Source organism: Vicia villosa, linkage group LG4, assembly GCF_029867415.1.
Source record: "Vicia villosa cultivar HV-30 ecotype Madison, WI linkage group LG4, Vvil1.0, whole genome shotgun sequence".
Classification (NCBI taxonomy): Eukaryota; Viridiplantae; Streptophyta; class Magnoliopsida; order Fabales; family Fabaceae; genus Vicia; species Vicia villosa.
Window position 1 is genome coordinate 175,102,985 of NC_081183.1, and position 72,089 is coordinate 175,175,073.

General features: G+C 34.5%; 4 protein-coding genes across 6 annotated transcripts; all 4 read left to right on the plus strand.

The window, feature by feature from the left end:
* Positions 1-4,614: 4,614 nt before the first annotated feature.
* On the plus strand, positions 4,615-8,261 carry LOC131596049 (probable inactive receptor kinase At4g23740). 3 transcript variants are annotated; one of them, XM_058868605.1, is made up of 4 exons: positions 4,615-4,765; positions 4,856-4,917; positions 5,586-6,773; positions 7,031-8,261. In XM_058868605.1, exons 3-4 carry the CDS (start codon positions 5,606-5,608, stop codon positions 7,678-7,680), a joined length of 1,818 nt encoding a protein of 605 aa, XP_058724588.1. In that variant the 5' UTR covers positions 4,615-4,765; positions 4,856-4,917; positions 5,586-5,605; the 3' UTR covers positions 7,681-8,261. The 3 variants fall into 3 exon arrangements, with proteins under 3 accessions (XP_058724588.1, XP_058724586.1, XP_058724587.1); XM_058868603.1 differs by having other exon boundaries at positions 4,616-4,765; positions 5,486-6,773; positions 7,031-8,260; XM_058868604.1 differs by lacking the exons at positions 4,615-4,765; positions 4,856-4,917 and having other exon boundaries at positions 4,968-6,773; positions 7,031-8,260.
* A 12,682-nt stretch (positions 8,262-20,943) lies between these two features.
* LOC131600367 (uncharacterized) lies at positions 20,944-21,831 on the plus strand. Its single transcript, XM_058872536.1, has 2 exons — positions 20,944-21,063; positions 21,270-21,831. The coding sequence occupies exons 1-2, from the start codon at positions 21,060-21,062 to the stop codon at positions 21,656-21,658; spliced, it is 393 nt and encodes a 130-aa protein (XP_058728519.1). The 5' UTR covers positions 20,944-21,059; the 3' UTR covers positions 21,659-21,831.
* A 17,351-nt stretch (positions 21,832-39,182) lies between these two features.
* Positions 39,183-46,258, plus strand: LOC131596050 (uncharacterized). The gene is made up of 3 exons (XM_058868607.1): positions 39,183-39,389; positions 42,888-44,481; positions 45,944-46,258. Exons 2-3 carry the CDS (start codon positions 42,926-42,928, stop codon positions 46,122-46,124), a joined length of 1,737 nt encoding a protein of 578 aa, XP_058724590.1. The 5' UTR covers positions 39,183-39,389; positions 42,888-42,925; the 3' UTR covers positions 46,125-46,258.
* Positions 46,259-63,899: 17,641 nt separating this feature from the next.
* Positions 63,900-65,749, plus strand: LOC131600368 (low affinity inorganic phosphate transporter 4). The gene is made up of 2 exons (XM_058872537.1): positions 63,900-64,291; positions 64,555-65,749. Exons 1-2 carry the CDS (start codon positions 63,900-63,902, stop codon positions 65,747-65,749), a joined length of 1,587 nt encoding a protein of 528 aa, XP_058728520.1.
* Positions 65,750-72,089: the final 6,340 nt, after the last annotated feature.

Genomic DNA, 72,089 nt, shown 5'->3' on the forward strand with positions numbered 1-72,089 from the left:
TTGTGATTTCTTCTCATATTATAATATTGGTGATTTTGAAACGGTAAAAATGAGAAATGAAGGAGTTTGTGAAATTGTTGATATGGGATATGTTTGGGTTGAAAGTGGTGTTGGATGCAAGCTGAAATTAAAGACTGTGAGACATGCTCCCGATATTCATCTCAACTTGATTTCGGTCAAAACCTTGGATATTGAAGGTTACCACACTTACTTAGATAGCGGTGGCATATGTAAGATCACCAAAGGGTCACTAGTGGTAGTGAAGGATCACCAAAGGGTCATTTTGTGGACCTCAAGTTGTTGGATCACTCCTTACACATAACTTTTCATGATTGTCTTACGAGGGTCATTGGATGAATTGACGATCGATTTAACTAATATATTTTTAGGTCTTAAACACTGTAGGAGCCAAGTGGTTTGAGCTTTGATCTAGATTACAATTGATCTTCCAATGAATTTCATATAACTATGATAACTTAGAAATCACCTATGAAACACAGACTTCAACATCGATGTTGCTATAAATATGACCTTATTTATCTATCAATGATTTCAACAGTTAAAAATATTATAATTAAATTAATTTTTAAACTTTTCATTAATAACATTGCCTCAATACATGTTCGTCCCTATAAGTTGGCATTTTTTTTTATCTTTGTATCGTTTCTTCTTTATTTTTTTTGTGAAAAAATCCTTAAGATGTTAAAATTCATTTGGTGTCCGTCTCTGGCGTCAACCTTCTGTTAAAACAAAGGCAACATGGCAAACATTTGCGACGTGGCACCAATGACGTGGCTTGGGAGGACGAGATCCAATTTTTTTTTTTACAAATTCTTCTTTTTCTTCCTCAATCCATCTTCAACCTCCATTTTCATCTCCAACCTCCATCTCCATCCTCCAACCTCTATCTCCGACCTCCATCTTCAACGTCCATCTCCAACCTTTTTCTCCAACCTCCATCTTCAATCTCTATATCCAACCTTCTTCTATAAAATCATTCTTAAATACAATAATAAACAAATTATCATTTTTAAATCTGTTCCAATTGACGCCAAAATCTACATTTTTTAAATTTGTTCCAAACTGGTAGTTCAGTGTGCTCTAGATACACCTCCGTAAATAGGGGATATTTTTGGCAACACACATGGTGCGTGAGAACCCCTAAGGGGTGAAATAAGAGATTGCCAATTTTTAAACTCCGGAACATTTTAAATTTAAATTATTATTAAAGATTTGACCAAACTTTACGGATATGAAATACTACCTATTTTCCCAAACTTGAGAATCCATTTAGAAACTGGAACGTCATTTGGGCAAAATGGATGTGGAGGTTAAAAATAAAGGTTGGAAATATAGGTAGGAGGTTAAAGATGAAAGTTAAGATAGATGTTGGATGTTAGAGATGGAGGTTGAAGATAGAGGTTGCAGATTGGACATGAAAAAAATAGAGGTTGGAGAAGAAAGTTGGAGATGGATTGAGAAAAAAAAGAAGATGAATTTGTAAAATTAATTTTTTGGATTTGGTCCTCCCAAATCATAGGCCACGTCAGTGGGACCACATCACAAACATTTGTCATGTTGTCTTTCTTTTATCGGAAGGTTGACATTAGTTACGAAAACCAAATTGATTTAAACATTTAAGGAGTTTTAAAAAAATAATACAAGATTGAAAAACAAAATTCTCGCCAATTTAGAGAGACAAATTAACTATTTAAACCAAAATATAAGTATGTTTTAAAACACTTCTTTGAATTGTTTGACAGATGTTATACAAATGTCATACAATTAGCTGATGCCAACGCATATGAGACAACAACACACCTACTTATAAGGTGTAAGTGATTTATAGAGTATTTATTACTCATAATTTAAGCAAATATAAATTTATTGAAGAGGAAAATAATGTTTTGGAAAAAGAGCAGGCGGAATACAAGGACTCTAATGGATTTAGATTCTCTGCTTCAACATTTTCTCTTTAACTATCTTTTTAACATTTGTGTCTCTATCTCTCTCTAACCATTTTCTCTCTTAACTATCTTTTTAACATTTGTGTCTCTATCTCTCTCTAACCATTTTCTCTCTTCTTCTATTTAACATTTTTTCTAAATTCTCCCTATATTATTATATGCAATTTGGTTGAAGGAGAGGGAAAGGATAGAAGGACATGATCTATTGTGGGACTTCAATACACTAATGCAGCAGGGTGCTGGAGAAACTTTGAAGTATTGTTTACTAATTTTCTTATGATTATTTTATTTTAAGCATCAATTCATGCTAGTTATTTGACTTTTTGAGGAAAGCACCTTCAAATCAGCAAGAAATTCCCCTGTCTATCCGCAGTTTTCCTAATGGATTGTTGGTTGTCTTATTATGATAGCATATTTTATTATGTTATTTATTGTGTGGGCTTAGGTAGTTTGGTGGAAGAAGCAGTTCCAAGATGGGTACATAACAATATATAAGATTTTTTCTTTACCCACCTTCCTATTGGGGTCACCCCAGCGAAAACCCCATTTTACCCTGCTTCGAAAATACATTTCCGAAATATTTTTTTTTCTAAATTTTTCCAGACTTCGAAAGTGCATTTACGAAAAAATCCCAAAAATTGAGATTTTGACTAATTCGGAGATGCATCTCCGAAACAACAAAAAAAATCTAAAAAAATCCCAAAAATTAATTTTAGGATATTAATTAATTCACATATCATAAATTTGATATAATTTATGAATAATGAATAATTATAATTATATATTTTGATATAATTTATGAGTTATGAATAATAGCTATTATATATTTCTATCCTGATTCATATTTTAAAATTTAAAATAATTTTAATTAAAAAAATTAAAATAATTTCACTTACAAAATAGGTTATAATTTTTTATTTATATATTTATAATAATTGTTATATATTTATAAAAAAAATGAGTGTTTTAATTTATATATTTATATAATAATTATAATAATTATTATATATTTATAAAAATTATTATATATTTATATATTTATATAATAATTATTATATATTAATTATAAATATATTTATATATTTATATAATAATTATAAAAATTAAAAAAATAGTGTTTTAATTTATAATAATTATTATATATTTATATATTTATATATTAATTATTATATATTTATATATTATATATTTATATAAGTTAAAAATTATTTTTAACTTTAAAATTGTTTAAGAAATTTTGATTCACCTTGATTTTATTGATTAACCTTGATTTTATTGATTCACCTTGATTTTATACCTATTAATTGTATTGATTCACCTTGATTTTAATTTTTTAATAATTATTGAATTCTTTCGGAAGTGTATATCCGAAACATTCCAAGACCAATTTGGTCTTGGAATATTTCGGATATGCATCTCCGAAGACACCCCCTAAAAAAATTAAAAAAAAGTGTTTTCAGAAATGCATCTCCGAAAACCCAAAAAAGAGGTGTTTTCGGAAATGCATCTCCGAAAACACCTTTTTTTCGTGTTTTCGGAAGTGCATTTCCGAAATAAGACAAATTTTGAAAAAAAAAAGCGCTTCGGAAATGCATTTTCGAAGTGAGGGTATTTTGGATTTTTCACCTGAGGTGATCTAGAAAAGAGGGAGGTAGGGAAAGAAATTTTCATATATAATTGTCATCATTAAGTAGCTTGTTATATAAAATATATGTAAGCTACAGTGTTTGTTTGACAACGAGGATGAGTCTCATATAGACTGTTTTGGTCTTTGATATTTAAATTTGTGGTGGTTATTTTAACACTCAAACCAGAACAAATAATCTAGAAGTTAGATTCCATTTACACGATTGTTTCAAAAGAAGGTAACAGTGCACTAATGTGTGTTTTTGAAATTCTTTTTAATAAAAAAACAGTGTCGTAGTTATTACTTTTTCCGTTTTAAAGTAAGTGTTTTTTTAACAAATAAAATTTATTTCAATTATGCCCATTAATTATTATCTTATACACTAACATAATTATTATTTTACTTGAATTATCCTGTATTTTGGTAAGACAAATTGTAAACGAAACCTTATCAGAAAAAATGAATAAGTATTGACTAAGTTTTGAAAGGAAACGTGAAAAATGAGATGAACGGAGGCTATTGGTTACATATAAGGAATAGATGGTGGTGCCTAATAACAACAATGTTGAAAACCCTTCTTTCGGTGAAGTAATATATCATCATTTTATGATGTTGATTTTGTCCTAATCCATCCCAAATTAGTCAACTAAGTCATTAATCTTTATCTATTCCGAGGTTAAGTAACGTAAACCCAAGAAGACAAATTATCTATTGTATTACAAACCTATGTACGTTGATTTTTTCAGTCTTCATCCGTATCCAAACAATGGTTTTTTTTTTTAATATAATTTTGTTGTGATTAAAATTTTTTGATATATATATATATATATATATATATATATATATATATATATATATATGTAATGGATTTTTTTTAACTGAAGGAGTATTTATATTTTGGTTCATAAAGCTACCAACTCTCATCTACAGTATAAGTTTGGTACTATATTTACTATTTTCATTATCACATATTAAATTAATCTAGAGCATTCAGATCCCACTATGTCCAAGCAGCACTTAATTCAAAGATGAATAGAAGTAACAATAATAATAACATTTTGACATGATAGACCTAAATGAAATAAACTATAGGCTACATTAAATGAAATACACTATAAGCTAGCTATATTGTAGCACATGGGTAAACCAAGCTCAAGACAAAGCTTATGAGGTAACCTCTGTCTAGTCTTTCAATCAACATTTCTCTTTATAATTGCATCTCCATTATTTCCTCACTCATCACTCAATTCTCTATATGCAGAAGAATCATAGAAAGTTTTGTTCATAAAACTTAGAAATAAAGGAAGAGAAGAAGAAACACAGGTATGATTTAAGCTTAAGATTCTAACTAAATTAGTGTGTTTGTGACATAACAAAATCATGTATAGCCTTTAATGTGTTTGTCTTATTGCTTCAATGAGTATGGTTTCTTCAAATGCTCTATTTTTATTCTTATGGAAAAAGTTATCTTTAGTATATATGGTTTGTTCATGATATTTTTAGTATTCATATGGAAAATGATGTGTGTATAAATTCCACAAAATGATACATTTTTTTTGTTGATATAGTGACATTGTCTTTGTCATTAAATTATTGGATACTGAGGGTATGAATGAATGCACAGTTTCAAAGTTTGGTATACATCTTTTTGATTGGATTCCTTTGGGAAACGAACAAAGTAGGTAAACAGAAAAAAGCTAATTAGCTTATTTTCCATGTCAAAGTGCTGCTTATTTTGACTACAAAACACACTTTAGTTATAGTTGATTATGTTTTAGCCTTTAATGTCAAACTTAGGAAAATTACTCCAATATATCATCTAGTTACATATATAAGGCACATGAGAATAGATTCTATTATGCTTCTCACCCAATTCTCTTTCATATTTCAGCTTTGAAAACTTTCATATACTTGCTTTGCTTTACATCCAAATATCTTTATTCAATCTACAAGAATGAGAAACAAGATGGCCCTTTTGTTCTTTTATTCAGAAACTTTTATAATTGGAGCAATGTTGTTTATTGGTATTGGAGCTGAACCAGTAGCTGATAAACAAGCTTTACTGGATTTCCTTCACAACATGAATCACTCTGCACATATCAATTGGAGCAAGAGTTCTTCTATATGCAAAAAATGGACTAGAGTTACCTGCAATACCGAAAAATCAAGAGTTATATCGCTTCAGCTACAAAGTGTTGGACTGAATGGTTCAATTCCATCTAACACTCTTAGTAGACTCACAGCACTTCAAAATTTGAATCTTGCTTCGAATAGTATAACTGGTTTCTTCCCTTCTGATTTCTATAAGCTGAGAAATTTGACCTCTCTTTTCCTCCAATTCAACAAGTTTTCTGGGCCATTGCCATTAGATTTTTCAGTTTGGAATAATCTAACTGTTGTTGATTTTTCCAATAATGGTTTTAATGGAAGCATTCCTTTATCAGTTTCGAAGTTGACTCATCTCACTTCTTTGATTCTAGCTAATAACACTCTTTCAGGTGAAATTCCTGATATCAATATTCCTAGCCTGAAAGATCTCAATTTGGAAAACAATAATCTTAGTGGTGTTGTGCCTAAAACACTTCATAGATTTCCAAAATTGTCCTTCTCAGGTAACAATCTTACATTTGTAGATGTTTATCCTCCAAATTCTCATAAGAAAAGGAAAAAAACCAAAGGGCTTAAAGAACAAGCGTTATTAGGCATCATCATTGGTGGTTGTGTGCTAGGAATTTTAACCATAGCAGTTTTCTGGATTGTGTGCTGTTACAAGAAACACGGCGAAGCGGGACAACTTGTTAAGTCTCAGAAGAACAAAGAAGTTTTTTCTGATAAAAAAGAATCTTCTGAGAGTCTAGAACGAAACAAAATTGTTTTCTTTGAAGATTGCAATTATGTATTTGACTTGGAAGATTTGTTGAGAGCTTCTGCTGAGGTGCTTGGAAAGGGAACTTTTGGTACTGTCTATAAGGCTGCTTTAGAGGAGGCGACGACAGTTGCGGTTAAGCGGCTGAAGGAGGTTACGGTTGGGAAGCGGGAGTTTGAACAGCAGATGGAGATGGTTGGAGCAATTAGGCATGAGAATGTGGCTGCTCTAAGGGCTTATTACTATTCAAAGGAGGAGAAACTTATGGTTTATGATTTTTATGAACAAGGCAGTGTCTCCGCAATGTTGCATGGTATGTTATTCTTAACATTTTCTCCTATCTAACAGTTATTTTGAATTACTTAATTCAAAATGCAGTTGAAATATATTACCAGTTACAATACATGTGACTTGTATCTCGATCAGATATTTCCTCTGTAGCACTGACACCTCTGAAAAAAGGTATTCGTGTCAGTGTCAACGTGTCTGTGTCGGGGTCATGATTTAGTTATTGTCTGTGATTTTTATGAATTTTAATTATATGAGTTGGCATGATGTACCACTTTGCAGGCAAAAGAGGGGCAGATAGAATTCCTTTAGACTGGGAAACCAGGTTGAGAATAGCAATTGGTGTAGCAAGAGGCATTGCACACATCCATGCACAAGAAGAAGGAAAACTAGTCCATGGAAACATAAAAGCCTCAAACATTTTCCTCAACTCTAAAGGGTATGGTTCCATCTCTGACATTGGTCTAGCAACCATGATAATAAGTCCAACATCTCCAAGAGCAACAGGATACCTTGCACCTGAAGTAACTGAAACTCGAAAAGCAACTCCGGCGGCTGACGTCTATAGTTTCGGTGTCTTGTTACTTGAACTTTTAACTGGAAAATCTCCTTTACATGTAGGTGAGGAAGTTGTTCATTTGGTTAGGTGGGTGAATTCTGTGGTTAGAGAAGAGTGGACTTCTGAAGTGTTTGATTTGGAGTTATTGAGGTATCCTAATATAGAGGAAGAAATGGTTGAGATGTTGCAAATTGGTATGGCTTGTGTTGTGAGGATGCAAGATCAAAGACCAAAAATGGATGAAGTTTTGAGAATGGTTGAAGACATTCATAGGGGTACTAGTGGAAATAGACTTTCCACTGAATCTAGATCAGATGGTTCTACTCCAATAACTCCTCATGTAATAGAAACACCTATTTCTCTTCCACATTGATATTCTTTGAGTATATTGTCAATGTAAAACTAATTTATATCAATATGCATTGAATATATTTTTATTGCTTATTTTAGTGAATGGTTGTTAAATATGTATTTTAGTCATTACAGTGATATCTTGACTTGACGAAGGCTTGAGATTTTAGTCACTACAGTGATATCTTGACTTGACGAAGGCTTGAGACCTGAGAATGTGTTCATCTTAAGGTCTCAGATTTGAATTTTACTAGGTGTTAAGTCAATTCATATAAAGTTTTGTTCTGCCTTTAAATGAGATCCTCATAAATAGACAGTGAAATTGATTTTCCTCAGATTTCTAGGGCCGGCCGGACATGAGTTTTAAGAAAAACATAGAAATGACAGTTGGTGTGAAATTGGGAATATATTTGGTGGTATAAGTTGTTAAGTAACCAAATGTAGGAACTAGGAAGTATCAAGTTGGGTCCATTGATTTGGTATTATTTGGTGAGGGAATCTTATTTTGAGCCATGATTGAGGGAATGGGGTCTACAATTGTTCTCTGCCAAGAAGTTAAAGGATCACAAACTTTAGTCAAATTAAGTGAAAGAAAAGGAAAAAAATAATTTAAACCTTAGTATTTGGATGTGTTTATTTTACAAGTGCATAATTTGTGTGGGCATGTTTGTCACGGGTGTGAAGTGTGAATAAAATTACGGAGCAATTTCCCTTTATGTGAAGCGCAAAAGTTAGTCTAAAGAAACGTACTACTATTTATGAATTTGGTGTTTTGCATGTAGCAAAGGTCCACAAAGATTGTGTTTGAGATGGTGAGAGAAAGAGATTAAACGTTGCAGTGTTCAAAAATTAAAGGAGACACACACCACAAAAGCAAAAGCAAGTATTATATTATGTTATGCGATGTCTTTGTCACTCATAATTTGTGGAAATTTCTAATTACTTTACTCTTTGTACTACGATATATAAACAATTGATTAAGATATTTTAAATATTCAAGTTGACCTTGAAATTGTAGCTACTCTATATATCAAGAGAGAGAATATATCAAGAGAGAGAACATGTCTTTTGTTGCTCATTTTTTAGTTTGAATAAGTCTACCTAAAATATCTATAGTTTCATTATTATTGTACAAGTTAGTTTCTAATTTTTCAACTTTTCAACTTACTACACATTTTTGGTTTTACAACGGAACATTGATATTTTATGCGTGAGTCAATTTTTGATTCCTGACACTTTTCTATGAAGATCACCATCTATTTGTAGAGGACAAATCACCAATCATCCTCTTGCGAAACACTGTTTTCTTTCTCAAACATATCATATAACGAACTATTAAAGTCAATGACATCAAATGTTATCAGATTTATCCCTCAACGTCACACCGTTGTTGCAACCGCTAAAGCCAACAAAGCTACATCTCTCCTTTCGGTAGTGAATGATTGTTGAATGCAGTATAGGGCAAGCAACAAAATGGCGCCGTTGCCGGGGATGGTTGTGTGAATTGCATCGCAATAGCTTTCATGGTTTTGAGCTTGGTATATAACGTATATATTGTATAGTTTCACTGTGTATATTTACTTGTACATGTTTACTTGTTTATGTTCACCATATAGTTACTTGTATAGGTTTGCATACAAGTATACTTTGTTGGTGAATGTTGGTGAAACACGTTGAGATCGGAACAGTTCATTATTCAAAATCTTCACTTTTCAACTTGTGAATCCAACATTCACCAATTTTCTCTTTTTGTATGATAATAACTATATTTGTTCCAAACTTGTACATATGTGTTTGTTTGTGTATATAGTTGTATACTTTCATTTTTATGTTCGTTTAATTGTTGTATATATTTGTACCCGTAACGTTTGTTGATTGGTTGGTTAGGACACTTTCTTAGGCTTGTGCGGTGAGATGTCACCATGGCATGACGGAAGGAAGCTACTTTCCAAACACCGAAACAATAAAGGCGTCGAGCTAACGACGTAAAACAAGCGCTTGTTGGGAGGCACCCCAACGATTGTAAAGTTTTGGTTATTTTTATGTTTATGAGGTGTTTAGGTGAAGTGGAGAGGGCTGGAACACCTAATTCTGTTCTGGTTTTTCTGAATTTTACTGTCATCGCTTAGCGAGCTCAGCTCCGCTAAGCGAGCATAGTAGAATTTTGTTTTTCTGCTCTGTACCAGTGGGGTTCCTATTCCACCTGGTTCACTCCTTTTCCCACTCTCACCAAGGCTAATTAATAGTATATATTAGTTTTGTTTTTCTAATTCTTTTGTTGGTTGTTTGTACTCAAATTTTGTTCGGTGATTCGAAGATTTTTGAGGTGATTTTCCAAAGCTTGAGTGTTTCAACTTGCGGATGTATGGTAGGATATTATTTTTGAAGTCGTATCATTCAAGGTACTCATTTATCGCTTTCTATAGCATAGCATGTTTAGGAAACTTTTCATTTGTACAATTACCATACCATTCATTCTTTTGCATTACTTGCTTGTTGATTGAATCACTTTAGTTCCCAAACCATAAATGTGAGTAAGCTTTCCATTATTCACATATGTCGGAGGCCACAATCTTTGTTTTAACTAGATTTTATTATGCTTAATCTTTTGTTTATGTTGATTTTATGAAAGCATGAAAAGGATCAAGGCATTTTGTTTCATTTTGAGCACAACCACCATAACCAAATAGTCAATTCACCTTGTGAGTGTGTGATCATTTGTTAACCCTTTTGAGCTTTTTGTCAATGTCCATGTTGTTTTTGCTAAATGCTTATCTTTGAGTGTTTAGTTCTCATTTTTGCATGGATGATTGATTTTTTGTTTTCTTGAACCCTCAACCATGATTTTTGGTATGAATTTTTTACTTGCCTTAGAAGTAGGGAGTATTCATATGATGATGTGGTTGAATTCAAGTTGGGGAGAAAAATGATTGTGCACTTATTTGGTTGTTGCTATGAGGTTGAAAAGAAAAGAAAAAAATGTGAAAAGAAAAGAAAAAGAAAGAAAAAAGAGAACAAGTTTTGAAAAACAAAAAAAAGAAAAGAGAAGCGAATAATTGTACTAATAAGTATTGTGATTGGTTTGAGAAACTTGTGGTGAAGGAAGAAGTTTAATCGAGATTTTGTTGTGTGAATCTTTGGTGGATTGATCACCCCCTTAGGTTTAGGCAAGTTTTTGTTTCGATTAGCCTTAGGACATATCCCTTGTTTGTTAACCAAGCCACATTACAACATTGAAAAGTCCTTGTGATTCTTGCTTTTGTATCTTCAATGTGATTTTTGGATGAATGCATAATTTAATCTTTTGTTTGCAAGATTGTTGGATGAGTGTTAAAAGTCCCTCACCTTTGTGTGTTCTTCATCCATTGATGAAAATTTTCTAGGTGTGATTCATAAAATAGCATGTATCGTTTTAGAATGTTTTGCATGATTTTTGTACTTAGGATTCATTTCATTTACATGTTGTCGTTGTAGTATAGTGGTAAGTATTTACTTTGTTTATACGTTTTTTTATTGAGCCATACATTTGTTTTTGGTTTTCAAAACTTGTTGATTCACAATTCTTTGGTTTATTACTTTTGATTCTTTGATTTATTTGACATTGTTTGAGGACAAACAAAGTTTCAAGTTGGGGAGAGTTTGATAAGTGCCAAAATGTCGATGTTTTGAGTATGTAAATAGTGGCACTTATCGATACTTTTGTTAATATCGTTTGAATAATTCCCCGTTTTATGTATAAATACGTATACTTTGTAAATAGTTGTATTTTCATATACTTTTATACCATTTGCTAGTTTTTCCTTTGTTTTTATAGGTATTCATGCTTATTGGAGCCTTGAGGAATAAAGTGTCAAAGGCACGGCTTCAATTTCGCAATTTTGGGGAAAGCCCGCTTAGCCACCGTCAAGCGGACTTCCATAGGCTTAAAATAAGGATGACCTAAATTATCATTTTGGTTTCCATTCATTCATTATTGGATATAGCATTGAATAAGCTTTCCAACGCTTCGAACCGGGCGCAATTCGGAGTTACGGTTCTCAACTTATGGCAAAAACAAGATTTCACTTTTGCTGTCAGTCCGCTGAGCGGAGGGGGTCCGCTGAGGACGATAATTCCCGGATCAATAGTTATTCCGGGAATTATCGTTCTCAGAGATGGAGAGATGCCATTCAACAGTTTCTACGGTTTTGAACTTGGGATTGAATGAGCAAAAAGTAGTAAACAAAGATATAGACAAGAAAAGAGTAAACACATTCTTAGAAGAGAAATAACTTATCAGGAATGTAAATATATTCACTCTTAACAAACATGCACTTACCAACCCGTTATACTCAACCTACGATACTCATCTATGTCATCACGTATCTCTCACATAAGCGTCCATCTCTGGAGCACAAACGAGATCATCTCACAACTAAGGTTATCTCTAACGCAAAGTTGCGAGAACATCCGTATTCTCACGTCGGCGATCTCTCGCGCGCCGCTCAAACACGAAAGCATTAAGAACGGATACCCACAATGAATGCTAGCTCTAAATCTATCTCTAGAGTTCAGAACCAACAGATTATCATCCTAGATAAGGATTCAAGAAGTTTATCTCTAAAGCACCCCAAATCCCCAGCATAGAGCAAAAATCCAGAACAACATCAACACAGATTTGTAAAGCAAGTTAAACATAACATTATAATCGGTAAATATACATAAGATTCAAGTAAATATACAAACAAAACCCAACCAAAGAGAAATACACAAAGAAGAAGAGAAATGAACCGAAAATCTCCCGGTTTGTCAGCTCCGTTCGACGCTCAATCCACCCCTGATCATCCTTATGCAACCTCCGAAGTTGTTTTCTAAGCTAATTTTGATCTAAGAATGAAGTTGATGGTGTTGGGACTCAAAAATACCCAACCCATAACCTAAAAATGTGATTTTTGCCCCTTTTAACGAGCTGCTGTCTTAGCAGGTCTGCTTAGCGGACTCAAAATTTCATCCAGACTCTGATTTGCTCCGTTGGAGCTCCGCTCAGCGGACTGACAGCAAAAGTGAAATCTTGTTTTTGCCATAAGTTGAGAACCGTAACTCCGAATTGCGCCCGGTTCGAAGCGTTGGAAAGCTTATTCAATGCTCTATCCAATAATGAATGAATGGAAACCAAAATGATAATTTTGGTCATCCTTATTTTAAGCCTATGGAAGTCCGCTTGACGGTGGCTAAACGGGCTTTCACCAAAATTGCGAAATCGAAGCCGTGCCTTTGACACTTTATTCCTCAAGGCTCCAATAAGCATGAATACCTATAAAAACAAAGGAAAAACTAGCAAATGGTATAAAAGTATATGAAAATACAACTATTTACAAAGTATACGTATTTATACATAAAACGGGGAATTATTCAAACGATATTAACAAAAGTATCGATAAGTGCCCCTATTTACATACTCAAAACATCGACATTTTGGCACTTATCAATGATCCAGTTCTAGTGACTTCTTTGTATGCTTCTTCACAAGTAGATCTTTCTCCTTTAAGAATTGATTGGAGAATGTTCAAAGTCTTACCATTCTTCCAACCTATGCAATAGTTTTTCCAAGGGCAACCTTTTTCACAACCCTGAATGCTTGGACACGAGATGCTCATGAACATTCAACAGTTAGAAGTCAACCTAAGCATGAAAGGAGCAGTCGACCTCTAAAATAGTGTTGACAACGTGATACATGCTACATCAACAAAACTCCCAAGCTTTAGTAGATAGGATATTCAAAATCAAAGAGAACATGCAATGCACTCCTCCAAGAATTAACACTATGTGCAAGGAGGTCTCACATGGCGACCACGACGTCATACCACAGTCTGCTCCAGTAAATGCAACTGCACTACGCGGAGCAGTTCCGAAGTCACCAAGTCGTAAGATATCGTACTCCCATATCTGACATCGGAGGGGGAAGTGACACTCACACTCCACCAGAGGTTCGCTGGCCCCATAGCTCGCCAGCACCCGACTCCCCCAAAGGGAAAGGTACAACACATATATGCCTTAATTTTTAAGTGGAAGAGGAACCCACTCTTCACACACATTCTTGACAGCAAGATCCCATAGTCTCTCGAGAAACCTTTAAAGCTAGAAAGTTACGACTATGTTAGGGATTCAAATGAACACGTCGAACATGTCGATAACATACTAAATTATTACCACGCCTGGGGAGACATGAAGTGTAAATTGTTAGATTTAAAATTTAATGGAGCTTTCATGACTTGGTTCAAAATCCTCCAAGATATGAGCATATATTTGTGGAAGAAACTAAAGGTGTGAAAAACACTAGAAAAGGGGATTTGAATAGGGTTTTTAACAAACAAAGCTTTTGCCACAAAAACAAATCCCCTCTTAAAAACAACAAAATACTTCACTCTTGATAATAACAATAAATTGCAAGAAGGAAAGAAAAAGGTATGTTTATACTAGTTCACTTGAAAATTATCAAGCTAATCTACTCCACCCGCCAAGGTGATTTTGCCTTATCAACAAGGACTTAATCTAATAGTCTCAAGATTATTACAGTGCACAAGCTAACCGCGAGTGACTAACAATGCAACCTTTAAGACACACAAGTCTTAAACTTCCCAAGAAACTCTGACCAACCGATCTCTTGAGGAACAAATAAACAACAGTTTGAATAAAGGTTTGTTTACAATGATAGAATGCTTTTGATTCAAAATAGGAACCTTATTATTATTATTGCTATATTAACTAATTCACCAGCAACTTTAATACATGAAATTGGCATATTAAACCCATGAGAACCTACAAATGTTGTCAACTATTCACATACTCAGTAGCCATTCTCATCATGGTATATCATCAATAAGTAACTGTATTAGACATTTAAGGTACTTTTGATAAAAAATAGCGGTTGACTGATAAGCTAACTAATAGCTTATAGCTGATGGTAGATGACTGATAGTTTATAGCTTATGACTAGTGGTTGAGAGTGATAACGGATAAGTTAATTGAAGTGTTTGGTAAAATTAGCGGTTCAAGTAACTTATAAATGTAAAATGACATAAAAGATATTCAATACATAATTATTTTATTTTAAATTAAAATAAATTATAAAGGATAAAAGTGAGTTCTTACTAAAATAATAAGGATAAAAAAGGAAGAAAAAATGATAAACTATAAGCTAAAACGCTATTTAAAATAGTGTCTAAAAAACATGTCATAAGCTTGTGAAATAAGCTATAAGCTCGAGATAAAAAGACGATTACCAAACATATCTAAATTTTTATATGAGCTTATAAGCTGTAAGCTATAAGCTATAAGCTATAAGCTCAAAATTGTGTCTTACCAAACAGAATCAAAAGCTAATTTAGACTTTTCACAAGTTAATATTTCATAGATACAGTAAATTTTATTATAATCAATCTTTTCACAATTTAAATAATTACTATCCACACATTGTATATAAAGGAAGATTGCAATTAACTTAGCGTGTGTTTGGTTATATTAACTTTTTTCCACCGCCAACGTACGTTTGGGAAGTGTTTCACCGTGAAAACTAAAAGCTACAAAAGGTAGCTTCTACAGTACCGTGATATTTCACCGTGCTTTTTTCATTTTCTGCCATTAACCCAAACATACCATTAGTCTAATTCATTTTCTGATTGTTACAATGTTATCATCCATTATTATCTTAAATTATTGTACGAATATAGTTTTCTCATAATTTATTCCACACATCAAAATTGCAATGTCTTATATTTAATTTAAACATATCTTAAACAATTTCAAAATTGTTATCTCTCACTCTCACCACTATTTTATAAGAAGTGTTTTAAAAAAAATCATTTTAACATAAATAATAAATATTAAATATAAAGCGGGCCAGCCCGAAAGCCTGTAGCCCGCAAAGGGCCGGGCTTGAACAGTTAAATTTTGGCCCGTTTATATTTCGGGCTTTTTAGCCCGGCCAGATAAAAGCCTGAGCCCGTCATGGGCCAGCCCGCACGGGCCGAATAGCCCGTTTTGTCAGCTCTACGTAATGTTATCTTCGATTCTTCTTGAACTGCGTCTACAGAGTCTTCAGCAATTGATCTTCAGATTGGTTTCTTGGATGGTGTATCAGAGTCTCACACTTCAGAGTCCTTCTGAAGCGTTTTTCTACTGTTCATGAGAACTTGTGTAACGTAGAAGCGGAACTTGGTATCTTCTGATGTGTTGGAAGCGCCTTTTATCAGATGCAGAACATGTTTGTTAGATACTCAAAGATAACAAACATTAGGGTACCAAAACTGTTCATACAAACATACTCATTGTCATCATCAAAACTCAGAGATATATTGAAGAACCAAATCTTGTTCTAACAATCTCCCGCTTTTTGATGATGACAAAACTATGTATTTTGATGATACAATTTTATACATAATCAGAAAAAGTTTTAGAAGATAAGGGTAAGGAATACTTATCCTTTAAGTGAGAAACCCCCCCTAAGTCTAAGACTCGATGAAGATTAGATATCCTGATTATGAACTGTTCTGGGTAACTCCCCCTGGTTCCAATAGATAAGATATTTAGATCTTGAGAATCTTGATAGGTGAGATCTTTCTCTTCCAGAGCCTGATTTCCAATCTTGAAAACTCTGATCTTGAAAGAATTTTTCAGAGCCTGATTTCCAATCTTGAAAACTCATATATTGAAAGAATTTTTTAGAGCTTGATTGATAGATAAGATCTTGCATGTATGAGGCCTAATTATGGATAACATCTTCTCAGAGTCTGATTCCAAAAATTAGACACAAACTTTGTTCATAACTTTTCAGATCCTGATTCCAATCGGAGTTCGTGGAACCTGAAAAAAAACAAACGATTCTAAAAGAACCAGAAGTTTATGAGGTTAGAATATGAGCAGTTTTATTTCAGAAATATGACTATGAAAATTAAAATTACTTCAGTTACATTACTCCCCTTTTTGTCATAATAAAAAAAGTTGATAATGTGTGAAAACCAAAGATCCTCAATCCTAAGTGATATTTTCCACAACTCTTTCATGTTAGTAACATCCTTGATGAGTTCAAGTGGTCTAGCCATACTACCTCTAAAAGAAAAAATTAATAAAATAACATGTTAAGACAAATACAAAAATACAACGTTTGGATGAAGATAACAAATGAAAAATAGGCTTAGATAAAAAGGTATAATGAATACAACATTCAGATTAAAATATATAGGTTTCAATGAATATAAAAAAAACTCAACAACAAACACTTCATTAAAATTATAATAAGATGTTTAGATGAAAACACAAATATAGCTTCCAGACACATATACAATGATGAGATGAAGGAAACAATTGAATAAAAGGGTTGAATGAAAAAATAAATACAACATTTAGATTTTTTTAGCCAAAAAAATGTTTTATATATATATATATATATATGAGTGATTATGAAATCAATGGAAAGAGTAAACGCCCAACACGTAAGCCAACGAGATTTGATTTTCCACAGCACCAGGTTAGAGTTCGAAAAAGCTTTAACAACCAAAACACAATCAGTTTCCAACCATAGTTTCGACCAATGCATTTGCCTGGCTTTCTCTATAGCTAGAATTGGAGCTATGAATTCTGCCAAAACTGGAGTTCCAACACCAAAAAAGACACTAAAGTTAATTATATGATTTGCTTGAGCATCACAAACAATCCCCCCCCACTCGCCGCAAGTAAGGGTGAACAGGCTGCTGCCCCGTCAATGTTGCATTTAATCTAGTTACCAGTGGCAAGACACCACAAAACATCAACTGCTACCTTCAACTTTCTAGGATGCCTTTAGATATCAAACTTCTTTAGAAAGGAGAAGCTACTGACTGAATTATCAGACTTCTTGGCAGTTAGGTTCCCTACCATTTTTTCGCTTGCTGTAACATTAGTAATGCACCTTTTCCAATGCATAAAATTATTATCGAATCTTGCCATATTGCGGGCCTTCCAGATTTGGTGCAGAATGAAAATCAAGCTGGCCTTAATCACTGCCAATGCTTGAGGATTCCAGTCTCCATTTAAAACCTGCACACAATCAGCAAGGGATTTGATAACGAAAGGAGCATCTAGAAGATTGTTGAACCAACGCCACAAATTGACTGCAAAAGAACAATAAAAAATAGGTGATTGGAGTTTTCCTCATTGCTATCACACAACATGCATTTTGATGGGAAGAAAAGACCCCTCAAAGTTGGGTTTTCATCAGTATGTATTTTGTTATGCATAAGCCTCCAAACAACCATTAAATGAGTAGGAGCAGAGTCAATGTCCCAAGGAAATGATTTCCATTTATCAAACTTGTCAGCTTTTTTTATCATCTCATAAGCAATCTTAATAGATAGTTTGCCATTTTCCACATTCCTCCAAGCAAAAGCATCTTCAGAGTCTAAATTTGAAATGGAATAGGATTTGATTGTTTCAAGAAGAGAATGCATTGAAAGCAAGATGTTGTCATGAAAAGACCAAGCATTGTTCTTCCAGCAATCAACAACTTTTGTAGTGATCTTAACATGAAATTTACATGGAATCCTGTATTTAAAAGCCAGATTTTCCCCTGTCCAATTATCCAACCAGAAATTAACTTTCTTGCCATTTCCAAGAATCCACACACTATTCTCAATCACAGTGTTATGCCAATCCTTAAGCCATTTCCACAGAAAAGACTTGATCGAGTATTTGATAATTCTCCCATTTCTAAAGACCCTAGCAGCCAAGAGAGCTGACCACGATAGACTTTTATTGAGAAAATGCAAGTAGAGGTGAAGGTTGGTTGCCTTGTTGTAATGCTTCAGAGAAATGATGGCAATCCCTCCTTCAGTTTCCTTGGTACATCATTTTCTCAAGGCTACAATCACCAGCTTCCTCTTCTCAACGTTACCACTCCAAGTGAAATTTTTAGTCCAACCTTCTATACTTTTTATAATGCTCGAGGGCCAATCATAAATGGTTATGTTGTGCACCATTATGCTTTGAATAACAATTCTGACTAATAGGACTCTTCCAGCCATTGAAAGAAGGTTAGCCTTCCACGTTGCTAATTTGAGTCTGATATTACCTGCAAGAGGAAGAAAGTCAGAGGCTTTAGGCTTACCAACAAATGTGGGAACACCAAGATAGACAAAATGAGGAGTGGCCTTGGAAAAGCCTATAATTTGAGCAAGCATGCGGTGTCTATTCATTGACAAACCCCTAACATAGATAATGGATTTATCTCCATTGCATATTTGACTAGAGTTTAGAGCATACTCCTTTAGGAGATTAGAAATGGAAGTAAGAGATTTACAACCCCCCTGTAAAGAATCATGATGTCATCCGCAAATTGAGTATGAGATGGAACAATACAATATCTATTGGCTTTAGTGAGGTTAAGCATATTGTTTGCACCAGATAAATGATGCCTCTGCTGAGCACATCTTCAGCCAAATAGAAAAGAAAGGGTGAGAGAGGGTCCCAATGTCACCCCATTAGAGCATTTGAAATAACCTACCATCTTGCCATTCACTCCTATAGAAAGAGTTGCAGAATTAAGAATAGCGTGGATCCAACTAGAATTTGTTGTTAAAGCCAAAGCAGTCCATAGTTTTCAATATAAAGTCCCAATTTAAAGAGTAAAAAGCCTTGGAAATGTCAATTTTGAGGGCCACATTACCACTATAGCTTTTATTACCTAAGATGTTAATTGCCTCAGAAGTGAGACAAATTCCATCTTTAATATTTCTACCTGATATAAAGCCCTTCAAACATAGAGGTTCGAATTAACATTAAAAAAATCAAAAACAAAAAACACTACCTTCATATTCAAACAATCATACTTCTAAATTAATTGCCTTAGATTAACCCTACATATTAAAAAAAAAAAGTAACATTAAATGATATAGCAATGTTTGAAATCATACATGTGCTTGGATTTGTTTCCTTAAAAATATAATTTGCACACATATGTTCGAAATAATCTCTAAGACATGATTGAGTTTATAAGGTCCATATTAATCTAAAACACATATAAATATGGGTGTCATAGCACAAATACACACAGCTCAAACACAAAATGTCTCAATATGCATATCTCACGTTTGTCTATTTCAAACGGCGAGAAGCCCCTCTTCAACTTATGTTCACATAGATCACTCATCTTATTGATCTAAACTAAATACTAGAGAATATGTATCTAAACAATAGAAAAGTTTGAAAGCTCTGATAACGTTCACCTTTAATAACAACGAAAGAAAGATACAATTCGACAACGTCTTTGAGTTGAAGACAGATGCAGATTTTACTATTAAGTAATGTTCATTTCACTGTTACGAAATAAAATGTCTGATTGAGGGGATGCAAAGATTACGAGATCGACCAAAGACATTCTGAAGTTGTTGAAAAGTTCAACTTGATGATGAAATGTATTGTTACATTTAGGTTAACGATTATCTATGTAATGTTTCGTTTCTAATGAATGTCATAGCAATGAATGAAGTTAATTTATGTTACATTTTTTGCATTTATTTTTGGTTTTTTCGTTCTAACAATGTCTGGAAATATATTTTCAGACTTTTCGAGGTTTGGGTACATTTGAGTGTATCTGAAAATGTATTTACAAATTTGAGAAACATTTTAGGATTTTCACAAGTGTGTGTGAGTAACCTTTAGGGTGTAAAAAATAACCCCTTGTATTTTTGTCGCGTAATTTTTAATTATTAAAATTACATTTTTTTTAATTTAGCCTCGTTTTTTAAATCGAAAAGTCTTTGAATTGATTGGATCAACTATGTAAAGAAGTGGTAATAAGTGAGTAATTTGAACCTTGATGATAGCAACATTGTTATATTATTTTAATGGTTCCTTAAACATTATTTATTACTTTGAACATTATTATTATTATTATTATTATTATTATTATTATTATTATTATTATTATTATTATTATTATTATTATTATTATTATTATTATCTCACTCAATTAAATAATTTTGTAATTTTTTCCATTCAAAACAAAAAATTAAATAATTTGTTAGTAGCTTATATTAAATGAATTTTTTTTACAACGTTAAACAATAAGCAAAATGAGTAATACAAAGAAAAACAAAATACTCATTATATAAAAGTAAGAAAAAGTCTTCCAAATTTCTTGTTTGATATCCATCTATTCTAGTTTGTCAGAGCCGTACTAGACTACCTCTGATTACACGATGGATATATATATTTCAAACTGAAATCTTCTCCAATACTCTTCTTATAATATATCCTATTATATTACTATTATATTTTCTTCTACTACTTGAAGGCTTCTGTTCTGTCCATATTTATTCTTCTTTGTTTCATAAATTATATCTTGAAATTGATTCTTCTTAGATACACAAGTGCAGATCACCTTCCATTATGGGTATGTGTCTACAACTTCTTCTTCCTATTTTTCTCTACTTCATATCATTTTGTATTGCGTTGTTGAACATTGTTTTATTCATGTTCCAGGGCTTATATTCTTTTATCATTTATACACGTTTTTGGTAAATAATTTTTGCGTTTCTTTAATCAACTGTTTTACATGAATGCAATATTTGAGTTAGTAAAATGGGTGGATGCAACCAGGTAATGAAGATCACTGCAAAAAGATGGTAGAATCTACTACACTCATTAGTGATGATGAACTTGATATTTCTCACAACGTTTCGCCGGATACACAACGTAGTGGAAACATCTCTCTTGCAAAATATTTTGCTGGACAGAAAGGAAAGGACTTGGACCACAATCGTGCGCAAAACAGTGAAAATACCAAGAGGAAACGGAGTTGTAGTGTTGTTATGAGTAAGTCTGATGATGATGATATCAACAACCTTAGAAGAAGAAAGAAGAAAGAAGCTGATGATAGCATAACAGAAGATGGACATAAGAAGGAAGAAAGAAGATCCAAAAGGGTGAGCATCAGGCCAAAATATCTAGAAGATTACATCACAACAAGCAATGTTAAGAGGAGCTGAGTTGAATAGGCAATGCTCTTGTTGGTTAGACTAGATCTTGCATGATATTTACTAGATTCTTAGTACTAGTACAATTCTCTTATTGTAATGCTATATATAATTCAAAAATGTAATGAAGAAAGCAAGTAATTAATTAATCAATCATTTCCTCTCTTGTTTAATTCTTAGGAGGATTTCTAGTCCTCGAAATCTAGAACTATCCTTGCCCTTATCGAAAACTGTAAACAAAAATCGGGACGATGAAACATCTTTCGGTAGACTTCATAAGGTGAAGTATCAGCAAAGTATTCCAGCAAATGATGGTGGCACATTAGAAGAGATATAGTGAGGAAGGTAGCTTGAGTGATCTTATTGTTGATGATGACTTTGAGGTATCTGATTGTAGAGACATGTCGAGATAAGCCTAATAGTGACGCGGAGCCTAATTCGAGTGGCTGGTGAGATTTATTACAAGATAGAACAATGTTTCTTATTAGGAAGATGTATCTGATACGAAAGACAGCGAAATATTTCACTGTGAACATGTTCTGCAGCAGAAAGGGAAAAAATATTGAATCCAATTAATAATGACTAATTCAGCTAGGAAAATTCTGATAAAGGTGAAGATTTCTTATGTGTTGTAACTTGAAAAACGAAACAGGCTCGTAATGTTGTTATAAGTGTTAAGCATAGTAAAGAAAGCTTAGAGTAATCACCTTTTATTGTATTAGCAACTGCCATAAGCATAGTTAGTTAAGTTAGTTATAGTAGTTAGTTGAGTTGTAACTAACTCAGTATTGCTATATATACTTGGCTCTATGCATTGTTGTAAGTTCAGTTGTGTAATAAAGTTTTTTGCCTTTCTCTTTCTCTATTCAAGCTTCTCAGCTTATCATTCATGGCTGCTAGGTAGTGAGTTCACATGGTATCATCGACCTGTGGCTACCCCATTATTGCTTCTTTTCCGCTGCGATCTTATTCACAACTCAGTTCCTTTCTTCTTCCCGATCTTCTTTCCTCTTCTTCTTTTGCATCATGTCTTCTGATGGCTCTTCTTCCTCTCCGATCAACCATGGCAACAAAGGGTATCAAAATGACACTCTTAATCCTTACTTCATGCATCCCAACGAGAATCCGGCTCTCGTTCTTGTTTCTCCTCTTTTGAATGCCAGCAATTATCATTCTTGGTCTAGATCAATGACAATGGCATTGCGGTCCAAGAACAAACTTCACTTCATCAATGGTGCCTTACCTCGACCACCTGATGAAGATCGTGACTCTCTTGCTTGGGATCGTTGCAACACGATGATTATGTCTTGGCTGAACAATTCTGTGGAATCAGAAATTTCTCAAAGCGTGCTATGGATGGAGACAGCTTCAAGCATATGGAAAGAACTCAAAGATCGTTTTTATCATGGAGATGTTTTCAGAATCTCAGAGATTCAAGAAGAAATTTGCACCCTTCGGCAAGGTGATTCTTCTATATCTTCCTATTACACAAAATTGAAAATGTTGTGGCAAGAGCTAGATAATTTTCGCCCCATACCTGTTTGTGATTGTGCCTCTACATGCATAGCTATTGACAAGATGCGTAGCTACCATGATTCTGACCAAGTTATTAGATTTTTGAAAGGATTAAATGATACCTATTCTGCTGTTAGATCACAAATCATGTTAATGGATCCTCTTCCCAATATTTGCAAAGTTTACTCTTTACTTGTGCAACAAGAAAGACAGTTGATCGTTCCGATTGATGAATCAAAAGTCTTAGCTTTTCCTGCTACTCAATCTCAAGGCAGAGGTCATAATCATACTAGAGGTCGTGGTTTAAGAGGTGGTAGATTCTCTAATGGTCGTGGTAGAGGAATGAGGGTATGCACTCATTGTGGTATGACTAATCATACTATTGACACATGCTTCAAAAAGCATGGTTACCCTCCCCATTGGCAGCAACAAAACCATATCAACAATGTTTCAGTTGAACAAGAACCTGAAGATGAAGCTCCACATGATCTTCCTGACGACCAAGTTAATGACACAGCATCGGGCACTTATGGATTCACACCTGCTCAGCACAAAGCTCTTTTGGCTTTGCTTCAGCAATCCTCCTCCTCTCACAGTGTGAATCATGTTGTTGCTCAACCTAACTCTAGCTCAGGTATTATCTGTACTATTCCTTCTCAGGACTTGAATGAATCATTCATTCTAGATACAGGAGCTACTGATCATGTTTGCTTTTCCAAAAGACTTTTTTCTTGCATCACACGCATTCCTGAAATCACTGTAAAGTTGCCAAATGGAACTTTAGTGTCTACTCATTATGCTGGCACCATTCAATTTGATGATAATTTTGTGCTGACCAATGTCCTCTATATGCCACACTTTACTTTTAATCTCATTTCTGTACCTAAACTCACTTCACATTTAGATTGCCAACTGCTTTTTGACAATTCTACTTGTTTCATACAGAACACTTACTCCAAGAAGAGGATTGGTATAGCTGAATTGCGAGGAGGACTGTATATTCTCACTCAGCCACTTGCAGTCATTCCCAACTTTCCACATCACTCTCTAGCACTTAACTCTCTAGCACCTCCACATAACTTTGTAAACCTTAGCCCTACCAATGCATGTAATCTTTGGCATTTACGACTTGGACATATTTCCAATGCCAAGTTAATTGAAATAAAGAAATCTTTTCCTTTTATCAATGTTGATTCTTCTAATGTTCCTTGTGACATTTGCTTTTATGCCAAGCAGAAAAGGTTACCTTTTCCTGATAGTACTCATGTGTCTAATGCAGTCTTTGATTTGGTCCATATGGACATTTGGGGACCAATCTCCATCCCTTCTATTAATGGCCACAAATATTTCCTTACTATTGTAGATGACAAGAGTCGTTTTACTTGGATCTTCCTTATGAAACACAAAACTGAAACCAGAAATTTGATCAAAAATTTTGTATCCATGGCCCTTACTCAGCATAACAAATCCATCAAATGCATAAGATCAGACAATGGCAGTGAGTTTCTCATGCATGATTACTACCAAACTCATGGCATTCTTCATCACACATCATGTGTTGGTACCCCTCAACAAAATGGCATAGTTGAGAGAAAGCATCAACACATACTTGCCATCACTAGAGCCCTTCTTTTCCAATCCCATCTTCCCAAAATTTTTTGGTCTTATGCAGTCAGTCATGCTATTCATATTATCAACAGACTCCCCACACCTTTCTTACAAAACAAGTCACCTTTTGAAATTTTATATACCAGCCTGCCCAACATAAAATCCCTTAGAGTTTTTGGTTCCTTATGTTATGCTACTACTTTACCAGCACATAGACATAAACTTGATTCTAGATCCAGAAAGTGTCTTTATTTAGGTGTCAAACTTGGAGTCAAAGGCCATATTCTTTTTGATCTAAAATCTAAAGAAATATTTCTGTCCAGAGATGTTATCTTTTTTGAACATTTATTTCCTTATCCACCACATCCTCCTACATCTTCTCCTCCATCTATTCAATCCTCACCTGAACATTTTGACTTTCCTTTCATTCATGAGTCTGCTCCTTCATCTAATATTTCTCCATCTCCCAATATTTCCACTAATGAGTCTTTTTCTAATAATTCTGCTCATCCATCCTCTTCTCCATCCCATAACACATCTCCTAATCTCCCTATACAAGCTTCTGATCCCATTATCCCTCTTAGGAAATCTACCAGACCTACCAAAGCTCCAACTTACCTTCAGGATTTTCACTGCAATCTGATTGAGAACACAGTCCAATTCAACAATCCAGCCAATGCTCAATCTTCTTCCCAAAGTAAGTATCCCCTTTCTGATTTTCTTTCTTATCATCATACATCTCCTGCTCACAATCAATATATTTTGCATCTTTCCTCCATTCCTGAGCCTCATACTTATGAGGAAGCTATAGGTAACCAGCATTGGAGTGATGCCATCCAATCTGAGTTACAATCTCTCACACAGACTAATACTTGGTCACTTGTTCCTCTACCTGAACATAAAAGAGCTATTGGATGTCGATGGGTTTTCAAACTCAAGCAACATGCTGATGGCTCTGTAGAAAGGTATAAAGCACGATTGGTTGCTAAGGGCTTCACCCAAACTGAAGGTTTGGACTACATGGACACATTCAGTCCTGTTGTTAAAATGACCACCATCAGAGTTTTTCTTGCCATAGCAGCTGTTCATCAATGGCCCTTGTTTCAACTTGATGTGAACACAGCATTCCTTCATGGTGATCTCAATGAAGAAGTATATATGCAGCCTCCCCCTGGTCTCACACTACCTCATCCTAATCTTGTTTGCAAGCTTCAAAAATCTCTCTATGGTTTGAAGCAAGCAAGTAGACAATGGAACACAAAACTGACTGAGACTCTCTTACACTCGGGTTACATCCAATCCAAGTCAGATTATTCCTTGTACAGCAAATCCAATGGTCCTCACTTCACTATCATTCTTGTCTATGTAGATGATTTGGTCTTAGGAGGGACTGATGTTGATGAGATCACTAACATTAAGACCCTTCTACATAACAAGTTCAGCATCAAGGATTTAGGTGCCCTCAAATACTTTCTTGGCTTTGAAGTAAGTAGATCCAAAGAAGGAATTTCTCTTTGTCAAAGAAAGTATACATTGGATTTGTTACAAGATGCAGGCCTGACTGGTGCCAAACCTTGTAATACCCCTATGCAGCCTCATCTCCAATTACATCAAGAATCTGGCAAGCCTCTTTCAGATCCTACTGCATATAGGAGACTGATTGGTAGACTGTTGTACCTCACTCACTCTAGACCTGAAATTTCCTACACAGTTAGTAAACTTAGCCAATTCCTGAGTAATCCTACTGATGCACACATGCTTGCTGGTATTCATGTTCTAAAGTATCTCAAAAGCAATCCTGGAAATGGTTTGTTTTTTAGCTCATCATCCACTCTCACACTCAAAGGATTTTCAGATTCGGATTGGGGAGCATGTCCAGATACAAGGAGATCAACAACTGGAATTTGCTTTTTTCTTGGAGATTCCTTGATTAGTTGGAAGAGTAAGAAGCAAACAGTTGTATCCAGGTCATCTTCCGAAGCAGAGTATCGAGCATTGGCACAAGCTACTTGTGAAGGTCAATGGATTTTGTACTTGCTGCAAGATTTCAACATTAAACATTCTGGTCCATTTCTGATCTATTGTGACAATAAGTCTGCCCTTCACATAGCTGCTAATCCTGTGTTTCATGAGAGGACAAAGCACATAGAGATTGATTGTCATGTTGTGAGGGATAAAGTACAGGCAGGAATCCTACACTTGCTCCCTATTGCTTCAAAAGATCAAGTAGCAGATATTTTAACAAAATCTCTGCATGTTGGACCTTTTAATACCTTACAGAGCAAGCTTGGAATGCTGAACATCTATTCCAGCTTGAGGGGGGATGTTAAGCATAGTAAAGAAAGCTTAGAGTAATCACCTTTTATTGTATTAGCAACTGCCATAAGCATAGTTAGTTAAGTTAGTTATAGTAGTTAGTTGAGTTGTAACTAACTCAGTATTGCTATATATACTTGGCTCTATGCATTGTTGTAAGTTCAGTTGTGTAATAAAGTTTTTTGCCTTTCTCTTTCTCTATTCAAGCTTCTCAGCTTATCATTCATGGCTGCTAGGTAGTGAGTTCACAATAAGCGAGTCTGAAAATGATGATAACGAGGATGATCTGCCAATTGGTAGATTTCTAAGAAATCATGTATCCGACGAGGACATGAACTTTGGTAAGATATTATCGAAATCAAAGGGAAAAAAAAGCACGAAGATGTGGGAATTCAAGGCTGACATGCTTGCAGAACTTGGAAAGGATCCGGTGTTATGTATGAAGGCTGTCTGCGCTCTTTATCGACAGCAAACTGATGATAAACAGGCGATCAAGGGAACATTGTACCGCAATGGACGAGGATTTAACTGTCATGATGCTGACAGGGAAGCAATGTTTAAATTTCAGTTGGAGTTACAATGCAAACCTCTATATTGCAGTTGTGATGCCCTTTTAGTCGCGGAGACTTCAAAATCCTTTTATATCGCGGATGCAATTAGGGTTGCAGACTGCAATTTAAAACCATCTCTTCTAGTTAACAATGTTTCTTTTCTTATTTCTGAATTTAATTTCTGAACATGTGAAACTGAAAACTCAAAATATGCAAAATATTATTTGATGATTGAGCATTTATTGTTTCGAACGGCTATTTTTGTGTTGAAATTCGAATTTTACAGAGGCATTTGATTTTACAGAAGCATTAGCACATTAGAAATGGAATCATGTTCATATATATTTTGCTGTCTTGTCTTGATGTGTAATTTGAAATTATTTGGTCCATTATGGCAAACTGTTGATTATATTTATTATCATCATCAGAGATTTGTACCTTTATGGATCAATTTTTTTAAATGTAATTTCCAGCATCATGATATGGTATTGGCTGGAAGCAAATTTGAAAATTAAGAGTGCGACATTTCATTTGGATTTTGCGTTATTATAGGCTACTGACTAAGTATAATAAAAGTAGAATGGTCTTGATGGCTCAAGGTGTATATATTGTGATAGTATTGTTGAAGATACATTGCATGAGTGCATGGTATGAGATATTGTCATCTCATTATGTATCTTTGGTTGAATGTGGTGCACTTGAGTTATGGGGAAAATTTCTTTGGGAGGGATTTAATAAGATAGATTAATTTTGATGAGTGGGGATGTGGGTTGGAAGCTACCTCAAAATGGGTGGGTCAAGTTGAACACTTATGGTTATTGTAAGGAGAATGACTGATTTCAGTGAGTGTATTGAGTAGTGCAATGCATATATGACTAAGCTTTGAGAGTGTAAGAAGATTAAAGTATGTTAGAAGGTTGTTATTTTGAGTCATTAGGGTTAATATGGACTTATTATTGGTGGTTAATGACCTTAATAGTTTTTTTTTAAAAGGAAATGACTTTGTATAGGAGCTGCTAATTGCCAATTGTATGGAGTCGTTTCCGAGTCTACGTTGCATGTCAATGCGAGACTGCCCGATTGCTAAGAAAACATGGGAGAGCTTGGTCCTAAATAACTTACGGTTTAGTTTTTTTGCAGGTACTCTTTGTTGGTGCACAAAAATGAAAGATGATAACAAAGAGAATAAATAAAAGGAATAACGGCGCAAAAGAATGAGAGAATAAATGTTAATGATGTATTCTACTTGTGTTGTAAAATGATAGCTACTACAAGGATATTTATACAAAAGAAAATTTTGTCACATAAGCCCTAATAGAGTAAATTTAGTGAACAAGTCTAAAGATACAAACAGTACAATACTAACAAATACTAAAGTACCCTTTAACTAACCAGCTACGCATCTGGACCCAGAAGGTAGAACCTATGGTCAACACTATCTTCTGAGTAACCATCAGAAGATCAACCCGCATCAGAACATCTGACATCCAGAGCTTCTGATGCTCATCTTCTGAATATTGAATTACTCTTCAATACCATCCCTTAATTCATATTCTTCAATCAAAGCTGACAACGCCAATTCCATTCCTTAAGAGCAGAAATCGATCCGTCTTGATTGCCTTCGTCAGAACATCTGCCATCGGCTTCTGGGTGCCACAGTGCACAACTTCTAATGTTCCAATCTCGACTTGGCTTCTCAAGAAATGATACTTAGTCTCAATATGCTTGCTTCTTCCGTGTAACACAGGATTCCTGGCAAGATTGATTGCAGACTTGTTATCAATCATCAGCTTCAGAGGCTTCTTCACTTTAATCTTCAGATCTTCTAATAAATTCAGAAGCCACACAACTTGACATGTAGCTACAACGCCTGCAATGTACTCAGCTTCACAGGTTGATAGAGCAACAACAGCTTGCTTCTTGGAACTCCAAGAAATAGGACCTCCCAGAAACATAAACAAATATCCAGAGGTACTCCTTCTATCAACTCTGTCTCCACACCAATCAGAGTTAGAGTAACTCAATAACTCTGATTCTTCCTTTCTCCCAGAAGGAAACAATATGCCAAACTTCAGAGTTCCCTTGATATATCTCAAGATTCTGACAACAGCTTGATAATGGGACCACTTAGGTTTACTCATGAACCTACTGACCAATCCAACTGCATAGCATATATCAGGCCTGGTATTACACAAATACCTTAAAGAACCAACCAGCTGTTTGAAGATAGTAGCATCAACATCTTCACCTTCAGAGTCAAAGTCCAATTTCTAATTCGTTTCTGACGGTGTAACAGCAGCTTTGCGATTCTCCAGCTCGAATTTCTTCAGAAGTTCTAACTCATACTTCAGCTGATGCATAATGATACCATCTTCTGAGTACAGAATCTCCATCCCTAGAAAATATGACATTTTTCCAAGGTCTGTAATCTCAAACTCATTCATCAGCACCTTCTTGAACTTCATCAGATCTTTTGGACAACTCCCTGTAAGCAATATGTCATCGACATAAAGACACAACAGAATCATATTGCTTCCATAATGTTGCACATAGACTCCATATTTCATCTGACACTTCTGAAACCCTCGCTTCTTGAAAAATGAATCAATCTTCATATTCCAAGCTCTGAGTGCTTGCTTTAATCCATACAGAGCTTTATGTAATTTGTACACCATCCCTTCCTGATTCTTTTTTACAAAGCGAGGGGGTTGTGACACGTATACCTCCTCTTGTAATGGACCATTCAGAAATGCAGACTTTACATCCAGATGCATCAAGGACCAATTCCTATTTGCAGCTAACGTAATCACCAGTCTGATTTTCATGTCTAGCTACAGGTGCAAATACCTCAAAGTAATCTAGTCCAGGTTTCTGAAGAAAACCTCTGGCCACTAGCCTTGCCTTGTGCTTACCAACTGATCCATCTGGCTTCAGCTTTACCTTGAAACCCCATCTGACGCTGATGGCTTTCTTCTTCTTTGGAAGTTCTTTCAGCTTCCAAGTTTTGTTTCTTTCTATAGCCTCAAGTTCTTCTTTCATGGCATTCAGCCAGACTTTCTTCTTGAGCGCTTCTTCAATACCCACTGGTTCAGAGTCTACTAACATGGCACACTGAATGACATCTCCCTCTGAGTCAACTTCTGTGTCTTGCAACATGTCAAAATCTGTAAACCTTCTAGGTATAGTTTTTACGCTTTGTGGCCTTTGAGCTACTTCAGAGTTACCACCTCCAGAGTCACCACCTTCATGATCATCTCCAGAAGCTTGTCCTCCAGACTCTACATCTACAGAGTTTTTCCTTCCAGAATCATGACTACCACCAGACTCTGGATCATCATAATCTGGATCAGAATCAGACTCACCATCTGACTCATCTTCAGAAGATTCTCCATCTTCTAACTCTAACTCTTCTTCAAAAGTTATCTCTACATCAGAAGTTGGTTGAGACTCTCTCCAATCCCAAATTTCTGATTCTTTCACAATGATGTCTCCGCTGACTTCAACTCTGTTAGTCTCTGGACAATAAAGCTTGTATGCACCTGTATTGTGGTACCCCACCAATAACATCACTCTGCTCCTATCATCCAGCTTCTTCCTTCTAGCTTCTGGAACATGTTTGTAACACACAGAACCAAAAACCTTCAGATGACTAACATTCTGCTTCTCTTTAGTCCACTTCTTTAAAGGAACAATTTCCTTCAGCCTCTTTGTTGGACACCTGTTGAGCACCTATGTTGTAGTAGCAACAGCTTCTCCCTAGAGATTGTGAGGAAAATTCTTCTCTTTTAGCATACTTCTCGTCATATCAAGCAAAGTACGGTTTCTTCGTTCAGCCAGACCATTGTGTTGAGGAGTATAAGGAGCAGTAACCTCATGCTCAATTCCATTATCATCACAGAACTTCTGGAATTCTGTAGAGTTATACTCACCTCCACCATCAATTATGAGAATCTTTATCTTCTGACCACTCTGTGTTAGACCCATAGTTCTAAAGTAACTATAAGTATAAGGGTGTAGAATTGATAAGGAAGTTAGAAGTTTTTCGATCGATAATCCAAATAATTGTCTGTAAATAACACCGAGTTATTGGACCTTGTCGGAGCACTACCAAAACTTTAGTAAGATTTCCACCATGTTCTAATAGTTTTAACTATCTATGCAAAATATTCTTATTTTGTCCAAATTTAAATAGGAGTTATACAGACCGAACGGTTGAAGCGATTCGACACCGTGTGAAAAATTAGGGGGCGAAATATTTCAAATTTTGACTTGTACCAGACTATTTTATTAATCTATGTTGCACGTAGATCGTGTTGGTAAGCTCATTTTATTTTTTTTTACGGCATTTACGGTCATAAATTTACCTGTCAGAACCTGTTTAACCGGGTATTTTTTATTTTTTATTTTGATAATTTTCAGTCTATTTTATTAAACTTCATTCCGCGTAAATTATTTTAATATATTTAACTTTATTTTCCGGTCAAATGCGCATTCTACTGTTATTTGTTCCGGTCCCTTTTCCACGATTTTATTTCGTTATAAAATAGTCTTTTTCATTTCATGTAGTATAGTTAAAATCTTGTAGCCCAAGTTACTAAATTCTACACGTTGACTTTTTTTAGTGATTAAATTAACATTTAATTTTTTAGAAATCAAACAAAATATCTAGATACTTATTTGGTTTATTATTATTATAATGTTGTGAGTAGAGAGAATTAAGGGTTGAGGTTTAACCCACATGGATTAGGCATTTCATCAAATGACCATAATTCATTCACATTCTCTATTTAAGAAAACAATGCCCAACACCTCAAATTGTCTTTTCCTCTTCTCTGTTAACCGAACACTCCCTCCTCCACTTTTCATATTTTTTCTTGCATTTTACATATATATCTTGTGAGATTTGAATGATCTTTGAGAGAATTTTAGTAAATTAATTCAAAACAGAATTAAAGAAAGGATTAAAACTTGAGGTAACCAAATATTTTTCCTCTTTTATATTATCTTAGCTGGCCAATTTTGATGAGAGTTTTAAAAAGTTCCATAAAGAAATTACTAGTCATATATTTTGATGAAGACATTTTCTGCTTGTTACTTAAAATATATTGATTATTTTTAATAACTTTTGTTGAAAAGAAAAGAGGAAATTAAACTTATTAGAATTGTACATATACACATAACGACATATGTAAATAAATGATATTTAGTACTCTTACAATTTTAATTAACTAACGTTGGATTAATTTTTTTTTTTTTTCGGAAAAGAAGGACTAACTGCTCTAGTTTTTGTTGAATTACTTTTGTTAAATTGATTGAAAATAGTGAGTTTAATTTATAACTAAAATTTATACTTGTATGATAAAAAAGAACTAAATTAATTCATTATCACTTAGTCCAATTTTATGTAACTTATATATAAGGATATCAAATCTGTTTTAATTTGAAACTTAAAATTAATTATTAATCTTTAGAATCAAATACTAAATATATTAATATTTTGGATCCGTTGGGTGATCATAATTTTGATTTGTCTTTAAACTTGATTAAAGTTAAAATTGTATTGGGATGATTTAAATTCATTATTGTTTTAAAGATGGTAATATTATATTTTAAAGGGTAATAACTTGTTTTTGTAAAAATGACTAGAGTTTATGTGTTGATTTTTTTACAATTGAAATTTTTAGTATAAAAGAAATATAAATTTTTGTTTCGAAAGTTATGTGCTTTAAAGGTATAAATAATGATAATTTTGTTTTAGTTTTCAATCAAATATTATTTAGTTATTTATATATTTATGGCTGTTAGACAATGATTTTATTTAAAGTATAATCAAACTATTTGATACAATGGATTGCTAAAAATAATAAATGAATTTAAACTAGTGAGTTATGAACTTCTTGCATTAATATTTTATTACTCTTTTAAGAGAAAAATAATTTTCTATTTGAAATGATATATTCTTTTTAATATAAAATGATTAGTTAGTAAAACGGTAATAAAAACCTAATATTAATTGATTAGGTAAGTGGACAAAATAGAGCCTTAATTATGGATGTAATTGGGTTAGTGTTAACTTAATTAAATTGTGTATTTTAAAATGTTGAAAGTGTGAACTAGATCGACACCTCGTCGAGAGAGACATACCGTTCTCATGTAGCGTAAGTTGAATGTGTTTGACGCTTACTAAGGTAAGGGCACTTTCTAACGATATTATATGTGATTGAATGCATTTGTGTTGGTATGAATGATGGTGTGCTCAATTGGGGGTTTTGTGACAATTGTGTGCCCGACTGAGAATGTTTAAATGTTGTGTGCCCAATTGTGAATATGTGTTTATGCTGTGATGCTAAACTTGTGAACATACTTTCATATGATTTATTGAATATATGAATGAATTGACTGGTGGTTATGATTACATATGTGAAGATTATGTAAGTTGTTGCATTTGGATATGTAGAGAAAGCATATACTCATGCATATCATAGTTGCGTGTATGTCGAGTGGACTGCACCGGGTGAGGACTCTAGTGGATTGAGCCCACCTAATCCTGCGGGATTTTATTGAGTCGGTGTCAGTAGGGAACGTTGCACCTTTAGTGGAAAGGGTCCACGACTCTCTGCGGAGAGGTTAAATTCCGGAATTCATGCATGTGAGGAACCCGGTTAGGGAGAATCACACCCATATAGAGTCTGCATTAGGTTATTGGTGCATTATTTTATTTATTAAATAAATATTGTGACTGTTGTATATCATGTTTTACTTGCATGTGTGTATTCTTTCATGTATGCTATTTTTAGATCGTGACCCTCTACTATTATTATTGAATGGGTTGAACGCCCCCAGGTTGTTAGGAATCGTGATAATTAGGTTATCCAGGTGTCGTGAAGACTTGAAAGATGTGTATGTATTTGGCGATCGAAATCATCAAGACTCAATGTCATAGTGAGTCATTTGTACTAAGTCATCCTTGGCTTTCAATTCAAGATCAACTTAGGGGTTGTTGTTGAAGTCATTGTTTACTCTTCCTTACTGTTTTCTCTGTCATTGTTTACTCTGATTTATTTTAAAGATGATCATAGATATTTTATTTGAAAGACTCTGTTGTTTTAAAAAAGAAAAAAATACACTCTCGCTGTTAAAAATCGGGGTGTTACACTCTGCTTCTCAGCCTTCACCTTGAACTTCTGGAATTCTGTGAACACCTCAGTCTTAAACTTGATAAGTGTTACCCACGTCATCCTTGTGAACTCATCCACAAAAGACAAAAAATACCTATTTCCTCCAAGTGAAGGTTCTGGAAATGGTCCACACACATCAGAGTGCACTACTCCTAGAGCACGCTTTGCTCTTGGAGCAACTTCTGATACAAATGGCAATCTGGGTTGTTTGCCTTTCATGCATACCTCACATGACTTCTCAGGCTTCACAATCTTTAGAATGCCATGTACAAGCTTCTTAGAACTTAGATGTCCCAGACTTCTGTAGTTCAGATGCCCCAACCTCTTATGCCACAGCTTACTATCACCTTCTGAGCCTTCTGCACTCAGACACTCTGTTTCAACTGTTTCTACATTCACCTTGAATGTTCTGTTGCTTCCCTGTTCAGATTGCATAATCAACTTCTGATTGGAATCATACAACTTCAAGAGGTTGTTCTTCATAACAACTGAGAAACCTTTTTCAATGAGCTGACCCACACCCATCAGATTGCTTTTGATTCCAGGAACATACCAAACATCTTTGATCAGAACATTCTTCCCATTCTTCACTCTGACTTTGACATTTCCCATTCCTTCTACATAAAGGTACTTGGCATCAGCACATCTGATATTTGTCCTCCTTTCAGAGTCAAAATCTATCAGCCATTGTTTGTTTCCAGTCAAGTGATTTGAACACCCAGTGTCCATATACCACCACTCTGACAAACATCTTTCGTCAGACTCTAAAGCCATCAATAGCATTGGTTCATCATCAACAACACTTCTAGCTATATTTGCTTCTTCTGATTTCCTTCCTTTGTTTGCCAAACAGTCTCTAGCAAAATGGCCAAACTGTTTGCAACAGTAACATTGAACTTTCTTCTTCTTTCCCTTATGATATTTCTTCTCATCAAAAGTTGAGGCTTCCTTCTGGAATCTATCACCACGTCTATTCTTGGCCTCTGACCAAGAATGCTTCTGGTCCTTCTTGACAAAAGAAGCTTTCAGAGCTTGCTCAACTTCCCTTTCAGAAGTTCTTTCAGTCAGACGCAACTCTTATGCTTCTAGAATGCTTTGCAACTCTTCTATTCTCATGGTTTCCAGATCTTTAGAATGTTCAATAGATACAACAATATAATCAAATTGAGGAGTAAGTGACCTCAATATCTTCTCTATGGTTACTTGTTCAGAAAGGGTTTCTCCACAAGCCTTCATCTTATTAGTGATCAAAATCACTCTAGAGATATACTCAGAAACTTTCTCATTGTTCTTCATGTTGAGATTCTCATATTACTTTCTTAGGGATTGAAGCTTCACCTTCTTCACTGATACGTCACCACCGTAACACCTGACCAGTATATCCCACGCCTCCTTTGACGTCATAGAATCAGCAATCTTCTCAAACACATTCTCATCCACACACTAATGGATGAAGAACAACGCCTTCTGATCTCTCTTCCTCATTTCTCTCTGCGCTTCTCTTTGTTCTTCCGTTGCATCCGCTGCAACCAGAACATATCCTTCAGTGACAAGATCTAGAACATCTTGAGCATCAAATAATACACGCATTTGAATCATCCATCTATTCCAGTTTTTACCATCAAGAACTGGAAGTTTGGTATTCAAGTTGCTTCCACTCATCTTTAAACTTGTGCAGAAAATAGATTTCACTCACACTCACACAGTATTTCCCAACCCACAAACAACCAAGAAAAATATGATTCAACATAACTTTGTTTCCCAGAAACAAAATCAATCACACAGTCACACAAACTCACGTTCACTCGCGTTTCCCTGTGTTTGGAACCGGAGCTCTAAATACCAATTATTGGTACACAAGAATGAAAGATGATAACAAAGAGAATAAATAAAAGGAATATCGGTGCAAAAGAATGAGAGAATAAATGTTAATGATGTATTTTACTTATGTTGTTAAATGATAGCTACTACAAGGATATTTATACAAAAGAAAATCTTGCCACATAAGCCCTAATAGAGTAAACTTAGTGAACAAGTCTAAAGGTACAAACAGTACAATACTAACAAATACTAAAGTACCCTTTAACTAACCAGCTACGCTATCTGGACCCAGAAGGTAGAACTTCTGGTCAACACTATCTTCTGAGTAACCATCAGAAGATCAACCTGCATCAGATAATCTGAAATCCAGAGCTTCTGATGCTCATCTTCTGAATATTGAATTACTCTTCAATACCCTTCTGGAGTGGATTCATGACAATCTAATCGGTCATGGCAGCAATAGCAATTGGAGTAATACTTGGGCTATTGGTTGTCATCTATATGGACCTGGAGAAATAAAGATATCCATGAAGAAGATCATTCTAGACCGTATGATACTATAAATAGTATAGCGGATCGGGTTTGAGAGTATACTTGAGCCATGTCTTGGCATCATTCCATTGTAGGGAAGAATTTGTTGCTAGAAGCAGTTAAATAGATTCCGCCTGAATCCTCTTTTGTTAAGATAAATGTGGATGACTCTTGTGATTCAGGCAAACTTTCAGGATGTGGAGGTGTTATCCATGATGAGCAAGGCAAGGCAAGTGGTTATGTGGTTTCTCAAAGTTTATCGTAGTGTGTAATGCGTTTATGGATGAGGTGTGGGGAGTTTATGAAGGTCTCAATTTATCTACCTCAAGAGAATTTGGAAAAGTCATTATTAACACGGACACCAAGAGAGTTATTAGTGCAATTTTTAATAAAGAGAGCAATGGAGATTCAGCTTTGGCTTTAATTCGTCAAATTCACGTTTTAATGGCCAAACATGATGTTGTGAAGATTGAACATACCTTTTGTGAAGCAATCTATATTGCAAATGGCTAGCAAAAGTTGGACGTCTTTTGAAGACCGAGCGTAAAGTTTATGATATAATTCCTGATTTCCTCACGAATCTTCTTCAAAAAGATTCCTTTAATTTTTCTACCCTCAGAGTGGTTGTTGTGTAGATTTTCTTTCCTTTGGGCTTAGGTCCTCTTGCTTATAAAAAAAAGGGATGGTAGGCTATGGGTAGAGATTTGGTTGCAAAAATTTGGCTTTTTTTAAAAGATGGATAGGAGATTATAGGGCGAATTCTAAATCAGAGAAATTAATCAATATGTAGATGTGTTAGTTAATTTTAATTGTTTCTTAAAAAATAATACTAATAATAATAATTTTAGTTATTATTATTATTATTATTATTATTATTATTATTATTATTATTGTTTCACACTATTCATAAGGCCTATAAAAAAAGTCTAAGTGCCAACCTCTAGTGGAAAGGAACACAAAGTAGGTAGATATTCGTTCAAATAGAGGCAGAGTTCCTCCCTCCGATCTAATTTAATGGAGTCCGCACAACTCGTCGTATCATACGTGAGCAACTTCAACTGCTTTAGGTATATAAGGCTAAAACGCAACATTTTAGGTATTCTAATTCATTTCCCCCCACACATTAATTCTAATTTCTCTCACAGACTTAGGCGCTAGATTGATAACTTTGCATGTCACCCCTTCTCAGTCTCATCGTAAGTACAAATCCACCGCAATAAGATACAACTTCACTACCTCTCATTTCATTCCTAGTTATCAACCGAACAGTGGCGCCGTTGATTGAAACCTACTTCTGACTCCCACTAATTTCCATAAAAAACCATCGTCTCTCCACTAAAGATCAAGATCTCCTTTTCTTGAAATTTCATAGATCTTCTTCCTTGAAATTACAACCTATTCCTCCAACAGATCTATCATCAGATTCATCAAGCATAGTGGCATTCAAAGTCACTCGATCTACAATTTAATGACAAGTTATTGAAGATTCCAGAGCTCCGCTTCTTCGGCCCCCAAGAATTGGTCAAGGGACATTTTAGGATCTTTCATTCTTTAGATCCACACAACAACCTTACTAGGTCGAACACGCACACCAACCTCTTTTTCTACCTATCAATTCTTTTTCGTCTAATTAGTGACAAAAAACTAAAAAATTAATCGTTAAATTAGTTATTGATTAGACAGAAAAAAATTAAAATCATACATTTTAAAGAGTTAAGATGACCAATATATACATATTTTAAGTTATCAAACCAAAATAAACTCTAGGTTAACATTCAAAATGAAATATCAAATCTTATTATTATTATTATTATTATTATTATTATTATTATTATTATTATTATTATTATTGTCTAAAGTAATATAAGTAAAATAATTTTAAAAAATAAAAATAAATACTAATGATAAAAGTGTTTCTTGTTTGACATTACGGTTACTTAATATTTAACTCAACCTCTTAAACTTGCAACCACGAATTAGGATCCAACTATTCTAGTTTGTGAGAACGTACTATCCTACCCCTAATTACATGACGGATAATATATTTCAAACTGATGATAACTTCTCCAATACTCTTCTTATAACATAAAATCCTATTACTCTATTTTGTTTCCTACTATAATATAGGGTTCTGTCCTTGGATATTCTTTTTGGTTTCATAGATTATTTCTTCATTCTTCTTGGATACACAACTTCAAATCACCTTCCATTAAGATTTATGAGGTATGCCTACAACTTCTTCTTCTTTTTCCCTACTTCATTTCATTTTGTATCGCATTCTTTTATTCATGTCTTAGGGTTTATATTATTTTTTTTTTTTTTTTTTTTTTTTTTTTTTTTTTTTGATAAGCAATGGAATCTATTAACAGCACCAGAAGTGCAATAGTAACAACATTACAAGGAACTGCAGCCTAGACAATCATACAAAATTACATGAGTACACAACTACAACTAAGCATTACAGTGACATAGATAATAATGGATAATTATACCAGTCATAAAATGAGCATTCTACCCTTTTTTTACTCCCTATGGCCATCCACCACCATGAGTACATCTTCACTCTATGCACTAGATCCTCCAAATCTTCCGTCGCATTCTCAAATAAGATTGAATTTCTGTGTTTCCAAGAGCACCAACACACTGCAGCCCACACTGACACCGCTCTCTTCACCGGGCAATAGCTTTTCAACTTCTCCACAAACTGCAATAGATGGTTCCCACAATCCACATTGAAGTCCACATGGATTCCCAGCCACTGATAAATGTTTATCCACACTGTCCTCATTTTCCTACAGTCCATAAACAAGTGCTGGGTATCTTCTATTATCGGGCATCCTAGCACACAAAAGCATTCTTCATTTTCTTCTATAATGTTTCTATGAAGAAGTTGCATACGTGTGGGGATTCTATCCTTAAGCATTCTCCACGCAAAAAGCTTAACTTTCGAAGGCATCCACGCTTTCCAAATTGTATTAATGGCTGACATGTTTTCCTCCAGTATAACCTGCCCAGCGTCATCTACTTCTTCTTGTAACTTCTCGTAATATTTTTTCACCTCATACCCATCACTCCCATTCAAGGACCAAACAAACACATCCTCGACATCAGCCTTTGGTTCCACTTCCCTCAGAATAATCAAGAGTTCCTCCAATTCTTGTTGTATATGAGCATTATCCGAACCGTCCCTAATAGGAATTCTCCACTGCCATGCTGCATTGGTTCTTACCCCCATCATAGCCACTCTACTATCAGGATTCAGCACACTAGAAAATAAGTTTGGAAATATAAATTTAAGTGGTCTCTGCCCAATCCACCTGCTATGCCAAAAGGAGGTTTTGTTTCCATTCCCTATTCTGCTAGTCAGCAATTGTACAAAGCCAGAGTCCTCCATTGCATCACCAATCAACATCAAATCCCTCCACCACACAGATTTAAAGTTTTTCCTTGAACATATGACCTTAAAAATTATTCTCTCCTGCAGGTTCCCATATTTTTCTTCTAACATTGCTTTCCATAAACTGTTTTCTTCATTAACAAAACGCCATAGCCATTTAGTTAGGAGAGCCCTGTTAAAAAGCTGAATGTTCTTTATGCCCAACCCACCCTTCTCCTTAGGCTTATTGACTGTTTTCCAGCTTATCCAGTCAACTCCTTTCCTTTCCATAGAATTATGCCACAGGAAATTGCGTTGAGTTTTGGTTATCTCTAGTTGCACTTTTTTTGGTATTTTGAAAAAAGAGAGATAATAAAGAGGAACATTTGTTATGACAGAATTTAGAAGTGTGACTCTCCCACCGATTGACAAAAGACTTCCAATCCAAGGGCTAAACCGAGAAGTTAAGAAATGACTTGCCGCTTGCATGAAATGCTGCTCCATCCCGACTGCATATAGTTTGCTCTTCCACATATTCACTCGAAGCCCTGAAACCATCTCAAATCCTCGTAAAATAATCTTCAGCGCCCACAAGTTATTCCAGCTGCCTTCACCCACCAAAATCGTATCATCAGCGAATTGTAATAAGTCGTAAGATGCACCTCCATTCAGTTGATATCCTTTGAATCCACCTTGCTGAATTGATCTTCTCACCATACCAGCTAACCCTTCAGCCACAATGGAAAACAGAAACGGCGACAAAGGGTCGCCTTGCCTCAAGCCCCTGCTTGCCTCAAACTCCGACGTTGGACTCCCATTCACAAGCACTGAGATGTTGCTTGTGAAAACCATAGCATTCATCCATCTTAACCACTTTCTACCAAACCCCATCTTGCACATCATTTCCTTCAGAAAGTCCCAATCGACACAATCAAATGCCTGCGCGAAATCCACCTTAAAGAGAATGCACGACCTTTTGCTTCTGTTTGCATGATCAATAAGCTCGTTTGCTACCAGAACACCATCCAAAATCTGTCTCCCCGGCACAAAAGCTGTTTGAGAGATGGATATTAGATTTCCTATTGATTTGCTTAATCTGGCTGCAAGTAGTTTGGATATGATCTTGTAGATGCATCCAATAAGAGAGATTGGCCGGAATTCAGATAAGCCTTGAGGGTGATCCACCTTCGGAACGAGAGCAAGGAAGGAAGCGGTGAAAGCACGAGGAAGGTGAGCTTTACTGTGGAAGTCTTGGACACACTTGATTACATCCTCCCCTACAATCCCCCAACATTTCTTGATGAATCCCATATTAAAACCATCTGGCCCAGGACTTTTATGGTTATCACAATTGAAGACAATTTCTTGAATCTCTTCCTTTGAGAAAGTTTCCTCTAACGCCACACTCTCCCTTGTAGACAGTTTATTGAACTCTATCCCTGTCAACTTCGGCCTTGGTCTCGAATTTTTGGAAAATCTCTCCTCAAAATGTCTCCTGACTTCCCTTTTTACCTCCCCCACATCTTCAATGTAACCTTGGTCAGTTTTTAGTGCTACCACTGAATTTTTCCTCACTCTGTTTATGATAGCCGCATGGAAGTATTTTGAATTGCAGTCCCCTTCTCTTATCCACTTCAGTCTGGATTTTTGTTTAAGCATGCTTTCCTTAAGATTAATGTTTCTCCATATATTCTCCTGCACTTGTTTTCTTTTCTCCCCCAGCTCACTGTTCAGTTGACTTGTTACTGCCACACAATCATCTTCAATCCCATCCAGCTCCTCTACCTCTTGTTCTATTCTCAAATCCACATGGCCAAATACATTTGAGTTCCACCACCTCAATCTTCCTTTGAGGAGTTTCAATTTTTCCTTGAGAATAAATGCACTGGTTCCCGTGACATTACCACTGTTCCATTCCTCCTCAATGAATTTTAGGAAGTTTTCGTGTTCCCACCAGCAATTAAACACTTTGAAAGGTTTGGGCCCCCAGTTCAAGTTGCTTGTTTTTATCCAAATTGGCCGGTGGTCAGAGATATCCCTCTAGCCAGTCATTTGTGCTACTGCTTTCCATTGATTTGTTATTCCTTCTGTTAATAGAAATCTATCTATTCTACTACGAGCTTTTCCGTTTGAGTTAATCCAAGTAAACTTGTTCCCAATTAAAGGCAAATCCACCACCTCCATAAGTTCAATGAATTTAGAGAACTCTTCCATTTCCACCCTGCTAGACAAATTCTTCCCTATTATTTAATCATTTATTTATATACGTTTTTGGTAAATAACTTTTGAGTTTACGAATGCAATATCTGGCTTAATAAATGGTTGGAATTCTATGATGCAAACAGGTAATGAAGTTATAACTAGAGAAGATCACTGCAAAAATATGGTAGAATCTACTACACCCAGTGATGCAAAATCTAGTTCTTTAGATGTAGTTGATATCATTGATATTAGTGACGATGAACTTGATATTTCTCACAACGGTAGTGGAAACATTTCTCTTGCAACATGTTTTGCAGGAGAGAAAGAAAAGGATTTGGACCACAATCCTGCACAAAACAATGAAACTTTGGATTTTTGTGAAGATATCATATTTGAAACAAGTGCCAAGAAGAAACGGGCTTGTAATGTCGTTATGAGCGAGTCTGAAAGTGATCATGATGATGATGATGATGATGATGATGATGATATCAACAACTCTCTAACCACTGCTAATTTAGAGGTTGATAAGGTCAATGACATTCGAATGCCAAGGCAACACGGTCTAAAGAGATTAAGAAAAATCGCAAGCAAAAATCAGGATGATGAAACATCTTTTGATAGAGGTCATAAGGTGAAATATCAACAAAGAATTCCAACAATTGATGATGATGACACATTAGAAGAGGATTTGTTGTATAGTGAGGAAGGTGATTTGAGTGATTTTATTGTTGATGATGATTTTGATGTATCTGATTGTGAAGACATGTCTAATAAGGCACCAAATGAGCTTAAGTGTGACTCGGAGTCTAATTCGAGTGGCTCACAGGATTTATTACAAGATAATAACAAGGGTTCTTATTCGGAAGATGTATCTGATAGGAAAGGTAGCGGAGAAAAGGGAAAGAATATTGACTCCAATAATGACCAATTCAGCGAGGAAAATTCTGATAAAGGTGAAGATTTCTCGTGTGTTGTAACTCGCAAAACGAAACAGACCCGTAATGTGGTTATAAGTGAGTCTGAAAATGATGATACCGACGATGATCAGCCAATTGGTAAACTTCTGAGGAAAAATGTTAAGGAAATAAGTGTTGACGAGTTAACAAATATTGTTGATAATGGTGATGATGATGCTAATGATGGTGGTGATGATGATGATGATGATATGCCAATTAGTCAAGTTATGAGGATGGAAAAAGCGAGTAGGTGCGGTTCAAAGCGTCTAAGAAAATGTTTAATCAAAAGTCGTGATGCTAAACCATCTTCGAGTATTCCAACAAATGGTGATGCTCATGATGATGATGATGATGAATCAATAGAGGACTTATCACTGAGTGAGGGAGGAAACTTGAATGGTTTTATTGTTGATGAATCTGATTTTGATGCATCTAATTGTGAAGTAACCTCTAGCAAATCACAAGATGGATGTAATGGTGATGTTTACTCTGATTCGGATAACTCACAAGATTTACCAGATTGTAGCAAGGATTCCGATTCACGTGATGCATCTGATGAGGACATGAACTTTGGTAAGATATTATCCAAAATTCAGAGGAAAAAAAAGCACGAAATTAAATGGGAATTCGAGGCTGACATGCTTGCAGAACTTGGAAAGGATGTGGTGTTATGTATGAAGGCTGTCTGCACTCTTTATCGACAGCAAACTGATGATGAACAGGTGATAAAGGGAACAGTGCACCGCAACGGGCGTGGATTTAACTTTCATGATGCTGACAGGTTGGTAGAAAATATACAACTATAAGATTCATGCTTCTGTTGTGTTTATGCTATATGAGTCTTGATCTTTGTGTTTTTGTTTGGCCATGTGGTATGTGTAAGACTATAAAGTGTCCTAAAATATTTCTAGTATTCAAGGTCAAATTCTGGGAACATTTGAGAGATTACACTAGAATCCTCCCAAGTGTTTTCATCTTCTAGCAGTCTTTCCCACACAATCAGCACCTATTCAGTTCCATTAAGTAGTCTCCTTACTCCCAAACACTTCCTTTGGTTGTAACTCCCATTCTGCATTCAAACATTGTGATAACGGCTGCACCGCAAAACCAGTCCCTACTGCTCTCTGCATCTGAGATACATGGAACACGGTGTATTTTAGAATTGGAGGATAATGCCAATTTATATATGCTACACTGTCAATCTTGTCGATAACTTCAAATGGTCCATAGAATCGTGAACTCAGCTTCTCATTGGGTCGATTAGTTAAGGAATTGAACACATAAGGTTTTGCCTTCAAGTACACCTTATACCCCAACTCATAGGTCACCTCTCTCCTCTCTTATCCGCTCTGCCCAACTTCTACTTTAAGGTCCTATAATCAGTACAAAACCTCCAACTTCCATCTTTCTTTTTAACTTAGATCAATGGACTAGCATAAGGACTTACACTTGGTTGGGTTGGATTACTCCAACAGCTAGCATATCCTTCACGAAAACTTCAATGGCCTTCTTCTGTTGATAGGGATACCGATAAGGATGTATGTTAGGTATCGCGCTGCCCTCCTAGAGGACAATGGCATGATCACACCTTCTTTGAGGTGGCAATTCCTTTTCTTCGTGAAGGCAGTGTAATCCTCCAATAAGTCTTCTAATCCCTCAACAGTCAACATCACCTAGAATCTCTTGGGAATACATAGTTAACATTCCCAACTCCACATATTACCCCTCAAAGAAATCCAAGAAATTCGCTCCGTCTGAGCCTCTCACCATTGATACCAATTGACAAATTGACGCACCTAGTACTTTCTCTTCATCGGGAATTTGATTAATCTCAAAATAAAATATCTCTCAGCACGATAAATCCAACCATATGGATCTCAAAATACACATATTTTGGAGGCCTATCAGTCTATTTTAACTGCATAAGCATTGCAAACACTCAAAACAATATTCTAAATTAAATATTCTCTCTTTACTATTATAAGTATCTTTCTGATTTTTATAATCATATGGAAACTTTTGGATTATAGGTTTTTATTTTTTTCTGGTTTGTTGAATGCTGCATGAACTATATTCTGATTACGAGCGTTAACTCCAACTGTGATGTTGAGTTGTTGATATTAGGAGTTGTAATGCCATTTTAGTTACATAGACTTCTAAAATCAACTATATTGCAGATGCAATTACAGTTACCGAAAGTGATTTAAAACCATCTCTTTCTCATTGAAATTTGAATTTTACAGAGGCAGTTATTTGGCTGATTTCCTGACTGATGGCAGTCCTTATGACGACATAAAGAAGACCGTGGAGGAGTTGGAAAATTTCGATCCAGAAGGAGTTGAAGATTGCAGATCACTTGCTCTTCGCTACTCAAAACAACTATATGAGATTTTCAAGAACAAAGAGGATCCACTTTTCCCTTAACTCTCACATCAACAGGTTTCTAATCAAAATGTTGAGAAATGGAATCATGTGTTTATCAGTTTTAGCAAGCATTAGCATGATAGAAATGTAATCATGAACACATTTTGCTTGATATATGCATGTGTATTTTGAAATTAATTGGTCCACTGGCAAACTAATAGTTCTCTTATGTTTGTTTCTTAATGGCTCTCTATTCTATATTCCTTGATATTCCTTAACTAAAATAGAGAGGCATTAAGAAACAAGAGATGCAAATATGTAAGAGAGTCTTTTCAATCCATCTTATAAGCCAAAGGCTCAATAGATGGAATGATTTGTAGTGGTTGAGTTGTATAATTAGCTCTATTTTGTCAATTTATATGATCTAGACTATGAGAAATGCTAAGAACACTCTCTTTTCAACACTCTCTCAAACACTCACTCTTTTATTAGTTGAAACATGTGTGGGTCCTACCTCTTTATGTGGGACCTATTTCTAAAGTGAGGGACCCACACATGTTTCAACCAATGAAAGAGTGAGTTTTTGAGAGAGTGTTGAAAAGAGAGTGTTGTTAGCACTCCTCTCTAGACTATTGGACAATTGTTGGACAATAGATGCTTGTTCAATCTTTACCCCCAAACATGTGGCATATATCAAAAGCACGAGGATAAATTGAAAAGTTATTTAATATAGATTGTATAAATTGGACGGAAAACTAGTATAACCGAACCACTACAAATCACCTTCAATTTTAAAAATATATGTGGTTCGGTTGAACTAATTTTTTCGGACTAATTTATATAATTTAGACCAATGGACTATGTTTTTCCATTTTTTAGAATGTTAACCGATTTGTCTACAGTGACATATTAACTTTTCTTAACTCTATCTGTAAATTTGATGGGGGTGCTCATTACATGATTCTCTCAAATTCTATGAATTTTCAAACTTGTTTCTCTTGCATGCTTTGAATTATACAATCGGATACACTACAATTCTCTTAGCACCAACTCGTTTATTTGGAATGGAGGAAAACATGTTGTCCGAATAACAATATTCGGACACACCATTCAGAGTTTGTAATTGGAACACACCTTAATATGAATCCCACCGGATTTTTCCTCTCAATTCAGTAACTTTGAAAAAACAGGTTTTCTCAAATCTCTCTATTCCCACTTCTAAAATATATCTATCCTTACTTTTATTTATTCCATTAACTTCAATAATCAATTCCAAACATTTCTCTGAAAGATATTTGATAACATTCACTGCTTGACATCTCACATTACTTTTAACGAGTATAATAATAAAATCATTTTATTTTTAGTTTTGATATCTCATATATTTCTTCCTTGATATCCCATCCAATGCATGTTTTTCACTATTTTGATTTTAGTATATTAGGGTTCTAGATCTATTTAGGTGCAAGCACGTCCAGATACTGCTATTCAGAACCGTTTAGATAGTGTTATCCAAACACCTTACATATCCATTTTATCACATATTTTGAAAATATAGTAGATTAGGGTTTCGATTGTGTTTAGTTGTTTAGTGATGTTATGATTATAGAAAAATGCCTAAAGAAGTTTCGATTGTGTTTAGTTGTTTAGTGATGTTATGATTATAGAAAAATGCCTAAAGAATAACTGAGGTACTAACATGATTGATTATCTCAACCTGCTTCACTATCCAGAGAGAAAACTAAATCTTTTTATGTAGTTGGACACTTATTTGGTACTTCCTCTGGCCATTATTATAAGCAAATATTTTCTTTTTAGATTCATTGAATAATGAATGTATCTGGTCTTTTATGTATACCAGATACATTCATTACTTAATGAATCTAAAAAGAGAATATTTGCTTATAATTCAGGCCGGAGGGAGTACTTCCAATAGATCTTCGTCCCATATTCATGGATATTGGTCTCATGTTGATGCACCTGTTTTTGTCGTACATGCTCCCACCTAACTTGTTCATGTCGCGCTTGCTCTTACCGCACTTCCGAGTTTTTCTGGAAACTCAAAGGACATGTCAATATTCTTTCTATAGGTAAACTATGTTGTTGCTCACACGTGGGAAGGAGAGGCAGAACAAATATTTACTTGTGCATTCAAAGATTTATTTTATGATAACTATACTAATTGAACCGTCTGACATTGATGTATTAATTTTTGTAGTTTCGTGAGAAATTAAAGTGTATTAACCATGGTAGGAAGATATCAAATCTGCCACAGTCATATAAACCTTAATTTCAAGAATTATTAGAAGCACTCGACAAAAGGAATTTTGTAGGACAGAATATGGCTACATTGGCAATGGTTTTCTATGAACCTTTCTTGAGAGATGACACTCTGAGACGTCGTCATTTCATCTTTCCATTGGTGAGATAAGTATCACTCTGAATGATGTATCATGCATCATCCATATTCCTATCATAGGCACGTTGTTAGATCACAATCCAATTCAAAGAGTCGGTGCATTAGAACTTACGGTGAAACACCGAGGAGTTGATTCTGGCAAGGCTCAAAAAAATATTGTAGATACGCGAGGAGTATATGCCATATTTTCAATTCCAAAGAAAAATTACGAAGACCATTTGGCGGCTGTTGTTAATCATGCGTGTCATGATACAAGTTGCTTAACATTTGCCGATGTTGTTTACATTAACTACTTCTTAGACTTTGAGAGGATTCACAAGCATACCCAGGTTTATCTTTTTTGGTTTACTTATACTTAGAGTTAGATAAAGCTAATCAGTGGAAAACAAGACAAATAACAAGAAACACATATCTATTTAAGTATTTTACACATATGTAGATTATTAATTTCATGGTATTTGTACCTTGATATTACTGATTTTCATCTGAACCATTTTTTTGGCATGGATCTTTCATTATTTTCCAAGTATTGTCAAGTAATAGTATCTTACTAAGTTCAGCAAAGAATTGCCTCGTGCGTGCATGAATAACCTACACAAGGGGAATCTGCTGATTGAGTCGTACATACATGATATTGACCATATTAGGGAAGATGATATTTGTTTCACACCATACTAAACATAACCTTTAGAGGGGATCTAATGGTACTCTAGATGGCTGCCTTGCGAGTATCGACTTAAGTACCTATATTTACATGAGCAAATATTGCCTAGGGACCCCACATTGGTTGTGCCTCCCAAAATCCTTTATATAGATATTGATGAGCTATTTCAGAGCATGTGGTACCAGAGGAAGTATCTGACCGAGTTCAACAAAGAATTACTTTGTGCGTGCATGAATAACCCACATAAGGGGAATCCACGGATTGAGTCGTACATACAAGTGACCCACCCGAGATGCGGGATGGAGGTTGGGATAGAGGCTCTGACTGAGGCTGAGACTAGGCCTCTGGTACATCTGGTGTCGCCTTAGAACTTGAGGTCCCTCCCGCCTCAAATGTTGTAGGTGAATAGGCGTGTCTTCGGGAGGAATGTGGTGGAGAAGGATGGACTGGAGAATCCCGTTTGCTGCGGGAGGTTGAAGTAGTGGGAATAACAGGAGGAACACCGAAAGATGAAACTGGTGCATCTCGTACGGCCTGTCCAGATGCATGAGGAGACTGAGTTGCCTGACTCCTTTCTCTTCGCACAGAAGCGTGTTGTGCTACCCTGTCGTTTCTCAATCGAGATGTTATGTCAGTCATAGCTCCTGTAGAAGCACGGAAAAAATGTTAACTCAAAGACCAATGATGAAAACAAACTTGAAAACACATAAGGGGAAAAATCGGAAACATACATGTAGTTTTGTTCTTGATGAAAACCGAAAGTATATTTCCTGTTTCTGCTGCGATTTTAGAGGTGCGTTAATGGCACCTCACCCGCACAAAAGAACTCAATTAAACATCCATTGCTCATTTAAAAGACGTGTCTAACACCTTAGAAATAATTTATAGTGTTCAAAACAATCTACAAATACCTAATTTTTAACCTAAAACACACATTTAAGTGGATTTTATATAAACTATAAAAATTTCAAAATCAACATACTTTATTGATTGTTGTTGTTTTTTGTTGTTTGATTGTTGTTGGATGCTTGATACACTGATACTTGATGCCTTAGAACGACTTTGGTTGCAAATGCGGTTAATTCGATGAAAGTAAAATTGAGAGAGTGAGTGTATTTAGTTTTGTTTTTGAAACTGTAAGGTGAGGGGAAGAGGCAGCACGTCTTTTAGGTGTCTCACGAACCAGAAATATACTTGTGGTTCCATATCGTAGTTATATTTCCAGTTAGTTCCAACGTTAATGTCAATTATGATGCGCACCGGAAATATACTTTCGATTTTGAGAGATATTTTTTGAATTTCGCGTGGTGCGTTGAAAAAACATAAGGTGGAATAAAAAATTCCCACGTATAAGCAATCCCGGTTTAATTTATTGTTCTATTGGGCCAACTCTACACAAACTCAATTAATGGGTGAAGAATGTCTAAAGGCTTCTAGTCGCTTGTTAGTGTTAAGATTTATTAATAATAATAAAAAGAGTATTTTAGTTACAATGTATCTAAAAAATACAATGTATTTGGTTTATATATTGTCAAAATACAATGTACCAAAAAAATACAATGTATCTAAAAAGTTAATTTTTTTATAAATAAGATCAGATGTAATATTTACTTATTAATGCTAAAATTTATTTTATTTTGAAGATTCCCTTATTTAAAATAACAAATATAGAAAAAATTAATATAAAATATTAAACACGTATACAATCTGTAATCAAACCAATGATACATTACAAAAATGCACATCACACAACAAACCTATCAAATTCTAGAAAATGAAAAAATATATTAATATTAGACTATTGACTAAAAATTGCAATTCTTCCCATCTAAACGTGCGGGTGCACCTCTAATTTCTACATCTCAAAATTGCTAGCTCTTCTAAGAAACTTTCCAATGTCTTTATAAAAGGATCACATAGCTCTTTGCAATCACCACCCGCCCATAGTTTGATTCTATTCTCTCTCCTTTTTCTCTCTTTTAAAAATTAAGAGAGAGAGAAAAGTTTTAGGAGAGAGAATAGTTGACATAAAAATGACAAATTCATCCACGGCGGTCGTCTTTTTTGGTCTTATCTATGCGTCTCTTGTATCAGTGGCTTGCTCGCAATCCATTGCTCCGGCTCCTGCTCCCACAAGTGATGGTAAGTTTTCTTGAAGATTTTTATTTCTAACATTTGTTATATCAAAAATTTATAGATCTATAGAATATTTTGGATTTGTTTTTCTCTTTTTAAACAATCTTAGTTATCAATAATAATGATTGTATCCAATGTTGTTGTTTGGTTGCATATATAACTCATGGCAAATGGTTAAATTTTTCCTTGAAAATTTTGCAGGCACATCTATTGACCAAGCAGTAGCATATGTTCTAATGTTGTTGGCCTTGGTTCTCACTTACATCATGCATTGAGGCATCAAACAATGGACTATTATTCAAGGACATGTAAAATGTAATAGGAGGAAGGAATATGTTTTAATTCGACTATTGCGAATTTGAATAAATCTCATTTCTCTTTGGATATTCTCATTCTGATTTTTCAGTTATTTTAATCTGAATATCTTTAGTTGTTAACAATGAAGGCAAAATAAACAAATAAAAAAATGACAGAGTAATTACGCTTTAGAAAATAGATCTGTATTAGATGGATTTTTACGGTATTAATGAATCAAAACAACTTAGTTTATTTATTATACATAAAATTCATCTATTATTTTATTTTTAGTAAGAGTTTAATGGTAATGTATTATACAATCATCCAATCAAAATCTTTAAAATTGATAAGTCATATTAATATTTTAAAAATAAAAGTGTGAATTCGTAGGATACACATCTCTTATTGATTAATAGTATAAAAATATTTTATATTATATGGGTATATTCTTTTGTCTCCGGAACTAGAGCCTCTGAATTCACTGCTTCTACCAGAGAATCTCTTGTTCTTTTTTTCCAGTTGCTGAAATCTCTTGATGATAAACGCCATTTCTTCATCATTAGAGTCATCGTCAGAAACTTCTTCAACAAAAGCTTCTTCTGATTTTCAAAACTTTTGAGGATCTGACAACTTTACCACCAGATTTCTTAACTACGGACTTTAAAGCCAGTAATTTAGATTTCTTCACAGGCTCGTCTCCATTCAATTCCATTTCATGGCTCTGAAGATTGCTTATCAGACTTTCAAGACTCAGCGTATTCAGATCTTTAGCCTCATGAATAGCTAAGACCTTTGGTCTATATCTAGTAAGAGGGCTTCTCAAGATTTTATTTACGTGATCGGATGTAGTGTAACTTTTGTTCAGAACCTGAAGACTTGACACAAGAACTTGAAACTTGGAAAACATGGTTTCAATATCTTCATCATCCTTCATTTTGAACAACTCATAGTGTTGTACTAGAAGGTCGGCCTTAACCTCTTTGACTTGTTGGTTTCCTTAATAAGTATAACACAAAGACTTAAAGATAGTCTTAGCATTTGACTTATCAATGATCTTGATATACTCAGAATGAGGTAGATCTTCTATCAAAATGCATCTAACTTTATGATGTTTTATGTAAATTTTCTTCTGAGTTGATGTGATTGCTTTCCTATCGGTTATCATTCCAACACCATTAACATCAATCTTAATGCCATCTTCAAGGATATCCCACTACTCATCATCAAGACCAATGATATACGTATACATCTTGTTTTTCCACCATTCTGGGTGGAGTCACCACTGAATGTTGGTGGTCTAGATGAGTAATTACTTTTCTTAGCAGTACTATAGTCATAGGGTATACCACTACGTCCAGACACACCACTTGTTTCAAGAGAGTCAGCCAAATAAAATATTTTTCTCTTCATGATCTTTTTATGTACCACTTTAAAGTGTTTAGCAAAGACCGTGCTCTGATGCCAACTGAAGGTGAGAAAAATACACAAGAAGGAGGTTGAATTGCGTTTAGTGAATTTTCATCTTTTTACTTCTAAGTAAACCAACTTCAGAATCTCAAATGGTTTAAAATGTGAACTCAGAATAGTTAGCAGCATAAAGAAATATAGTGCAGAAACAAGAAGTAAATCAACACACAAATTTATCCTAGTTCCTCCCACAAACTGAGAGTAGTCTATAATCAATCAGATTACACTTTGCTCAATCAAACTAGCAAGAGACTTCAACTTCTCAATCACACTAGAAAGAGTCTTGTGCTCAAGCTCACAGGCAAGAGACGTCCGCTGCTCAAGCAAAGTAGCAAGAGACTTCCTATACTCTAAACAAATGGTTTAGAAGAAAAGATAACCATTATACTTAATGTAATATCAAAGGTATAGAAGAGATACGATATAGACATAAAATATTCTTTAAACACTTAATATTTCTAAGATATACAAAGATAAATAATCTTAAGATCTTGTGGAGCAAATAATTTTAGCTCAAATATGTTCCGACTTGTTTTTGTTACATGGTTCATTGTTTCCCTTCAAATCTTCAACTCCTTTTATAGAGGCAGAAAAAGAGACGTTGGAGGAAACTTTCACAAGTGATTTTTATAGAGAAGTAGTTCCAAGAGAGACATTGGAAGATGACCTATTAAGATTTTCATCCTCAGTGTAATAGCTTTAACCAGGGCGTCTTTCTCATACTAGGAATCTACCAAAATGTTGGAGCAGACGTAAAAGGTCATGTAAATTTTCTTAAGCCTTGCACTATGAAGCCCTAGTTGGCTTTCTCCAAAATCTTGGTTTGACAAGATGGTTATGCTTTAGAGACAGAGTACGAACAAGAAGCTGAGAACCTTTAACTCAGGTCTTAAGAGTCTGAGCTGTCACCAGAAGGTGAGATACCAAGTGTTGAGTCATTAGATAGTGATCCTTCAAAATCTGAATCCTTTAGCTTCTCTGCATAAGCTCTTTATCAAGGCCAGAACCAAGTTGATTTTTAAGCTTATGATCCCGCACACTTAAACAAATGTTAATATACTTTATTGTTCTTTAAGTATTATGTTATCATCAAAATCCAAGGGATATGAACAATTTTTTACAAACATATTTTATTTTAATAATCACATTTTTATATTCTTCAAGTACAACCGGTTTATTATATTGGTCTTTACATGACATAAATACATTTATGTGTTTAATTTCCCAATTTAAATTATGAAAGTTTTTTCTTGCATAATTAGGATAGTTTAATAGTCATTTGATTATTAAACGACCGAATAATCATACAATTTTGGCATTACATTTGTGAGTAATGTTTGTGTAAATTTTAAGACCTTCCCATTTAATTTATTATATTAAAAATGTCTAGCGATTTTGGTTTAGTTGGTTGAAACAACAAGTTGCAAAAGTAACCTTTGTTGTGCGAATTTGACTATATGTAATCACAAAAGATGTGTTGTGTAATTATTCATGTGAACTATTAAGGTCGGTCAAAAGAAAGACGTTGTTTTCCTGAATGATTGCATGCATGTGATGGTAAATATGTAGTAATTATTAAGTTAATCCATGTGATTAACGATTTTCTTTACCCCCCTCTCTAGTAAAGTTTTTGCCTTTCGTGAGAATCGAACTCTGTACCCTGGAGTTCAAGTACATGTTCATTCCATTCCCACTACCAATTGAGCTTTACTAGAGAGTGGGGTAAAGAAGATCATGAGGTGGCAGTGTTGGGATTGCCTTGTGAGGGGCCCAGGCTGTTACACTTGTCGCTAAAGACTTTACTCAAAATGAAGGCATTGATTATAAAGAGACTTTTTCTCCAATTTCTCCAAAATATTTTCTTAGGATCATGAAGACATTAGTAGCTCATTTTGATTTTTAGAATTGCATTAGATGGATGTAAAGACTGCTTTTCTAAATGGAAACATTGAAGAGACAATATATATGATGCAGCCATAAAATTTTGTTTTAGGAGACCTAAAGTTTATGGTTTGAAAATTCAAGAAATCCAACCATGGCCTTATACAGGCTTCCCATTAATGGTATTACAAATTTCATCAAGTTATATCCTAATTTGGTTTTCAGGCTAATCCAATTGATAATTGTGTGTACCAAAAGTTCAGTGGGAGTAAATTCATTTTCTTGGTACTATATTTAGATGATATCCTTTTGATAAGCAACAATGTAAGCTTATTTCTCGAAACCAAGAGATTTCTGAAAAATAATTTGAGACAAAAGATATTGGGGACGCCTCTTTTGTCTTAAAAATTCAAATACTTAGAGACCACTCTCGAGGTATATTAGGATTGTCACAGAGGAACTATATTGATACAGTTCAAGATAGATTCTTCATGAAAATGGAAAAACATGAGATACACTCGTTGCTAGAGGAAACAAGTTTAGTCTCAAACAGTGCCCCGCTACGGATCGTTAAAAATAAGATATGCATAAGGTTTCGTATGCTTAGCTGTGGGAAGTCTTATGTATGCTCAAGTTTGCACACGTCTCGACTTAGCATTCGCTGTAAGAGCTCTTGGAAGATATCTAAGCAACCTTAGTATGCAACACTAGATAACAGTAAAGTGTGTAATACGCTACCTGAAGAGAACTAGAGACTTCGTGCTCACTTATCGGAAGTCAGATAACTTGGAGATCGTTGAATATTCTAACTTCGATTTTACTGGATCCTTGGATAGTAGACGTTCCACATATGATTAAATCTTTCTCTTGATTGAAGGAATCTTCTCCTAGAAGTCTTCAAAACAGACTTTAGTGCCCCTCTCCACCATGGCAACAGAGTTTGTGGCTTGTTTTGAGGCATCAAATCATGCAACTTGGCTACAGAACTTTGTCACTGGCCTACACATCATTGGGAGCATTTAAAGTCCCTTCAAGGTTTATTATGACAATAGTGCAACTGTGCTCTACTCAAACAGCAATATGAGTTCTACAAAATCAAAATTTATTGATATCAAGCATCTTTTTGTGAAAGAAAGAGTTCAGGAGAAGCAAATTTTAATAGAACATATAGGAACAGACTTAATGCTAGTTGATCCATTAACCAAAGGTTTGATACCTAAGGGTTTTTATGGGCATGTTGCTAATAAGGGTATTGGTGGTGAGAATGCCTTAGACTAGTCGGAGTCTTTTCCTTGTTTTATGTTATATGTTTTGGTACGAACTTTATGCTATGTATAATTTTTTACAAAAATAAATACTTATGAGGTACTTTTGCTATAACAATATCGAGGTTCTTTTGTTATGTGCAAATATTGTAATTTTGAATTGCACCTAATGAACTTCAAGTTTATCTCACTAAAGACTTCAGTAGGACTAGTTGTAAATATGCATGATTTAGATATCACATTGCATGAAATTTCCATGTCACTCATCCATATCAATCTATATCATCAAGTACATTTATATGGTGGCCGTTGGGGTTCCATCACGTTACACGTCTGTGATGACAGCCACGGTGGTCCCATTATTGATGTATGAGGTGAATCAGATTGTAAAGTTAAAATCTAAAGATAAATAGCATTATACGCCAAAAGAACTTTGATATAATAATTAAGATATATTGGACAAGTGGGAGATTGTTGGAATATTTTTATAATTTAATGTTATATTAATATTCCAATAATCATGTGGCCAAATATATTTATTTAATTATATTATCTATTTATCAATTAAGTACCTTAAATAATTAAGTGATCAAATAAAGTTTATCTCTAATTGGTCATCACTCTATAAATAGGCTATGGTCCCTAATATAACGTACACAAGCAGATTATCTCTTCTCCCCATCTTAAGGGTATTCAAGGTATTAAGAGTACTGGTTGAAGAAGAACCATACAAGTCATAAGGTTTTCGTTGTTTGTCTACTAATCTTCAGGATTATCACCAACATAAACTTTCTCAATGGATCCAGGTAGTCCTAAAACCAATTTGTAATTCCTTTTAATTATATACATGCATGTATGACTATCTAACTTCGGCAGAAAAATTACATCTTGTACTTTTGAGAGCATGTATATTGGATTGACCGTTATAGGTAATTTGATTTTAACATGTATGTTCCCGTTAGGGAGGGTCTTGAACCACGTCATAAAGGTCCCTTTGAGATTCAGCATAAATAGTTTGCATTTCACAGTCCCATAGACATGCAATACAAGAAAACAACGTTTTAGTGTCGGCCAAAAGCCCTCGCTAACATATAAAAAGCCGACGCTACAGCAGTTTAGTGTCGGCTTTATGTCGATGTCGGGGCCGACTCTCTAATGCTAGAAGCTACTGTAGCGTGCACCGACGCTAACTGTAGCGTCGACTCATGGAAACGCTAATGCGACACTAATCTATAATCTTTGATCTACGCTATTTTTAGAACTTAGCATCGGCTAAAGGACCGACGCTCCTGCGTAACACATCCAAACCCTAAGCAGAGATTAATAACCTAAAAAGTGGAATCCTGATTGAAATCATGACTGAAATAATTACAGAAATATGAAAGGTTTGAGTAAGAAGCTTGTTGAACTGTGAATAGAGAAACTTGTTGAAATCAAGAGGTTTGAGCCAAATACGTTCTAAGAACCGTGTTCCATTTCTTACAATCAATCTGCAACCAAAGATTAACGATTTTAACAACATCGACAAAAATCGTGCCAAAATTGCATCGGAGCCAAAAGAGAGATGAAAACAGGTAATTGTTTCTGATAAGGCTCCTGAAGATACCAAGATGGTTTATAGTGATGCAACTCAGTATGTGAAGCCTTCTGATTCGGATGAGAGTAATAACAAACATGTTTATGACGAGGGAAACAAGAAATCTGGTTCTGTTGAGAGTAAGGAGTCTGATTTTGTTGAGAGTGAGAAGCAATCTGAATCAAATAGCAACGGACAATCTGATTTAGATGAGAAGGGGAATAGCCCTGGTTCAGATGAAAGTGGAAATAAAACTGATGACTCGAATGAAACAACAAATAATAAAACAGAAGGAAAGGTAGATCAAAATGATAAACGGAAAGAAAAACCCGTTTCTGGCAACGCTGGGTCAACATCGACGATGATGAAGAGATGAAACGGACGATGAAGAGCTTCTGTGTTTCGATGAGCTAGGGCAAACTGAACTCCAGAGTAGGTGAGAAAGGAACGCTGAAGAGATGGAACGGACTACTGAATGGGTTATTTTCTCATTTTATTTTTTTGTTTTAATGTTATCTATTTTTAATTTATAAATTTAGTATTATTAGTTATATAATTTAATTTTAGTTTCAATTTATTAATTAATAGTTTAGTTTCAATTTAGTCTTTGTTTTAATTTATAGTTTGGTTTTAAATTTTTTATTTTTTATTTATAATTTTGATTTTAATTTATAATTGTAAATTTATTTTAGTTTTTGTTTTAATTTATTTAGTTTTATTTTTTTTTAATTTAAAGTTTTAGTGTTACTTAGTTTTATTTTAATAAATTATAATTTTTGTTTGATTAAAAAAAATTGGTTTTATTTTATTTTAAAAATTTATTATTGTTGAAGATAGAGGAAATTTTAAAATATAAAATATGTAAAGAAAATATTTAGAGAAGTGTAATTACAAATATTTTTAATTTTAAATTAATTTTAGTAAAAATAAACAAAAAGGAGGCAAACGAAATATTGGAGGGATTTACCAAATTTTTCGCACCTAATTTAGCGTCAGCCATAACCGACGCTACCCTTTTACCAAACAAATAGGAGGGAAATACAATTTTTATAAAAAAAAAAGAGGGAAATGAAATATTTTTTTGGCTCCAAAATAAATTCTATCAAATAAGCTAGCGTCGGCCCAGGACAGACGCTAAACTATTTACTACTAAAAAAATTAAAACTGATATTACTTGGAAATTTGAGTGTTCTACATGCTCAACGTGCTCATCTAGATCTCTTGTGTCATGATAACTGTCAAAATTTGGAGGGTTTTTTAGAGACTTTGAAATATTTTTCTACTCAAGAACCTGCACTTTGATATCATGTATTTCCTCTCTTCGGGAGTGGTGTGACGGCGAGTGGTGAGGATGATGAACCTTTGACAGAGTGTGATTGCCACCTCTTCCTCTACAATCATGTGGAGGAGTCTGATGTTCTCGATGCCGGATATAGTCAAATGATCTAGGGAATGCTCTAAACAAAGAAAATGTATCGACAAGGATCCAATCTATAACAACTCTCTAGTAACCATGTAATGATGCCTCACGAATAGAGTGGTCCCTATGAGGAGCATACCGCGAATTTTCTTCAATTTGAAGTATTAGTTCATCCAAGAAGTACGAATTCTATATTGCACCAAGTTAAAGACATTGTTGAGCAGACCGTTCACCTCTTGCATGCCTAAATTGGCTTGCAAATTTTAGACACTTTGAAGCATCTATTGTCTAGGAATCAACAGTTGTGACAGGGGATGCTTTGAGGTATGACCTTTGAGTTGTTGTTGAAAAGATTGAAAAGGTCGGAAGAACTTGGAACATGCCCCAGTCTATCGTCGGAGGGTCTGGATTTTGAGGCGTAAGAGCAAAAAGAGAAGTTACTATGTTTGGATTGCCTTTAGCCTGAAGAGTAAGCAGAGTCTCCCTCGTAAGATCAGAATTGTTGAATGCAGAGGAGGATCGAGTAAATTTTTATGTTGCCACGATTTCACGAGATCGATTGGTGATTCATAGAGGAAGGAGATCGGTTGTCCAAACAGGAAAGAAATCAAATTTTGTTTAATTGCGGTGAAGAGGTGTTGGTTTCTCGTGGAGATTCGCGTGAATTAGATGTCAATTCCAACATATTGCACAAATGTTTCGTGCATAAACCATAAATAGGTGCTAATAGAGAGAAATAAGGTTCAGGTGTGTTAGTGCGTACTTTTGGTAAGGCGGAGTATGGTGCACCTGCAAGGTTAACACTCTAATGCCCAAATCATTGAATGAAAGAGAAATATTTTAAGAGTGAAAATGAAATGGATACATGGAGTTGGCGTGTGAGAAGCTTATAACCGCTTCAGTCTAATTCGATGCATCGTGCAAGTCGTCGTTCGAATAGACCCAACAGTGGAGTGGGATGTAAGGGAGGGGCTGAGATCACATGTTCCGTGCTTGAGTGAATATCACACGTGTTCCGTACTTGAGTGAAATATCACATGTTCCTCATTTTTTTTCGTGTGATGCTTGTGATTGGACCTTTGTACGTTGGACTTGCAAGCGGCCGAGAAGACATTTTTTTTAATAACAACTGAATATGGAATACATTTAGATAATTAAAATTCTAACAACTCATTTAAATAACTTTACCCTATTTCTTTTTATGGATAGATAAGAATTCACATTTTCTAAAACATCAACAATATTTAGTGCTATTCTCCATAAAACAAAATTAAAATGAAAAATTCGGTAACATTCCTACTTTTAGATAAACTTGTCAAATTAAAATGAACTTCTAAAAATCAGTAGAGAAGACAGTGAGATGAATCCTCTAATAATTGTTCTTCATTGTGTAAGATTCATTATATTTTGTAGTTGGGCTGATCTGCACACATCTTGGTGTGTCTATATCCGTACATTGTACACAAGCATTACATTTTTTAAGTATATAGTTCTACTAGTCAGAGACCCGTGCTTCCGCACGGGTGATTTTTTTTTGGTGTAGTATTTTTGTAATGATATGAATAATATAAATAAAAGGAATTATAAGCAATATGCATAATTAAAAGGAATTGTTTTACTTGAATAGAGTTTGAGTTTTATTGATTCCTCTGTTATACTCCTAATTCTTTGAAAACCGAATATCCATAGGAATCGTTTTGAAATTTGAAAATAAATACTTTAGTTTTCAAATAAAAGTCATTATTGTTTAAAATAAAATAGACATTGTATTGAAAGTGGCCCTTAAGATTAAACATTATTATCGTATTCATGTGCTAATTTTGTGTGTAATAAAGAACCATATAAAAAAGAACATGTGAGTTGGAGAAAAAAATAAAATTTTAACAAATGCAAATGTAAAATTTTAAATATAAATGAAAAATATAAAATAATTTACTTAATTGTAAATTTAACAATAATTATATAGAAAACAATGATCCACAAAAAAATGTTTAAGATAGGATAAGAATACAATAACAAAATTGGGTCAGATAATTTAATAATTGACGGTCCAACAACAATTAAAAGAAAATGATATAGATCACTATGGTTTAATTATAAATGAAAAATGATCATATAAATTCAATTATATTAAATAATCATATAAAAAAATACAATAAGATGGAGATAATAAAAATGAAATATTAACATTTAAAAATAAAAATTATCTCTCAATTAATAGTAATTGTTGATTAAAATAAAATAGCTACTATGTTGATAATGACCCGTGAAATAAAAAAATAATTTGATGCGATATAAAATATATTTAAAAACAAATGTAAAATAAACAATAATCATGGAAATTTAATTGTATTAAATAATGATAAAAAATCGTGAGATGGAGAAAAAAATAAAAATAAAGATATTATCTCTCAAATAAAGACAATGATTGATTAAAATAAAATAGATATTATGTTGATAGTGACCCGTGAGATAATAAATAAATAAATAAATAGAGAAAAAATTAAAATGAAAGTAAGAAAGTGTGAAAAAATGTGAGAGAAATTTGAAATTTTAATTAAGATAGAGAAAATGTGTAATGATCGATTAAAAAAAATTAATTATTGAGTTGATAGTGGCCCGTGAAATAATTAAATATTTTTGGGAATAATAATTAAATGATCGATTATTAATATTTTTTGCGATAATAGATAAATGTTGAAAAATTACAATGAAAGTATGGAAAAATGATATGCGAAAGAAATTTGAAATTTTTAGTAAGATTAAAATTTAAAAATAGATTATTAATATTTTTTGTGATAATAAATAAATTAAGAAAAATTAAAATGAAAGTAAGAAAGTGTGGCAAAATGAAATGTAAAAGAAATTTAAATATGACTTCATCCATGGCTTACATGTGATGTCATCATTCATGCAATAAAGTTGTAGGGAAAATGTTATTTAATTCGGACCAATGAAAAGCTAACATTTGGTGCATCCATTCAATAAAGTTGAAAGAGTGAATACTTAATTTGTTAGTTACAAAAATGACCTTTTATTAGTGCAACTAAATTTTGGTGAAAGGGTAATTTAGACAATTTGGTCAATCTATTATTAATGAATAGAAGTGTGAAAAAATGTGAGAGAAATTTGAAATTTTAATTAAAATAGAGAAAATGTGTAATGATCGATTAAAAAAAATTAAATATTGAGTTGATAGTGGCCCGTGAAATAATTAAATATTTTTGGGAATAATAATTAAATGATCGATTATTAATATTTTTTGCGATAATAGATAAATGTTGAAAAATTAAAATGAAAGTATGGAAAAATGATATGCGAAAGAAATTTGAAATTTTTAGTAAGATTAAAATTTAAAAATAGATTATTAATATTTTTTGTGATAATAAATAAATTAAGAAAAATTAAAATGAAAGTAAGAAAGTGTGGCAAAATGAAATGTAAAAGAAATTTAAATATGACTTCCATCATCCATGGCTTACATGTGATGTCATCATTCATGCAATAAAGTTGTAGGGAAAATGTTATTTAATTCGGACCAATGAAAAGCTAACATTTGGTGCATCCATTCAATAAAGTTGAAAGAGTGAATACTTAATTTGTTAGTTACAAAAATGACCTTTTATTAGTGCAACTAAATTTTGGTGAAAGGGTAATTTAGGCAATTTGGTCAATCTATTATTAATGAATAGAAGTGTGAAAAAATGTGAGAGAAATTTGAAATTTTAATTAAGATAGAGAAAATGTGTAATGATCGATTAAAAAAAATTAAATATTGAGTTGATAGTGGCCCGTGAAATAATTAAATATTTTTGGGAATAATAATTAAATGATCGATTATTAATATTTTTTGCGATAATAGATAAATGTTGAAAAATTAAAATGAAAGTATGGAAAAATGATATGCGAAAGAAATTTGAAATTTTTAGTAAGATTAAAATTTCAAAATAGATTATTAATATTTTTTGTGATAATAAATAAATTAAGAAAAATTAAAATGAAAGTGCGAAAGTGTGGCAAAATGAAATGTAAAAGAAATTTAAATATGACTTCCATCATCCATGGCTTACATGTGATGTCATCATTCATGCAATAAAGTTGTAGGGAAAATATTATTTAATTCGGACCAATGAAAAGCTAACATTTGGTGCATCCATTCAATAAAGTTGAAAGAGTGAATATTTAATTTGTTAGTTACAAAAATGACCTTTTATTAGTGGAACTAAATTTTGGTGAAAGGGTAATTTAGGCAATTTGGTCAATCTATTATTAATGAATAGATTTAGGCAATTTGGTCAATCTATTATTAATGAATAGATAGTAGATAGAAGTAGATTAGGTCTTAACGTTTGTCTCATTCACCTCATTTGAATGGCATTTGCATGCTACTAAAAAAACAAAACAAAGATAAGACAATATCTTCCTCTTTTAACAGCTAACTGTAACCAAAACAAAAGCACTTAACATTCTTTAACATTCTCAATAAGAATATCCTAATTAATTGATCAACACAAGGTGAATATCCAATCAAATTAGCTAGCAATCCCAATTTTTCTTGTTCTCATCTCCTAAGCAAACTTTGGACTAAACGTCTCCAATGTTACATTATCAAACACATATGAATGCATAAACTATAATATATAAGAGCATACACTCAAACGACTAAACCAACTCAAAAACCAATTTGAGAGTCTTCTTTTTTTCCCCAATATGGCATTAGAAGTTCTTGAGGCTCTTGATTCAGCTCGCACACAATGGTACCATGTAACAGCTATAGTAATTGCAGGCATGGGATTTTTCACAGATGCTTATGATCTCTTCTGTATTTCAACTGTTTCAAAGCTCTTGGGACGATTGTATTACTTTGATCCAAGCACGGGCAAACCGGGGAAACTTCCCCCGACGATTAACAATATTGTCACCGGTGTGGCACTGGTCGGAACACTTACCGGCCAGCTATTCTTTGGCTACCTTGGCGACAAACTTGGACGCAAAAAAGTCTATGGTGTCACACTTATTCTCATGGTTGCATGTGCCATTTGCTCCGGCCTTTCATTTGGTTCTAACGCGAAATCAGTTATAGGAACCCTTTGTTTTTTCAGGTCGATGACGGATCCAAAAACTTTTGAAATTCTAGTATCAAACTCTCCGTTCATTACTATCTATAAATAGTATTGAACTGAGAAACTACGGTCTAATTTCACATAACAAGTCTGATATGATATTGATATCAGCTGATATCGATTTCAGCTGATATCGATATCATAGAAACGTCTGTCTGGTATCAGTTGATTATTTTAAATTTTCAATTACCTTAACCAAACAAGCGCTTAATATTTAACATAAAGATTTCTCTCTGATTCAGGTTCTGGCTTGGTTTCGGTATTGGTGGAGACTATCCTCTATCTGCAACCATCATGTCAGAATACGCCAACAAAAGAACACGAGGCGCTTTCATAGCAGCGGTTTTCGCAATGCAGGGCGTTGGAATCATCTTCGCCGGATTTGTTTCAATGTTCTTTTCAGCTATTTTCAGATCATATTACGAAGCTCCAATTTTCTCCAAAGATGCAGTTTTATCAACACAACCAGAAGGCGATTTACTATGGCGTTTGGTTCTCATGATCGGCGCTGTTCCGGCTGCAATGACATACTATTGGAGAATGAAAATGCCCGAAACCGGCCGTTACACGGCAATCATAGAAGGAAACGCAAAACAAGCAGCTGCAGACATGGCTAGGGTTTTGGATATCGAAATCATAGCTGAACAAGATAAGTTAACTGAGTTCAAAGCCGCGAACGATTATCCTCTTTGGTCTAGCGAGTTTTTTAGACGCCATGGACGCCATTTAATCGGAACAATGAGTTGCTGGTTTTTGCTAGACATTGCTTTCTACAGTCAGAATTTAACACAGAAAGATATTTTTCCTGCAATGGGACTCATTGATAAAGACACGGACATGAATGCTATTGGTGAAGTTTTCCAAACTTCACGTGCCATGTTTATCATTGCATTGTTCGGAACTTTCCCCGGTTACTGGTTCACCGTTTTCTTCATCGAAAAAATCGGAAGATTCAAGATACAGCTAGTTGGCTTCTTCATGATGTCTTTCTTCATGTTTGTCATTGGTGTGAAATATGAATACTTGAAAAACGATAACAAGAACCTGTTTGCTCTTCTATATGGGCTAACATTCTTCTTTGCTAACTTTGGACCTAATAGTACTACCTTTGTGTTGCCGGCGGAGCTGTTTCCGACGCGGGTGAGGTCGACGTGCCACGCTCTCAGCGCGGCGGCGGGGAAGGCGGGTGCTATGGTTGGTGCATTTGGGATACAATACTATACTTTGAATAACAATCAAAAGAAGATTAAACGTGCAATGATGATTCTGGCTGTGACAAACTTGTTAGGGTTCTTTTGCTCGTTCTTGGTGACTGAAACTAAGGGGAGATCTTTGGAAGAGATTTCGGGGGAGGATGGGAGAGAGAGTGAGCTTACTGCAACACCAAATGATAGGGTTTCGGGGACTCATCAGGATTCAAGAACTGAGAAGATGTGAAAGGATTATATGAATATGAATTCAATTGCACTATGTTAAGATGATATCTAGGTTTATTTTAATGATATTAATAATGTAATAATGAAAATAATGGGGGCTAAAATTGATGTGTTTTGATGGTTTGTGATAATGATAAAACAAAAGTAATATTTTGTTGTAAGTCGTGAAAAAATAACCTTGTTGTAATGTTTATTTTTGAATGAAAACTTAGTATTCTATTGTAATGTTGTGTTTGTTATGTTTTGTATTACATTTCAAAAATTAAAGAGATGATTGTACAAATAGCACAGCTCCTTTGTGCTATTGTCTTTAGTGTGGCAACGCCTTTTTAAAGGAAAACATTTATAATTTGTTATATTTTAAATTATCTTATAAGATCCTGGAGTGAATAGGTTGTGACAAAAGTTAGTTAGATATGTTTCTAGACTTTGGGGTTAGGGATTTTAGTTTAATCAATTTGGTCCTTCTGGCTAAATAGAGGATGAGGTCGATATCCTTGCAACTAGGTATGGCTACTTCACAGTTTTGTATTTTTTTTTTTTTTTGGATCTGGAGGTTGGTTTTTGGGATTTTAGTTTGTGTCCACTTGATGGAAAATAATGTCTCTCTATTAAGGTCTATTGAAGATCATTCTTTCAATTAATTTGTGCACAATATAACCAAGAATGTGAGATTGTATTATCGGATAGATATTTTTTCTGCTCGGATCTTTGGTTAGGTATCATTCCCCTCAAAATTAAGTTCAAAATTGATATGGCTACACCAAAAGTGACACCTAACACCGTATTTTGATATGGTTTTGATTTTTTTAATATATTTAATAATTTCTTTTTACTTTTTATAAAAATAGAAAAACAATCATATGTCTGTATTTGAAATGGTGTAGCATACGGTGTAGAGTTAGTAGTGTAAGAATAGCAGCTCTCAATTAAGTTTTCTAGACTTTCTTTGGTTTGTGGGTGAGATAATAAGTACGAGGAGAAGGAGTTCATTTGAAATTTGAGGTGTCACTCTAAACAGGGATAAGTAGTGTTGGCAGCATACTACTAAAAAGACTTTCATTGTTGCCTCTCTCTCCCTCCATATTTTATACCTCTCCATATTTTATACCTGACTCATTCTCTCAACTGAGTTAGATTAACTTTATTCAAAGTAACTTTATTTGTTTTTTTAATAATTGCCTTGATATTTTATATTACCATCCAATTATACTTTGTTATGTATTGTGGGATATTTATCAACCGCTTTTTATAGGGAAAATATTCCCTATGACGTGGATCGAGGATGGGGGAAAATTGGGGGTGGAGTAAGGAAACATCCTCAAAAGTAACATTGGAAAAAAGATTTTGAACTTGGGATAGTTCAGAGACACAAACTTCGGAGGTTCATTAAAAAATGGCATGTTCCTTTTATTTTTATTTTTAAATTAAATTAAATTACATGTTTCCAGGGTATCTTTATCAACCAAGGATAAATGTAACCCAATTTTGTCTATATCATAAAAGCCAAATGAAACGCCGAATTCTTATAAGAGCCAAGCCTTCTTCAGTAGTATCCATTGATTTTTTTTCATAAGCAACTCATGTAATATAAGTTGAGTACTAGGGGTACTCAAACCCTTACAAGAAAAAACAGGCGAAGGAATAAACTAGCAAACAAACAATCAAATGCATACAAAAGGGTTTTTAAATCACTCGTAAAAATTACATGTAATCCTATCCTTAGCAACAAATGCAAGCCACCACCAAGAGTACCACAAAATAAGATAAAACATCTCCTCGGTATCCAACTTAGCGTTATTAAATATCACATCATTTCTAGTATTCCAAATACACCAACAAACAGTCAACCAAATAGCCGCCCATCTTCTACAAGACATCTTCCCCGTCAGTAAGTTTATGCAAGAATTGAGGTTGCCGCAACAGTCTACGTCTACAATAGCGTCTAAATCCAGCCAAGAATAAACTCTGCACCAAAAACTCCTCAATTTTGTGCACTGCAGGAACAAGTGTGTGCTGTCTTCAACCTGCATAAGACAGAAAACACACAAAGCATTCTGGCTTGAATCAATGATTCCTCTATGGAGAAGTTGGTTTCCTGTAGGTAATCATTCCTGCAGCAGTCGCCAACCAAAGATTTTCAGTTTCGATGGAACATAAGCTCCCCATATCCATTTTAGCCCTTGTTTCCTGCCATCCTCCAAAACAACTTCACCTTGTTCTTGCATCATCAATGCATAACATGACTTGACCGTGAAAACTTTAGAAGAATCGAACGGCCAAATGATCACGTCCGCAACGGCAACATTCAAATGAATATCCTGTAAAAGAACTTTCAATTCCTGTAACTCAATAGAAGCATCCAGACTGAGAACTTCTTCTGCCCGATTGACAATTCAGCACCAAACATCTTCGCACCAATACTCCATGTTAAAAAGCAGAACTGTCTTTAAACCAGATTTCCAGAAATAAGCTTGGAAACAACTCAGCAAGGACGGTCGAGCCCAGCCAACGTGATCTCCAAAAACTAGCCCATTTTCCATCACCCACCTTCATTGTTATTTTGTCCAAAATGCTATGATTTTTAGCTCCCAGAAGCCTAATGTCCCGCCACCATAATGAGTCTTTTGTACGAACGTTATCGGCATCTCTATTCCACAAAGTTGACCTCAATTCGCCATATCTCAAATTCATACCTCCACACCAAATGGCATCCTCCTCTACCAAGAGTCTCCAAATCCATTTATCTGAGTCGATACTATCGTCGATATTCTGTCACATATCCTTATAGGTTATAACATTGGTGTTATTTGCTGTGTCTGTTGATGCATGTTAAGGTTCCTCGGTAATCTTCTCCTTACTCTCCACATCATTATTAAGTTTTGAAGAATTTTCTACCTATTACATGGTTCAATTATTAGCATTTTGTTGCCCTAAGAGACCGCCTTCTGCATGGACACATCCCAGGTCATTGTTCACCACTGACAGCTTTTATGTGATAGTTGAAGGCGTTGTAATGTCTTTAATTATCTTATTAAGTGTATACACATTTAATTGAAGTGATTATGAAATATGGCTGAGTTAATTGACAATTTAAAAAAAAGTTAACGATTTGAAAAATATGCAAAAGCAAGTAAATATTACATAAAGAAATAAAAGTAAAAACTTTGTTATCATTAATATATTATAAAAAATACATTAAAAATTAATTTGTATTTTAAATTAAAAGTACAATTGAAATATTATTTATATAATATATTGAAAAAATTTAAACTATAGTAGTTATTAATAATAAATAATTTGGTTGAACAATATGTGTGCATAATAGCACATGAATGGGTGTCTAATAAATGTATGAGTGGTAAATTGCACCGATAGTAAAATATATAAAATTTAAAAGTAGTCTCTGCAAAGGACGATTTTTGGGAAATATTGAGTTCGATTCCTGAGAGAAATAATGCTTGGCCAATGCATGTGCCTCTGTAACACGAGTTGGATTAGTCGATCTATTATGTAGGTCGGAACTGATGCGAAAGAAAAAAATAAATAAAAGGAAATGTTAATCAATAACATTCTTTAAATGATTAAAATGGTAAATTTTTTTAAAATGTATTTATTCAATGTATTGAAAATATGTTAAAATTTAAATAGTAACTTTTGTAAAAAAAAATTTACTTAGTATTTAAAGAATGTTTCGGGAATACTCTTTAGCAAAAGTAAATATTTTTATTTAAAGAGTAAATCGTTGATTTTTCTAGAAAATAAGACAGGAGAATATAGAGATAAGAGTAGACTTAAAACATAAATATCATCTTTTACTACATTATACGAAAAAAAAATCCAAATAACCATGTTTAATAATTTATTTACACCAAAAACCATCTTTTCGGAAAAATTACCGGTATGACCAGGTTTCAGAGGTGGTCTCCACATAGGAGCCACCTCAGGTGGCGCCAACCCCCAAATTGTCACAACATATGCGCCACCCAGGGTGGCATCAATGTTGTTTTTTTTGTTTCTAGCCACCTAGGGTGGCGCCTTCTCACATTTTCTTTTTTTTTTTTGTTTTTTTTTTCTTGTTTATATACTAATTTTTTTTTTTAATTTTTTTTATTTATTAATAAAATGGTTTTTAACATAAATAAATAAGTTCAGTGAATCAGCTAAGTCGAGCGTCCACGGAAAAGAGTAGTTCATTGATTAATTAAAAGGTACATAGAAATAACCAACAGAAGAGATAAAGTAAAACATCTAAGAAATCACCACGGTTAAAACAATGTCATTAGGTCCATGCATCATTTGAATGGCATCAAGATCGTATTCCACCTTATGCCAGAAACTTATCGTTGCTCCAGTCACAGGTTCGGCCCTTGTTTTAAGCCTCTTGATGCTTCTTATCTGTTCGCCGGCCTCGTACTCCCCCTCTAAAAATCTCAGGAGAGTCCTCTTGAGTTGCTCGACGGAAGAGATATTCCAAAACATTACCGGCATGGGAGGTTTGACGGCGGAGAATATGACATGTCCGTTCCTTCTGCGATACTCCGGCTCAGGTTCGGCACGCCATGTTGATCTCCGGGGCGGCAACTCTGTTGTCCGGTGACATCCATCTGGCCTAGTGGTTGTCCGGCGAGGCATGGTTGTGTTTGTGTGATTGTTTGGTATTTGGAGTTTGTGTATCTGTGTGTAAACTCAACCATAGGAACCCCTAATTTATAATAGTAGTGGGTAGAAAAAATTAATGATGTTGCGTACTGTTTACAAGCACGCCTAACATGTATGATAAATGCAGACACACTGATCAATGACTGACTTGATGGGACTAGACGAAAGCATGCGTATTTGACTGACTGTCCAAAATAAAGAGTGGCAGTATGGGCCATGAAGACAATTTCACTACGAGACAAAGACATAACTAGTTGATTTAATAAAGGATAATACAAATACATAACAAATACAAATACGAATACCAATACAAATACAAATACAAATACAAATACGAATACTAATACAAATACAAATACATTGTCAATAAAAATACAGATGACATACAACTAATTGTTGGTGGAATTTGATCCACGGCTAGGACAGGTATTTTTATTGTGCCCGACTTCACGACATATGCTACACTTTCGTACCATTTTCTCATGATCCATCTCGGTTGTGATCCGGGTGCTGTTCGGGCGACCTCTTTTCTTTCTCCGCATGTTATCATTATGCCAAACCACGTCCCCTTCATACGTAGGCCAATAATCCTCCTTTGCCATCACTTGAAATGAGTTGTTGTACACCCCGAGCAAGGTATCTGCCTTGTAAATGGGAGATAAAAGTGCTAACGGATCTTGATGCGCATACGAACATGCTGCAATTACATGAGAGCATGGCATCCGAAAGGCTTGAAACTTTCCACAATCGCACCACCCTTCATCTATAAGAACCCTGTATTGTTGTCTCGGAAGGCCCTCGTTATGGTCAATCGTTTCCTTAACACTGAAGGTCCGGTTGAATCGATCGAAAGATGTCACAATGTGGCTGTTGGCTTTGGCAGATTGTTCTTTCATGAATTTGACGCATGTTTCGCTCCATAGTTGTCCGGATTCTATAACTGCATTCCAACGCTCACCTCTTTTTGCGAAAAGAGAAGCCATCCTATAGTATGTTGCTTCCACCAAGGCAGTAATCGGAAGGTGTCTGATGCCCTTAAACACCCCGTTCATAGACTCCACAAGATTCGTAGTCATGTGCCCCCATCGCTTCCCGTTGTCGTATGATCTGGTCCATTTCTCTCTAGCAAGACTGTCAACCCATCTGCCTGCATCTGGATTTGCCGCTACAATTTCTTGGCGATAATATTGGAACATCGGTTGAGTCAACGCATATCCGGCATTGACAAGAGTCTTCTGAAGAGCCCTGTCCTTTATCTCCCGCATGAAATTTTGTGCAATGTGTCGAATACAGTAAACATGCGTTGATGTAGGGTTTTGCCACCCGTTTGCTGGATTGTTGTACGCACTCTCGATGGCAGCATGTCTGTCTGAAATCAAGCAAAGTCCAGGTTGGGGGGCAACGTGTGTCCGAAGATTTCTGAGAAAGAAACCCCAACCTCCAGCAGTTTCTCCTTCCACAAGAGCGAAAGCAACAGGAAAGATGTTACTATTTCCGTCTTGAGCCACAGCCATCAACATGGTGCCTTTATATTTTCCGTACAACCAAGTTCCATCTATTTGAAGAATTGGTTTGCAATATGAAAATCCTTGTACACATGGGCGGAAAGCCCAGAAGAGCCTGTGGAATATCACATTTCATGGACAACTCTACTGAGGAGCATGTTTGGTTAATGACTA

What these genes read in the sequence shown, in the direction of transcription:
- LOC131596049 (XM_058868603.1), top strand. Translation starts at nt 5,549, where the DNA reads ATGAGAAACAAGATGGCCCTTTTGTTCTTTTATTCAGAAACTTTTATA. An exon ending in TGTCTCCGCAATGTTGCATG is followed by an intron (nt 6,774 to 7,030) that starts GTATGTTATTCT and finishes ACCACTTTGCAG; the next exon opens with GCAAAAGAGGGGCAGATAGA.
- LOC131600368 (XM_058872537.1), top strand. Translation starts at nt 63,900, where the DNA reads ATGGCATTAGAAGTTCTTGAGGCTCTTGATTCAGCTCGCACACAATGG. An exon ending in GGAACCCTTTGTTTTTTCAG is followed by an intron (nt 64,292 to 64,554) that starts GTCGATGACGGA and finishes TCTCTGATTCAG; the next exon opens with GTTCTGGCTTGGTTTCGGTA.
- LOC131596050 (XM_058868607.1), top strand. Translation starts at nt 42,926, where the DNA reads ATGGTAGAATCTACTACACCCAGTGATGCAAAATCTAGTTCTTTAGAT. An exon ending in AACTTTCATGATGCTGACAG is followed by an intron (nt 44,482 to 45,943) that starts GTTGGTAGAAAA and finishes TGAATTTTACAG; the next exon opens with AGGCAGTTATTTGGCTGATT.